The sequence below is a fragment of the Mauremys mutica genome, chromosome 18 (genome assembly GCF_020497125.1).
Source record: "Mauremys mutica isolate MM-2020 ecotype Southern chromosome 18, ASM2049712v1, whole genome shotgun sequence".
NCBI lineage: Eukaryota > Metazoa > Chordata > Testudines > Geoemydidae > Mauremys > Mauremys mutica.
In genome coordinates this window covers 22,183,936-22,256,024 of record NC_059089.1, presented here as the reverse complement: position 1 = coordinate 22,256,024, position 72,089 = coordinate 22,183,936, and the positions used below count along the sequence as shown (strand labels likewise).

The 72,089-nt window shown below is 44.9% G+C and overlaps 1 protein-coding gene across 3 annotated transcripts; it reads right to left on the bottom strand.

Moving 5' to 3' along the window:
* Positions 1 to 15,257: 15,257 nt before the first annotated feature.
* OLFM1 (olfactomedin 1) lies at positions 15,258 to 66,143 on the bottom strand. 3 transcript variants are annotated; one of them, XM_044992849.1, is made up of 6 exons: positions 65,562 to 66,143; positions 44,683 to 44,832; positions 38,876 to 39,031; positions 35,678 to 35,897; positions 23,243 to 23,349; positions 15,258 to 16,707 (listed from the first exon to the last, which is right to left on the bottom strand). In XM_044992849.1, exons 1-6 carry the CDS (start codon positions 65,655 to 65,657, stop codon positions 16,033 to 16,035), a joined length of 1,404 nt encoding a protein of 467 aa, XP_044848784.1. In that variant the 5' UTR covers positions 65,658 to 66,143; the 3' UTR covers positions 15,258 to 16,032. The 3 variants fall into 3 exon arrangements, with proteins under 3 accessions (XP_044848784.1, XP_044848783.1, XP_044848785.1); XM_044992848.1 differs by lacking the exon at positions 65,562 to 66,143 and adding an exon at positions 47,722 to 48,233; XM_044992850.1 differs by lacking the exon at positions 65,562 to 66,143 and adding an exon at positions 45,997 to 47,019.
* Positions 66,144 to 72,089: the final 5,946 nt, after the last annotated feature.

The following is a 72,089-nucleotide window of genomic DNA, read 5'->3' as shown; positions in this document are numbered from 1 at the left end:
TTCAAGCAGGAATGCTTTGAACTGGAAATGTGAACTGGTGATTAAAAAGCTCCACATTTTATAACTCATCACCTATAGGTATAAGACGATCTCCAGCCAGTGTAAATCAGCACCGCTGCATTGCAACCAATAGTTGTGTTGATTTACACCAATGGAGGATCTGGCCTGTAATATTTAATATTAAACACAACTGAGTATCTTGAGGGGCACAGACAGGTTTGTGTCCCTGGAACATCATTTTTATGGCTACTGTTTGTTTGTATTGGAGAACCAGCTAGGATGTCTCAGTCAGGGATTCACCCTCATTATGTTAGGCGCTGCACATGCAAGCCCAGGTCCACACGGGGCTTTACTTAGGTGCCTAGGTGATTCAGGTGCTACTGTGATCCACAAAACCCCCACTTGGCTACCACCTCACCCCACAGGCATCACCATTGCTTAACTTTCTGCTGAAAAGTGCCCAAGGCACCTCAGTTTCTGCCTCTGGGCATGCACACTGCTACCTCAGGCAGGTGTCCGGATGCCTAAGCCCCAGCACAATCCTCCAACCAGGCACAGGTAAGGGCCTAAGTCCCTTTCTGTATCCAGGCCACAGTGTCGGCCGGAAAGAGCTTACAGACTATACACATGACATCATCATGATGTCCTCAGGGAAAAGTGAAAAGGAACATCATCTGTTTGGAAGGCTGTACGCATTTCATCATGGTTATTGAAAGGAAGATGGAACCCTCTTCCCCCAGTATAGCAAGCTGACAGACAGCATGAAGAGGCCTCTGAATCAGCCATCATCCCTCCAAACAAAGAGAGCTCATGCATTCCTTCCAACTCTTCCGGAAATGAATTGCCACATCGCACCCTAGTGCACTAACTGCGAGTACTCTCCCATTGCTTGCGGACTGCCTCTCACCCTCGGCAGGATTTCCGCTCATGTAAGACTACAAAGGGCAATATCTGGTCTGTGCGCTCTCCATTTAAGAATGCTCTACTCCACCAGGCCCGATCTGGCAGATTCTTACACGTGCCAACAGTCCTTGCTTATGCCCATAGTCCCATTGACTTTCGTGGAGCTAGTCACATGAGTAAGCAATTACTGCTGTGGTGAAGAGTTTGCAAGGTTGGACTATATTAGAATGTCTCCCTATTCAAACCTGTCACACAAGATGTATTAAGCCCAGAAACCCAGGAAGCTGCAATCCATTAGTTGTTGGGCTCCTTCATCACCTGCATACAAGGTGGCATTCTGTATGTGGGACAAACACTTCATTGAAAAATGCCTGATTTTCTTTTGCTGTCATTAAGCAAGTGAACAATACAAGCCAGATGCTCTGAAATAGACGACTGGATTAATCAACTAACAACAGAGAAACCATAATGACTAAAGATATTAAATAGTGAAAGAAAACAGAGGATTATTTCAACATGTAATTAGAGTACCTCTTATCTTCCCCCTCTTCAGTATTTTCCTTCTCTTCCCTTCTCAAATACATCCACAGCTGCTTACAGCACACATCATTTGGTGAAGAGGGAGGTGTTAGATATGCCAAAGTGTTTAACAGGTTCTTTTTTAGGGTTCTGCTGTGAGTACATTCCTGCCTTGATTCCGAGCACTCTTGTTGCTATGGGACAAAGCTGCCTAATTTCCCAGGTTTTTGTTCTTCTCCTCCCCTTTACTTACACATTATTCATACAGTAGCACCAAGAGGCCCCAGTACAGATTGGGGATCCATTTTGCCAGGCAACGTACAAACACTTAGTGAGAAACCTGCCCTGTCTCAAAACCCTTACAATCTTACATCTGTCATTGTGTCTTCCATAGGCCACCTCCCCTCTGTTTTGTTTGTTCCATGTTTCAGATACACGAATGCCAACAAACATGGAAAATGTGCTTCCTTTCCATGGGTCAGATTGCGAATGCCTTCCTCAGGGCCTGACTCTCCCTTCATACCAGCTTCAGACTGGTGTAACTGCACTGGGGCAGAGCCTCAGCTGGTGGGAATTAGCGTAGCTTCATTGACTCTAAGCAATGCTGATTTACACCAGCTCAGGATCCGGTTTACTGCCATCAATGGGCAGGATTGCCCCCCAGTTCTGTACATGGGGAAGGAGTTCTAAATGCATGTCCCTCCTTGCTTCTGTGCAGAATTAGCCACCTCTATGGAGCCATATCTGACACACACACACACACACCCTCAGATTCTACAGGTGTCTTTGTGATTCTGAAGTCCACACTGGGAAAAAAGGTGGAGAATGAGTGAGCTACTGTCCCTATGGAGAGTCTTTGGAAAGGATAATACTATGTAGGAGCCCTCTGAGTCCTGTGGTGCTGGGCGACATACCCATGGAAAGTTCCTGGTAATGCAGTGCCAATGGAGACATGCTGTCAGGGTGCCAGAGCTGCAGCAAAAGGCTGGGGCCTCTCCATGGGTAGCCCTTTGCACCTCAGAATCCCCAGAGATCCATGTGCATAAGAGACACTGAATCAGAACTGTGGACCATTAAGTCTGGTATTCTTCCTTAAACAGCAACTAATGCTTCCGTATACTGTGATAAACTTCCATAACGTACTCAGCTAGGTAGTAACTGCCCCACAGCTTTTATCCTGTCCACTTCTACTGGGCTGAATTTAGCATGCCCCGTTTCTGAGCTCCTGAACAGAAAGGGATATATCTGCAGTCACGTCACTGATGTAACAAGAGTGAATGTTTCACAAAACAAGAACATCTGGCAGGAGCTTTCATTCACTCTCATTATTATTATTCACTAACCATGGCTATTAATTAAAAATCTGTCAGCTTTTCCAGTGAAAAGCCCCAATTCTTGAGGTTTTTAAGCTCAGGTACTTACAATAAAGTGTTATGGGCTGAAATCTGGACCTGTACAACTGAAACCCCAGTGCGACATTTGGGAAATCTGTCCATACAGCTTAGGAATTCCAGCTGCTATTGTGCAATTGCTATTATGAAATTGCTGTATTATGGAATTCCTCTTGGTCTATGTATAGCCACCATTGCTAGCTAGACCTTTGGAATCTCCCTCTGAGGGTCAATGGTAGGTTGTTAGAACTCAACAACTGCCCAATCAGGGTGAAGACCCTTGGGACAATAGGTTAGCGGGAGCCTAGGAGAAGCTACATCCTCTTATTTGTCTGCAGGGGGTGACGGGAGAGTGTAAAATTCCTGGACAAGCGGGGGGTTAAAAAGGACTCCCAGGGGAATGACTCAGAGAGCCACACAGTACGTTTTGGGCAGTAGAAAGAAAGGTGACAGATGAGCTAAGGTCAAAGAACGCAAGTTGGAGAGAACGCTCCATGCGTGCAACAGGAGGACACTGGAAGGCCTCAGAAGACTCTGACCCCAGCCCTGGAGTGCTGAGGAAACTGAGGCAGGGAAGTGCATGCAGGGTTTATTGTTTTTTACAGTTCTGTGTATTTCTTGAGTGATTATGAAAAGAGCAATGGTGTTAAAATCCTGTACAAAGTGTCTGTGTGTTGTGCATGTTACACGTACCACGGGCCCCTTGAAGAGGTAAACTGTGGGCCCAGTACACCCCCACAGCTGGAGTTTTGGGAGAGGGTGTGTTTAAGCCATGGAGAGGAGTGTGGAGTCTGAGGGGAACATCACTGGTTTCAGGCTCTGGGCAGTGGGCCGTGTGGTCACAGCTCTCAGAAGGGGGTGCAAGATGAAGCCTCCAGAGGGGATTCTCTAAGACAGAGACAGTACCAGGGCACTGATCAACCACAGAGACTTAAAAACATACAGGATCCAGTGACAGGATCCCCTCACAATTATCCGGTGAGTGTTCCAGAGGGGCACTTGACAGGATCGGAGATCCTCAGCCACTCGGTGGCCTCAAGAAAGAGTCCCCGTTATTACAAGCTAATCCTGTCTCCTGTCTCAAGGGAAATGCCACGCACAGATCCATTTCAGGGGTGCTGTCAGGCTATAATCAGTGAAATGCTTTGGGATCTTTTCATGTGAAAAGCACTATAAAAAGGTAGGTTAGTCTTATTGTAGAAGCCCCTGAGTTCCTGGTGGACATCTGCATGCAGCATCCCCTGCACAGAGGCGCATGTTTTTCTGCTACTAAAGAAACCAGATCAGAGGGTCTGACCCTCACAATTTGGTTCTGGATCTAGAATTCTGACCGAGGCCCAGCTCTGGAAGCAGGTCCAAGTAAACTGGCATATTAACTCCAAATGACAACACAGCTCTCAGTTAAACGTATTAATGATCTGGCCTTGGAATGAGCTTCGTCTGATTTCTGCAGGTTACTGGGAACATCCACAGAGCCTGTCACTTCTGCCACCTGATTACTGACCTCTAGATATGACAGCAGCGAAGAAAGGTAGATGCTACTTCATCAGTAACCACAAATCAATGCTAGCCGGGAAGATGAAGTTTCACCGTGGCATCCAGCCACCTTTCAGCCCCCTGCAAAGACAATCTGCCTGAAGAACATAAGAGGCAGAGGGATCGACGTGTCTTTTAAAGTGCAGACACTGACTCAAGCCCTGGTGCTCGCCCTCTGCCAAAACACTCATCTAAGACACTGGCTGTGTCTTGTTTGGGGATGTTACACTCCCCGCCCTGCAGACAAGTAGGAGGATGCAGCTTCCCCTACGTGCCCGGGTGAAAACTGGGTCAAGGACACAAGATTTGACCCAGTGAAATGACCAGTAACTGAAGTTTGCTGCCTAAAACAGAAATTCACTGCTGTTACATTGCCTCAATCAGGGCTGCCCAGAGGCTTCAGGGGGCCAGGGGCAAAGCAATTTCAGGGGCCCCTTCCATTAAAAAAAAAGTGGCAATACTATAGAATACTATATTCTCGTGGGGGCCCCTGCAGGGCCTGGGGCAAATTGCCCCACTCCCCCCCCCCCTGCAGCCCTGGCCCCAATTAGAGTAGATCACTGGATTAGAAGATACATTACATGAAGAAAAAAGGGCCCACAGCTGCTCTTCTTAGATTGTAAACTCTTTGGGACAGGAAAAGGTCTAACTCTATGTTTGTCCAGCACCTAACTCAGTAGGGTCCCTGGTGCCGAGTGGGGCCCTTTGCCTCTACTGTAATGCAAATATTACATTATACTTAATGCTAATGAATACATTACAGCCACCGTGTCTGACTGTGGAACCCCTGGTTCCAGCTCTCTGTTTTCGGAACCACTGTACATGTAGACCATTCATAATGGGTCATGGTCTACTAATTAGTAATCAGCTGCTGTCAGTAATCTAAGGCACAGCAGCATCGGCTCACTGGTTTGCAGCAGAGCTTGCTTTGAAGTAACAGCAGTACTATGTGCTTATGGACAGGCAAAGACTTCTCACTGTATAGGAGGATTTGGCCTGGTGGCATTTTCCATCCTAGGGTTTCAAAGGAACTAATTACCTGAGCCGCACAATGCTCTCTGTACAGCCGGTAAGTAATTTATCAAACCCATTGTACTGATGGGTATGGTGAAGCCCAGAGATAAGCATGAGTTGTCAAAGGTCACATAGCAAATAAATGAATCCAGAAATCTGGATTCCCAGTTCAGTGCTCTAAGAACTTACCTTTGAGGAGCTGGGCCTGTTTAGTTACCTACCACTCACTGAATTCAATTAAATAACTTTGAGGACTGGGCCATATACACCGCCATTAAGGCGGGGTCATAAGGCCAGGATGAACAGGGAAGGCAAACTCATACTTCAAAGTCGTGATTCCCATTTAAAAAACCCGCATTGTGCCAGAGAAGGATTTTCCCCAGCCTGAGCACAACTGCAGACCCTTTGTTAGAGGTCAGGATCTCCAGAAAATTACTACTCAGCTTGTAATCGAAAATCCCAACCCAGCTATTGAGATTCACACTCATGGCTTTGTGTTGCCAAAATGCAATAAAACTTTAATTGAATGTCTCCTTCAAGAAGGGACCTCCTTCAGTTAATGTCAGCTCCTCTGAATGACCCTTTACAGCCATAGTTTCTCTTTTTTATTATAGCCTGCCATCGCCAATTTGATAGAAAAAGGAGACTGCCCTAAGTGAAATGAACTGCGTGATCTATTGATAGGAAGACTTTAACATTCATTAAAGGTGACAAGCGCCGTAGCGTAAGGCAACTGATGAATGCTAAATTGCCAGAGATGGCAGATTTGTGTTCTCTTTCCCCGAGGTCACTTGTTCATCTTTGAGGTCTAGATGTACCTATTTGGGAAGAGACCTATAGTCTGGGTGCATACGCGGATGAATTGGTAGAGAGCGGATTTCCAAGGTGGGCACTGTTATCTGGAAACCCAGCACTGGGCTGCTCAGAAATAGGAACGTATGCATGGAAGGGATAAATTATTCAGTATGTAGGTTACAGTGCCTTTAAGAAAAGAGAGGGAAATCTCAAAGGGAGGGTGCTACTTTCTGAAAGTCAGAATTTGCCCATTATTGACATGGTAGTTTCAGCCAGGAGCTAACCAGGGGGGTGAGAATTCAAACAGGGAGAAGCAGCTCCAAAGCTGAGAGGATGCCGATTGCACAGCATGTACTGCCAAGGTGAGGAGACAGACACATATCCATCAAAGCCGATGGAGAAATCAGGTGTCAAAGTGGATAGAGATGGCTCTGAACCAAAACACTGGTTCTAAATACTCCCATCCAATGAATCTGACTGCTACCTTTGTAACTCTGGCCCCTGTCTACCTGGTGGAAGTACTGAGTTCCCCTTCCTAGGAGGATAATGAAAGCAACAAGCTGCCTTTGCCCTAATCAGCCATGGATGATAATGCAGTGAATCATTCATAGTCTCTCCTTTGCTTCTCTCTCTCTCTTTTTTTTTTGGTTACATTTAACTTTTATTTGACAGATTCACTTAAAAACAATGTGGGAATATAAATGACATGTTCAATACAGATCAGCTCGTGGTTTTACAACATCCAAGAGAACATAAGTATCACATCTTCAAAAGTCCTCAGCACAGCCTGAGAACAGAAGCCTAATGCCCACAGCATCCAAGAGCTGCTGTTTGTCATGTATTCCACAGATCACTCTCCACCCCTGCTACATACCAAAGCTGCTTCCATCATTTTTCTCCCCTAAGCGATACCCCCCCCTTCCTGTGATTCTGCAATGGCCTCTAATAACAAGGCACTTATCAAATCTGGCTCTGGGGCCACTTTTCAGGGGGAGGAAGCAGTTCAGTGCATAGTGCAGGGGATTGTGATTCCTCTGTTCCAACTTCTGCTGTGCCACTGACTAGAGACCGGCTCCAATGCCAAGATTCCCATTGACTCCAAATGGGATCAGTCCCCGAGAGGCTTTAGGTATATGACTTAACCCCACTAGCAGCTCACCCATATGTAAAGCCACCGTAGCAACATTCACCTACAAATTAAGATTTTTGCAAAGCACTTTGAGATCCTTCAATGGAAAGTCCTACAGGAGGGAAAATTACTATTTCCAGAATAACGATGAGACGGAACCCCTCCAGGACCACTCCAGGAGCAAAAGCCTGTCCTATTACAGAACCCACATTACAGTTCCTTTGTCTCCTGTCTTGAACGAATGTCTATGCTGTTATCAGTCCCTCAGCCAAAAGAAAGGGAGCGGCAGCCGTCCACTGAGTTCTGGCAGCACACTGAAGCTCTGTTTGTTGCTGTTGCTTTCACCAGGGACCAGAATTTTCCAGCTGCCTGGAAGAGGAGCCAAGCTGATTTCTGGTCTGGCACCAGCATACATGTTTTCCTAATGCATGTGTGTCCTTGAAAGCTCCTGTATTTACAGTCCTTGGTAGAACCAGATTGCACTGCCTGTGCTGAGAGCAATGCTGTACTAATGATATGGGAAATTCTGCCAATAGCCTCCTTTCCTTTCTTTGACGGGGGAGCCCCCAGCAAGTGTGATGGAACCTGTTGACTGTTTGAGGCCTGACCCCTATCACAGACAGCAAGAAAACTTGTGGGAGACCAGGCTAGCCTGGTAGAGAGTTGAATTTCCACCAGAGACCCAGGTGGGAGCAGGGTGAAGGGCTGGTGAGTTGCTTTGAAGCACTGGAGGCACATGCTGGCAATAGGAGTCCAGGTTGATCCAGCAGAAGTGACAGGCAAGTTAAACTCCCAGACAGCTCTGCACCCGCTCCCCTGTGACGTCTCCAAGAGTCAAAGCTGGTGCAACGTAAACACCAAGGAGCCTGAAGAAGATCTAAGTTAACAGAGGGGAGGTTACTTTAACCTTAACTGTCCACGGGCTCCTCAGTGTATGTTTCTGCAATTTGGACTCAGCTGAATGTGTGAAAATAGCTGAAAGAGAGAGTGAGGGGATTTAAACCTGCAGTGATTTACTCCCACACCAGACTCCTTAAATCAAGATTCCCCTGGGTGGGGCTTATTCATTAACTCTTATTCAAGGTACAAACTCTTTAGCCTCCTCTTCTTCTGGGAGCCCAGGTGTCCCTGCCAGCAGCCCCGCCCAGTTCAGGAATCCCAGCGCTTCCCCCCGGGCCTGGGTAATCATTCAGGCAGACTTACCCTCCTTGTATTCAGGAGCATCACAGCACTTTTCCTGGGGCTGGGCTATTACCAGTCATTCGCTCCTTGGATCAGGAAACCGCAGCCTCCTTCTTCTTCCTCCTGGGGCCTATGAGGTTTCTCTTTCTCCTAGTGTGTCTAGAAGCACCTCCCTACCTAATCTCTGGCAGCCTTTTAATAGGGTCAGGTGCTCATTGATCAATTCAGCTGCCAAGCAGCCACCTAGGCAGTTAATTACTGAACAGGTGGGCTTGATCTCTTGAACGAAGCCAGTCATGGACAGAGTGGGCCCTGACTTTCCTTTCAGGGGCCAGCCACCCCGTGACAGTTATTCAGAATTTTCTTACCTAGACTTTCACACAGCTCCAGTATGCTGCTTTCCTTGAAGAATCTTCAATAAGAGAACATTATCCACAGATGAATTTTTTCTCCCCTTCACTATGAGGCCGGTGTTAGAACCAGCGGCAGACATTTCAGAGAAGTATTAGTGAGATGTGTGCGAGTTTCATTGCTTCATAGAGGGAATCCATTTTCCTTTTTACTATCTATTTGCTCCACTCCCCCAGCTTTCAGCTTGCGCAATACAGCGAATATAATCCATGCCCAGCTGACCATAATTTATTCATAAAAGGCCTGAATCTGCAATAAGCTATTCGTCTCCTGGGAACTGTTGAACACTCTTAATTCCCACGGTCTTTAGTGGGAACTGAAAACACTCAGCACCTAACACCATCATGCAGGATCAGACCCACAGTGACATAATGTAAAAAAGGGATGTGTATATTTGTTTTTACTATGTTGTAAAAGTAGATTTATTATGAAATCAGCCTATAATTACTCTCTTAATAATTCCTGCTCTTTGGCACTCACTCAAAAAGAGCCTCATCTCTATTGTATCAGCTATAAAAAGAGCAGCCACATCGACGTACTTTATGACTTTATTAAAAGTGGGGATTTGATATTAATAATTCTAGGAGCCACAGCCATATTTCCCCAGTGACGGAAATGTGTGCTTTGGGCTAAGTCCAAGATAATTTGTAAACATAAAGTATTAAAAGGTTCAACAGTTCTAAAAGTTTTAATTGGAAACTCCACAAATTGCTTTGCAACATCTTTATACTTCAGTATGGAGCTTTCGGATAATGCGGAGCTAATTAAGGGGCCAGGATTCTTTTTTTTTTAATGATATCTGTCTCCATATGGGCTCCGAGTTCACTGCTTGAAGAACTAATGTAGGTCATGCAAGTAGTGGGAAAGAAAAATGCCTTTTGTTTGTTTGGTTGGTTTTTTAGCTTTTAATGTAATGATGATGCTAGGCATCAATCTTTGTGTTACCAAGAAACAGACCTCTGGGTCAGGGACAGATGCCTGCATGAACTTTGTTGAAATCAAGTAACAGCTGCCCAACCTAAGGGTATAGAATCATTCTCCATAGCTTAGCGTGGAACACACTCCTGAGGAGACGCATGCATTTCACTAGCCATCATGCATTAAGCATGGACTTTGCAACTTGTGTGTCACATTATCAGCCCTGGCTTCCAAATACATATGCCAGCCTATGACTGAGCCCTCAAAAGGGGTCATGCTCCCCTGTGGATACAAAACCAACCATCTGTACGCACAGATAGGGAGTTCAGAATCAGATGAGCCTTAATCACAAAAGTTCACTTCTGGATTTCAAAGTGCAGGGGTGCGCCAATACAGGATTTTGGTTCAGCCCATTATAAAGACAGAGGCTGCTTGAAATCTGAACCAAGCCATGGGCGTACATTTAACAAACACCTCCAGTTTTGGTGGTCAGTTCAAGGCAGTCTCTTGCTTTGTGCCTACATCCTCTCTTGGGATGATGGGACGCTTGAGTCTGCTGGATCGCGCCGTCTAAGCAAGGGTGATGTGGGAGAAAAAGAGAATTAAACTGGAGAGAGGGAGAGTGAGGGTGGGTGAACAAAGTGGAAAGAGGGGAGTGAGTTAAACGTAGGGAGGAAGACTCAAAGGGGGAAATGTAGAAAAGGAACGGGTAAAAAAAATCAAGGGAGAGAGGGAAAAATAAAAGGGTGAGGTGAAAGAGTAGAAGTAGAGAAAAGAGATACAGAACTGGGCAGGGAGAGTTGGGCAGAAGGAAGACGCAGCACAGAAAGCAGTGGGAGATGAGATGTAAGGGAGAAGAGGAGAAATGAAAGGGGTATTGCGTGGAGAGAACAGTCAGAGCGGATCTCCCCTGCTTGGTTTATGAGCTTTGGACCATTCTTTAAAAAAAAAAAAAAGGCTAGGCATGTTCTTCTCTCTCCCTCAGCTGCAGCTTTGAAGTAGACAAGGGCACAGTGCACTCAAAACCTATTGAAAGAGGGCTGCCAGTGGGAGCTTTCCCTGAGTGGGAGGAGGAGTGATAGATACTCCTGGTCCCATGTATGTCTGATCATTATGCCCCCATAGAAGAGAGTGAGGTAACTTGGTATAGTGCAGTGGAAGCCAATGAATCTACTAAAGGCAGGAAAGCACCATGGCTTGGTGAAGCCCAAGAATGAAAGAGATCAGAGTCTGGCTGAGGTTATTTCTCTTTCCTCTGTAGAATGATCTGATGATCATGTGAACGGCTCGCTTACCTTACCATTAACTGGTACCCAACACATCCAGAACTACAGATGAACCCAGCTGGAGATCAGTGGGTCAAATGAATCAAATGACAATGGTAGGCTAAGTGCTGACTTGAAATATAGGCAAATTTAAGGCAGTTGAATTTATTGCTCAGCTATAAACCGTCACCTGGGACTAAATATTGCTTTTGTAAGTGAATGCAGAATCTAAGCTGTCATAAACAGTTAGTTAAGGGTTAAGGTTTTTTTCTACCTGTAAAGGGTTAACAAGCAGTACCTGTGGACACCTGACCAGAGGACCAATGAGGGACAAGATATTTTCAAATCCCTGTGGAGGGAAGTTTTTTTTTCCTGTTCTTTATTTTTTTAGAGAGTCTCTCTCTTGGGAGTTGAGGGAGTCCAGACATCTTAATCAAGTCCTCCCAGGTTTCTGCAATAAATTCTTCTATTCAAGCTAGTGAGTATTAGCAAGGAACTAGTATTCTTATACTTTTATTTCTGTATTTGCAATTCTGTGTTTTGCTATAGAATTTCTTTAATTCTGTACTGTTATTGCTTTTACTGAGAAAGAAAGGAGGGGGAATTCTCTCCAGAGATTGATAAGTTTAGACCCTGTGTATTGTTCCATCTTGGTTACAGAGACAGTTACTTTCTTTTTAGTCTTTAATAAATCTTTTCTGTAAAGGACTTGGTTGATCTTTCCTTGGGTGGATTCTCAGGGAAAGGGGAGGAGGGCAGCATCCCTCTGTAGTGGATCCCGGTATCTCTCCTAGGAAAAGGGAGGGGGGAGGAAGCAGGGGGGAATGGTTTATTTCTCCTGGGTGTAAGAACTCCATGGATTTGGGGCTCTTGGGATCCCCAAGGATTTTGGGGAAGGACTGTGTCCCAATACACGTACATTATTGGGTGGTGGCAGCTTTTACCAGATCTAAACTAGGATTTTAGTTTAGGAAAGTCCATGCAGGTCCCCATATTGGAACCCAACAGCTCCAAGTGGGGGTGAGACCTATGACATAAGCTCTGGAGTCCACTTAACATAATGCAGTCTCTGAAACCCACACAAATATTTAGCAAAGTTCTTTTAAAGCAATACCTTCTAAAATATTAACTTATCACACACACATACACACACACACACACACACACCCCTCCAAATTTTTCATTACTGCAATTCATTGACTTCCTTGGGGAAATGCCAGCAGTGTGTTTGGCCCAGTGTACTTCATGCACCAAATAAGTCAATTGTGATAGAAATTAACCCTTCTGGGACACATTTGCCTCAGAATGGCTCATCCACTTGAAAAAAATAAAGCACATCAAAAAAATATTACCATATAGTGTCCATTTACAGAATACGCACAACAGGACAAAGGTGCAGTCAGTTTGACCACTTTTCTCACCTCATTAACTTTGGCACATACTGTGGGGAAAGCGGTTCGGCCTTTGTAATGTTCCAGGACACTAGATTGGTTCAGCTTTGCATTAAATGAATTGGGCTAGAAAAAGGAATTTAAATATAGTGTCTACGCAGAGGCAATCCAGTGTATTATGTGTGGCGCTGGATAAATATTCTACAATAAGCCTATGGTAACAACTAGAATTCAAATCTATAAAGGGAATGAGAGACACAAGGGAAGGTATGTCGCGATACACATAAATACCTGGGCAACTCATGTGCTCTTTATGCAGTGAGGACCTGCTCAAAGGCCTGTTGAAGTTGAAAGGAATCTTTCCATTGATTTCAATGGGTTTTGGATCCGGCCGTAAATCTTTCAAAGAACAGCTGAGCTCTTCCTAAATGAGTCCCTTGCTCACGGAATGCACTTGTTAAGTGGCTACAATGCAGGGGCTTTAAAGGCTCCCTGCTTAACAGATTTTTTACTGCACATTGAAAATCGATACTGTTGCCAATTATATCATGGTTCTTTCTTCCCTTTTTTAGCTTCTAGGAAGGAAAACAGTTGCTATAAATCTATGAGACCCATAAATGTAGCAATTCAGCGTATTAGAAATGTGCTGTGTGATATATAATCAAATCCCCAGAAAGCAGTCCCCGTTTCCGATACGAGCTCTCCTTTCAGTTAGTCATCACCCAGGTGGGATTCCAAGATTTACACAACTGGCTCAGAAATCTAGTTGTGAAGAACCATTCTTTGGCCATGATGCCATCTATTTGTGAGGAAACAGGGTTCTGTTCATGCTTTATTTTTTCCCCTTCATCTTCTGCTGAAACATTGAGCAGGGATTATGCATTAGGGTCAAGAGGACAAATCCCATATGTTCAATTTGCTATGATTGCACCTCTCATTATGTTCAATTTTCTACGATTGATGAGCCCTTGTTACTTCTGAAGTGGTCAGTACTGACTAACATGGAAATCCCTTTATGGAATTCTCTGCTAGAAGCCTTATTTAGGTGAAAGCAACATATCTGCACTCATCAGCCTGAGCTGAGAAGCCCGATTGCTGGTGCTAGAAGACATGTTCATCTGCATCTCTCTCTTTTTGAAAGAATGCAAGCTTAGTTTATGATAATGAAGGGAAGCATTCTTACAGTCTGTGTCAGGGCAGGCTGGGGATTGAATTCAATGGGGCTCCTCACATGTGTAAGAAATGCAAGACTGGTTCTTTAATTGTTACAAGAACACTCTCTCAGCCTGCCCTATATGGATTCAATAAAGGGATCTCAGATGCCAGTGTTGGATCATCTGCGATTTGTCTCTCTCCTGCACTAATCTCCAGTACATTGCAATAAGCCTTAATATTATTGCTGGTGGTCAGAGGCAACTGGGACATGGCCTTGGGGAGAAAATGGTGATGGGGCACCTGAGTTTCACCTGGTGTGTTGGATCAGCTGAGCAGTGATCAGTCGGCAGAGGGCAGGAGAGTGAATCTGGTAATGGTGATGGGTCATCAACAGTGCAAATGTCCTTGGTAGTCAGGGAGGAGTGGGTCCGGGAGGCAGAGTGTCCAAGGATCATGGTTTTACAGGTAGTTAGGGGGTGCAACTGGCAGTACAAGGTGTGAGGGCCCACAGAGCATTAGCAGATTCAGCTCTTGGACACCCTGGGATTATTTGAAGGCAAGGGCTGGTATGCCATGCCATTCCTCAGCCACACGAGCTCTTCACAATGGGCAAAGGCAAGACGAGACAGTCTTACGCTGACTTGAACCTAGTGTCTCTGACACCGGGTCGAGGATGATCAGAGGCAATGGTGAGCCGTTCCGAACATTGGGGTTCCGTGTCTTTCAAGCAGGAGGACAGTTTCATCATTCTAAAATTTTCTCAAAATATTACCAGGGTATGAAAACATGGTAGTTTCAGTCTTCAAGTCCAAGGCTCAGTGTCTTCACCGCTGATGAATATGGTGGAGAGAGACCACGTGTCAAATGCTGCTCTGAAATCCAAAGGGTTTAGTCAGGATGTAGAACAGAAAAGACTTGGCACTGCTGGGAGCAAAAGAGGCCGTCTTTGCTGGCAGTGAATCAATACAGCATCAATGCTGTGCTTCCTTTTGTAGTAGAGACTGTTTATATGAATGAAGTGAGGAATTTAACTCCTTAAAGCAAAAGATACTCAGCTGCCCAAATCCCAGGGGCTGAGTGAAAGGCAGGTACACATCAGGCAGTGCTCACGGGCAGTGATGCATACACCATAATCTAAACATATGCATAAGTCCTGCAACTGAGACAGCAGCCACCTGATTCTTGGAATGATGCACATTGGAAAGCAGACAATCCTCTGAAATTCCTGAAGCTGCTGCCAGCTGTTGTACACAGTAGGCCGTTTTTTCCTTTTAGTTATCCCCCACACAAGATGGTTGCAGAGAGATATAATTGAGAATTAGTAACTCTATAATTTACTAATGTTCCACCCCCTACATACTCAGAGCCAGTACACAATAAACAAAACAGGGAAGTCTCCTAATATTTTTATTGTTCCTTAGATAACTGTGGATAGTACAAAGTTTTCCTCTTTAAAAAAATTAATTTCCTTCACAAGTCCATCCTCCTAAGACTTCATATGGGAATCTGATGCCACAGAATATCCACAGAAGCTATTTCCATCAATCATAATGCTGTGTAGATATTATAACAGTAAGAGAATATTTTTAAAATTAGCAACATGAAATTGATTACCTGTGTATAAGGGGTGAACACTGATTCATCATCATTTTTTTAAGAAACGAAACCATCATTTATTAATCCAAACTACATCATTGCGTTTACAACATTCATTGCATAAACTAGACATACAAAGTTTTGCCACCTCTGGTAAATAACAGACATACATGATACAGTATATTTGCTGAATACATAAGTTCAAACAATATGGGTACAACAACTTGTTCATAATACATACTTAAACCATCATGTTTAATAATTACTAAGACACAGATCCATGAGCTACTTTGGGTCTCAGTACAGTTAATCTAAGAGACAAAACCACAGTTGAGAGACAGTAGCTGCAATGGAATGCAAGTAAAACTAACCAGTGTTAGCCTTAACCAAACACCCCCTGGAGGGGGTCAGCTTTTCCACTTAGAAATACAAATCACACATCCATCATAGCTGACCGTGATGTAGGAAAATGTCCATGCAACTCACATGAGAGAGAGAGAGAGAGAGAGAGAGAGAGACTCCCCAGTGATAATTTCCAACAGTCATTGCCTTACTTCTTTTGCATGTACTGGAGATTTGCTATTGGAACCAAAAGCAAAACAAAAACTTCAGTGTTTCTTTAAGTGCAGTTCCAGCTGCAAGTATATGATTATTCTTAAGTCTACAGAACACAGGCTTGGACTTCTAGAAATGTAGAGGTAATGCTGATGTCAGGTGTATGCTGTATAATCCTCTGTCAAGTTGTTCTTTATTTTGGCAGCTGTTTTTTAATGTGTGTTTCCTTGATATTAGTATTTTTTTTAAATTAGTTTCTAGACAAAAGTGGACTACAATTCATCAGACCTGATGACGTGGAAGAGGGTGACGTTGTAAAGTATCTGATGCCCGTTGTTCCAAGCGTAGAGGGCTCGGTCCTTCGGGTTGTAGTCTAACATGGAAATGTGTGAGTATTTGTTTTGGAATGGGATATCAATGTACTCGTATGTGGAGGCGTTGGTCTGGTAAGCATAATGCACCTTGGTTCCTCCCGAGTACCCGTTGGTGACGTAGAGCGTACCGCAGATGATAAAGGCCTCGCCGGCGCTGCGTTTCGGGTAGCTGGTGTTCCAGGTCTGCAGGCTCTGCAGGGTGTTGGGATCCAGCTTGCTAATAACAATGTTCCCCGCGTTTTGATTGGTAGCATAGACAGCCCACAAGCCATTTTCATCCACCATGAGGTCAATGTCAGAATGGCCACCCCAGGCGTAGTGGTACATGTTGTTGTAGCCAGCATAATCCAGGCTGCGAGTCTTGAGGATGCTCTCTGTTTTCAAATCAAACCTGATGATTATGTGGCTTTGGTATTTGTTGAAATAGATCGAGCCATTGTAGACCACTTGGCCGGTGCCAGACCAGGGGTGAGGGAGACGGTGAGAGGTGAAATTGTCTGTATTCATGAAATCCGACATGCTTTTGTACTCTCGTACAAAGCGGTTGTTGTGGTAGCTATCCATGTACCAGACCTAGGCAAACAATGGAAACACTTCATGTTAGAAGGCAGCAGAGAACCACCATAACAAATGAGCAATAGAGAGAGAGATTCCCTCCCACACACTTCTGGAAGATACATGGGGGGGGGAGGGATAGCTCAGTGGTTTGAGCATTGGCCTGCTAAACCCAGGGTTGTGAGTTCAACCCTTGAGGGGGCCATTTGGGGATTTAATTGGGGATTGGTCCTGCTTTGAGCAGGGGGTTGGACTAGATGACCTCCTGAGGTCCCTTCCAACCCTGATAGTCTATGATTCTATGATCATAAGTTACCTTAGAAATTAAACTAGATGTTAAAAGGGAACATTCTGAAGACTAAACTAAGGAAGCCTCACTTTGAGGAGAAAAGCCAGTCACTCTTTTCCCACTGTGTCTCATTATACCCGCAAAGAATGGACAGACTGTTTCTGGCCTCACTGGTTCTAGACGTGTTGCCCTCTAGCTCATCACCAGAACACACATTCCAAGACCCTGCTTATTCAGAGAATGACATGGAGGCCTGCAGCTATTAACAGTAGGTTTTCTCTTGGACAGACACCAAGGGCCACAAGAAATCCAGAGCAAATTGCTAGGAGGAGAGGTTGTAATTGGCAACCTGCTTGAAAATGATGTATTTGGAGGATGCTACCAATGATCAAAAAAATAGGCCCACAATCTAAAAAACAACTGATTGAATTAACTAGCGCACAAAAGCTTTCCAAGATGGGGAAGCTAACATCTTTACAGCAGCTCTGTAGTTTAAACTGTTGCCTTGAAGTACCGGGTGGTTGTTTTTGTCCTTTGAAAGGGCAATTAACATCTCAGTCTGCCTGGATAAAAAACAGTATATTATGTTGATGCCTCTTTTTTGCTTCCTGTAGGCCTCATCAAGGCAGCATGTATTAAATTATATCATCTGCTGCATGGAACTCCATTAATTTGGCATAGACAAGAATATGAATGCAATCGCTCAGTGTCATGGAAATTCATTGGAAAGTCCTTATCCGTTTAAAAATCATGCTCTCCTGCATCAAAAGCTCAAAGCGAGGCTGCTACAAGACAATAGATAAAGACATCAAAATCTCACTATTGTTAGATTATTGGTTGATGGTGGAGATATTTTAGATTATTACTTAAATGCCAGTTCACTAAGGACACTGTCTAGACTCCTTACAAAATGCTTTAGTCATCTGCAACCAAGACTGAAGCAAATTACAAAGCAATACAGTTAGCGAGGAGAAAAAAAAATCTGTCCTACTGACGACATTTTGTATGCAGCAGCCTAACAATAAGACAGCTGTTTTCTAGATCAGAAATTGTCTGAGCAGGAGAGAGAATATATGAAATAGGAGTAGAGATGACTTTTAGGAGGTGTATTTGCATGTCTTAAACAAATACAACTTTTGTCTGTATGGTCATTGCAAAACCTCCATCGAGTTCTGTGCAGGAAGATTGAGCACTTAAGTATCAATGGGAAAATTCATATTAACCGCAGATGTGCATAAGTGTATAAGAACATAATAATGGCCATCCTGGGTCAGACCAAAGGTCCATCTAGCCCAGTATCCTGTCTTCCAACAGTGGCCAATGCCAGGTGCCCGAGAGGGAATGAACAGAACAGGTAAGTATCAAGTGATCCATCCCCTGTCACCCATTCCCAGCGTCTGGCAAACAGAGGCTAGGGACACCATCTCTATCCATCCTGGCTAATAACCATTGATGGACCTACCCTCAACAAATTTATCTAGTTCTTTTTTGAAGAACTTTCCAAGGAGACAGTGTTAAAACCCATATCTGGATTAGAGTAGGGTTTGGGATTCAGATTTTACTTTGAGATTCTGGCCCCAGTGAAATCAACAACAGAACTTCTAGGGCAAGGATTTCATCCCAGGAGTTCAGGCTTAAACTGAAGAGCACTGACTGATCTCATGAGATTTTGACTCAATCTAAACTGGAAAACAGATACCTTTTGGTTCTGGATCTGCCCTGGAATCAGAACTGTAAGGGGTGGAATCAAGACCAGAGATTTTAATCTAATCTCCATCGCCATCTGAAACTTTGAAAGGGTTTGGATAGAAACCCCTGGTTCGAACCTATCTCTACTTTGATTAGCTATCCTCAAAAAATGTCCTGGGAAGTATTTGTCAATTTCACACTGCCCTTGTTTTGATCAAAGATGTAAAAGATAATTATGCTACTTCCAGAAGGAGCTGCACTGCTTTGTGTAACCAAAGATACAGTAGAGGTAACTGTAAATTCATAAAACATCCACGGTTCAGAACCCCACCATGCCATCATTGCCAGGGTCCTATGAAGTCATCTGCTCTCACATGGATATAAACATCCACACATTGGGTTTGGTTGTTTATCTTAGAATGGTAAATTAACTTTAGAGCTCTGCAAAACATCTGCACTGAACTTCAAACACAGCCCAGGTTTGAAACATTCTGCAAACATGGATGAAGGATGTACACACAACTGCAGTGTTCCATGCCCCTCCTTTGATAGGCCTGAGATGGGCATCAGAAGATCCCAGATAGAACAAGACACCGAGCCCTCGGCAAGATGGTAGAGACAGGACATCTTGGGAGAAGGGATGTGGAGTTTCCCCCTGCAAAGGTGGAGTTTATTGAATTAGGGGTTCCAATTTTGGGGTTAAAGACCATTTTACCTTAAACTGAATTTACCCAGGAAATGGCAATGCTTTATAAAAATCAAAACTGAGCCATCGTATTGCTCTGCTGCTCCTGTTTCATTATTTGGCATTAAAAAGTAATATATGCCAAGCTCAGTGGATATTTTAAAAACCATAAAAGCAGAAAACCTTGCTATGATGCTAACATTTTAGGGTGGCTGAATCGGATGAGATTCCTTGCTTCAGAAAACAAGAGATTGATAGCATTGTCTCGAGCCAGGCGTAGTGCAATCTGGCTTTGAGCTAGCTTCTTCCACACACAGCTCTGCCAGCACACATCAATCCCAGCCTTCAACAGCCGCCTACCCTTTCGTCGCCGGACTTCTCCAGAGAGACTCACAATCATGCTCAGTTGTGTTCAGTGATATTATGACATGAACAAATGACTCATTTAGGGACCTGAACAGAAGAACACCCACCAAACGTATTGTGCGTTGTGATGTAACTCGGAGGTGATCAGCACTTTGGTCACCACCCACCATCGACTTCAAACTCTGCCACTTAACCCATGAAATTCATAGATGTGTATGTTTCAGATAAAATCTATTGTAAATAATACATGTACTTCTAAACTTAGAGCTACAGTCCCTAGAAAACCTTGTTGCTCCCTTCCTACCTAAAAATATCATCTACCGGAGAAAAGAAACTGTGTGACAGCTATTAAAGAGAGGGCTCCTAGATGCTAAGATAATACAAATAATTAATAATAACAATAGACAAATAGCTTTCTGAAGATATTAGGAACCACGGAAGGCCCTTATAATGCAATCAGCCAATTAGAGTTTGTTTTGAAGATGTAATGGGCCGGATTCTCCTCTTGGACCAGTGTAAATCTGGAGTAGCTAAACTAACATCAATGGACTGAGTAAATACTCCAAAATTTAGCCCAAGCAGAATAATCCTGTGTCTTATTGAGAGTGAAAAGAGAAGTGATATGAGTACAGGGTTCTGGTTCTGCTCCATAATTACATTTTTAATGATGATGAGCATAAAGTTTGGTTTAATTCTTGTCAGAAGTCATATCAGACGGATCCTGTGCAGCCAATCCTGTTACTGAACAGCTAACCATAAGCACTTAAATTAACAAGCCAGCCAGACAACTTCATTGATTATGTACTTTAAAAATCCCTGTAAGCTTATGGATAAGCAAGGCCCGGCCTGGCGGCAGAATACAATAGGTCTGCTCTGAGAACCAAACAGCACATAGCAGAAGAATAATGAGTAACGAGATACTGTCACTCTGCTGCGCCAACCTCCATCAGACAAAGTGATTAAATCTGCATCAGTTAGAAGGTACAACAGCAATAAACTTGTAATGAAAGTTTGTCACCAGATCACTGTGTTCCAGCCTTGAAAATAAGCATTTTAGCTTCACTTTGCAATTTATCATTATATGGCAACAGAGGCTGGGGGTTTTTTTGGACATCATTTCTCATCATTTCTTAAGGTTTGTACCACTGATGCCTGTAAGAGGGATGCCTGGGACTAAAATAAAACCCCTTTCATCGGGATTTTGGATCTTGCAGTTGACGCAGAGTCTCTTGGGCAAAGCCACTAATGGGCAGGCAAGGAACTGGGGAGTTTCACAGATGCATAAGAGTTTAAGGCCAGAAGCGATTATTAGGTCTTCTAGTCTGACCTATATATCACAGGCCAGTACATTTCACCCAGTTACCCCTGGATTGAACTCAATAACTTGTTTGTTCATTAAAGCATCTCTTCCAGAAAGGCATCCCAGCTTGATCTGAAAACATCAAGAGATGCAGAATCCACCACTCCTCTTGGTTAATTACCCTCACTGTTAAAAAACCTCTGCCTTATTTCCAGTTTGACTTCGTCAGGCTTCAGCTTTCAGCCAATGGTTCTTGTTATGCCTCCCACTGCTACAGTAAAGAGCCCTTTAGTATCCAGTATTGGCTCTCTGTGAAGATATTTATACACTATAATCAAGTCACCCCTTCTTCTTTTTAATAAACTCAACAGATTAAGTTGGAGAGAGGAAGGGACAGACTGTCTGTCCCTCTGCATAGTGCCCTTGGGTTAATGCACATGTTCAGAACTAAGAAGCGTCTCTGCACTGAAATTGACTTTGGAATCATCAGTAGGTATCTTCTTTCTGGTAGGCTTCCTCCCAGTCTCAGCCAGAGAACCCAAACAAAGGGCGAGCTATTAAATTATTTGCGCTCCCACCCGGCCTTAACGGTGCTGCTGCTCCCCGTCTTTTGACTAAGGCTGCATTAAACAATAGTGAATTTCCATTTAGCCAAGCTTTTTCCTTTGTTTGTTTTGCATCCTACAATGTCCTCAGCAAATGCCTTCAGATATTTTCCATTCCATCACTCATTGGAAACCTAGATTGATTTTCAGCTAGTTATTGGCTTCGTACCTCCTTGTGAACAGAGCTGCACAGTCTGAATTGAAAAGACCAAAACAGAGCAAAACAAAAACCTCTCTTGATGCAGCAAATTAATTCTACACATCAATGAAGGTGGAGGAAGGAGGAGGACGGGAGATGTAGCTTGGTCAGTTGACTTTATCTGAGAGATGAGCAGCAGTGTTATAGAAATTAATGGGACTTTGATGGTCCCTTCCTGTTGGCTAATAACTATCGGCCTGATTCTATACAGACTTGCACCTTGAGCCATCATCTACACCTGTGTGAATTTTGTCAAAGCATGAAAAATAAATCTAGACTTGAACCACAAGCCTAATATTGGACTCTCCCTCTCATCTGCTTTGTGGAGGACACATACCTGTTCATTATGCTTTAGAAAACAGGGAAGCTTCAGACAGGGAAGCCTTTAAAAAAAATCTAAGGGAACATTAATTTTATAGAGAGCGGGCTGTTGCCATTAGCTGGCTAAACAGAAATGTGTATTCATCAGACCAATAAACAGCAAATGGATTTTAACTCAAAGCTGATAATGAGAAGCTCCTAGAGCACGTTTTGCACTTGTAACATACTTGGAATTTGCATTCAGGTATCCAGCCGGAAATAAGGCCACTGTTTTACTGAGCCCCCTAGGAATGTGCTTTATAAGTTAATAAAAACAATTACAGATGGTGAGTAGCCTGCCTAGAATGAGTGTGATGGGTCTCAGTCCAGTTCCTAGTGCACTCATGTCCTCTCCATTAAGAACTCAATTGTAATTGGCCATAACAGGAAACTTGGTTGGCATTCTCAGTCGACAGGCTGAGGATGGACTGACCCATGGAGATAGTACTATCCTCTCCTCCCCGGGGGCAGTGCCTGCATGCCAGAGTGAGGCACCTGTGGTGGGAGGGGGGAATTTGACCCATCATTACCAATGGATAAAGAGAGAACTCGAGGTGGCTGTGAGTCTGGAACTTTTCCATGACCAATAAAATTAACATAAAAAATAATGTCAGGAATAAAATAAATAAGTAAACCTCCCCCTCTCAAAAAAACCCCCCAACAATAACCAAAACAAAAAACCAACCAAGAGGCAGAGCTTCAAGAAGTGTTACAATGTGTGTGGGTTGCAATGATTTGTGGTCAGTCTCTCCAACTCCCTTGCCTTTGGGCCCATCAAAGAAGAGCCTTTAGAGAACCCAATCCAGGTTTGACACATAGCCCAGCACCTGCTGAGCAGGACTTTATGAGTTTCATAAGTGCTGTGTGGATATGCACGCAGTGCAGACAGGGTCAATAAAGCTCAGACGCATTAAGTCTTTCCACTGTCTTCAGTGGGCACTGGACTGGAGATGTGATGGTGGACCTCTATTCAGAGTCTCAGTGCTTTGATGCAAAGAGCTCTGAGTAACATGGGACATGCTGTGTGTGGGGCGGGGGGAGGGGAACTTTGTAATCTTACCTTGTTTTCACCTTCTGGAGCTAAAGGATCTGTCATCCATGATCCAAACCTTGATCCAGAGGTTTTTATTGTGACTGGGTCACTTATTCCTGTCAGCTTCCCACAAGCTGTAAAAGAGCGGAAAGTCAGTGAGCAATGAAACAAATGAGTGAATAGGCTTCGGCGTGTGTGGCAGACCTGAGACATTCAGAACTTAGCGGCTCTGAGGAGTGACACTGGCATTAAGACTCGCCTGCGTTGCTGTGACATTGCCTCTCTCCAGTTGATAGGGAGCTAGTTTAATTAAGGGCAATTAGATTGCGAACAGCTGTCGGATGCTTTTGTTTGTTTCATTCCGCTTAATAACAATTGTCCCTATCGCAGTGCCCCTAAGAAAATGAACTTTCCTGAAAACAGACGTGCTGCGAATGTCGCAGAATAGCAAATGAGGAGACGAGTTAGCCAGCGTCAGGCTGAGAAATTAGTCTGAATAGCGACTGCTCAGTTTTGCTGTAACAGACCTGGTGCTGCTCATTCTGAGTCTCCAAACATTCCTCTGACAGGTTAAAAAGGTGGCGCATTATATATAAATATACTTATCTTCCCAGCAAAACTATCTACCTGTACCTATCTGTCATCCTCTCTGGTGCCCAGCACCATAGTATCTAAGCACATCACAAATAGTAATGTCTTTTCCTCACATACAACCGCCTGTGAGGTAGGGAATTCTTGCTACCACATTTGTACAGATGGGGAATTGAAACACAACACGATTAAGGACATGAGTTTTAGAAGCACTGCACCCCTGCCGCTGGCTTTACCTGGAGTTTTGGATGGTCGGCATCTCTGAAAATCTGGTCGTAGTGATCTGCCCACGGTCACACAGTGAGTCTGTGGCAGAGCCAGGAATTGTGGCCAGATCTCCTGATCACTAGTCTAGTGATATAACCACTGCCCAAGCTAGTGAGCTTACTAGAACTGGGATTTGAACCTACACGGACACATGCGCATTGGAACTAAAGTCTAAGGGCCAGATTTTTAAAAGGTATTTAGATGCCTCAGGATTTTCCAAAGCACTTAGGCTCCTAACTCCCATTAACTTCAAACCCACCGAATTCAAGGGGAGTTAGGTGCCTTTTCAAAAGGGTGTAGGCATGTATCTGTGACTAAATACCTTTAAAATACTGGCTCTGATGTCTTAACCACTCATCCATTCTCCTTGCTCCTTCAATTGTCTGTATCAATCTCTCTCTTCCATGGTTCCACATAGTAAAATATAATCTTGTATCTTTCTCAGGATTCACACAAATAAATGTCTTCCATGCTTCATTCTTAGTGTCTAAACTATAGCCATATGGTGATTTCATATTTACAATAATACCCCAAAGTTTCAGTAACACTGCCATCCCAGGCTGTTGAAACGCTCACATATATGCACTAAAGAATGACAAGGGGAAAGTCAACGTAAGATGCAGCAGAAGAAACTGAACGTACTGTTGCTACAGAAGCAGTCGTCTAAAACCCTCGCACTGGTTCTGCAAAGTAGCTCTTATAGAACCATGTCCTTTATAAGCTGACATAAGGGTAGAAGAATATGGATAACAATGCAAACTAAACTTGGGAAGGTGTTCGCTGGCTCTTATCTTTATCTTTATATTTAAACCTGTGACACTTCACTCAAGGAGAAGGTCTCAGTAGTAAAGTGGAGTGTATGCTATTGTCAGTGGATTTTGATGCTTGAACTGAACTGCAGCGAACACGGTTTCTTTAGACAAAACTGGAAATCAGGGGCCAGATCTCTCAGGTGTAAGCTGGCTGTAGCTCCGCTGAAGTAAATGAAGCTGTGCTGGTTTACAGCAGTTCAAATCAGGCCCTTGATTTTAAGCTGTTATTAAGTACATGCCTAAGATTTCTGGGATATCTATACTTTGAGTTTCCACTTGGTCTGTTCTAATTAGCCAACTGGACGGCTTCTTAGCTATTCAGTAGTGGGTGAGATAGTTACCTCTGCTCCAGCCCCTTTACACTGGGCAAAAGCACCAGAGCAGTGAAAAAGGCCCCTAAATTTTTCCTAAAAGCCCTGTATATGGCTGAGAGACGCTGTGAAAGAGGGCCGTAAAGCATGCTTCTGAGGCCCCCGTCCCAAGCCCTGGCATGAGGGTGTGGCTGAAGGTGGGAGGGACGGGGACACAGACACATCATGCAGCTCTGTGGAAATTCTGGGCCGCCCTGTAGCCCATCGGCCAGCCCAGCGAGGCTGTGGTAACTTAGGCCTCTAGGGCTGTCTAAGTTACTCCAGAGACCCCAACACCACCTAGAATCAGGAAGGCAAAAGGTGCCTGGAAGCCATGTCAGCTATCCCATGGTAAAAAGACACTGGAGGCAATGCACTTTCCTGTTACAAGGTAAACTAGGATAAGTCGCCCCTGGGTGGGTGATGTAGCACTGACCTCGCCTAGCTACCTGGCAGTAAACACTACAAGTGCCTTGTCCCACGTTAAAATTTTACGGGGACATAGCTATTGGTGTTTCTTAGCTTGCTGTCAAAACAAACAAGAAAACCCCTCATTGTATCAATGAAGACAAAGCCTTAGACGATAAAAAAATACCACCATCCTAGTGTGTGTCCCTGACCCCCACCGATAACAATACCATGCAGCCCAAAATGTAGGTTGAACAATGAACACTTCTTGACATGGACTGAATTCAGCCTAAATCCCTCTCAGCCACGGATGAGGATGAGGTATTGGTGAAAGAAGACGAAGAGTTAAAAGAATACATGGGTAATTGCTTGCAAATTTTCCTGCACAGGACCAGCCTTTGTCTACTGACCTTCCAAATGTGCCCTGCCATTCTCATACCTCTATATTGCTGTCAATTGATTCACTATCCCTCTATTTTCCTGGAAAAAATACTTGTATCAAGCCCATTGATTTTTTTTTTACACTGATACCCATAAACTGGTGTTGTTTGCAAGTAGTAAGGCTACAGCTCACTATGCATTTAGCTGGAGACACATTTATAACAGTTTCCCAGTGGGGCACTGGGGCTGATCGTATTCCAGGCTAGAAGTCTCTTTCACGGTTTAAATCTGTCATGAGCCTCAGGTGCCAGGGGGCAAAATCTAAAAAGCTGGAGCTACACTGCCAGGATTTAGAAACGTAGGACTGGAAGGAAGTTCCTGGGTCTTTGAGTCCAGGCCTTGCTATCACAGGTAACCCCATCACACAATCCTATTCATAAATTTAGCATGTAGATTAAGAACCTATCACTTGAACAAGACTTGTACCCTGGATCCTCAGATTAAAAGTCAGATGCATTATCGATTTAGCCACCTGAGTTCCATCTAAGGTAAGACAACATCAGTCATTAGGTGTTATTGTTCTGGATGGGCAGCTACAATCCTTGCATTGCATTGGGAACTTTTAGTGGCATTTGTTCATTCCAGCCAAGAAGCAACTACAGACATTACACAATGGTCTTTTTTATACCATGGGCTTAGTGATTGCTGGATATAAGCTGTGAGGAACTGTGTTGTGAAAAACTCTACGAGGTGCTGAATTCTTTCTGCTAGGCATGGAGACCCCTCAATGTGAATCCAGCTCAGCATCTCACAGGATAGGATCCTTGTATAGCCCCTCTATTATACATAATTTGCACATATACTGCCTCGGATCTCAAACTGCTTTGCATACATTAATGAGTTATGCCTCAAAAGGCCCTGGTGATTGAAGGTTAGGGTGACCAGACAGCAAGTGTGAAAAATCGGGACAGGCGGTGTGGGGGAATAGGAGCCTATATAAGAAAAAGCCCCAAATATCGGGACTGTCCCTATAAAATCGGGACATCTGGTCACCCTATTTAAGGTTCTTGATTGTCGTCCCATTTTACATCTTGGGAAGTTGAGGCACAAAGAAATTATCTGATTTGTTCAAGGAGATACCGCGCAATGAGTCAGCGGTGGAGCTGGGACTAAAATCCAAAATTCCTGACTCTGCAGCCCCTGATTTAACAACACTGCCTGTCATAGAGCCTTTTAATTCTCAACTCCTCATTGAATGGGCCTTCTTTCTGGAACTCCTAAATTATGCTCCTTAATCACACCCAAGGGCTCACTCTTAGCAACAAAGAGCAACCCTTTCAAACTCTTAGGTGCTGAGTATTTGCCTACGTAGCAAACTCAGCCCTTCTGGGCTCAGAAAATACGAATAGCAGGGATATGTAGGCCACCCCTTTGTTCTGTGTTCATACAGCACCTAGCGCAACGGAGTCCTACCCAGGGCTCCTGCGTGCTACCACAATAGAAATAATTAATAATAATACGTGCCGGGCTCAGTCACGATCTTTATGCTTCTTTATACTCACACTCATGTTTTTCATACTGAATATCCCCATATCTGGGTAAACCCGAATAACCCCCAAATAGCTCAGTGTTTCTGCTTGTTTTTCCTATGACTCTTTTCGTGCTTCAGTTATGCAAGTTCAGACATTTGGAGGGTATTTCAAGCCCCTGGGTGGTCAGACTAGCATAAGATGACTTGGGTTTGCTTTATGTTGTCTCCACAAATTATTCCCGGATGCGGGGGGGGAAAAGGAGGGGCTTGAAAAAAACAAACACGACTGCACAACTGCTATGGAATGGCAGGTTTCTTAAGGACAGGTGAGACAAACATCTGTCAGGCAGGGTCTAAGCATACTTAGTCCAGCCTCAGCCTGCGGGGGATGGACTAGGTGACATCTTGAGGTCCCTTCCAGCCCTACATTTCCCCAAGCATCGTGTCAGATTTATTTGGGGTCCTGTTCAGCCCGACTGCACAGGGCTAGAGAGTGGCAGTCAGACTCATGCCAAACACCAGGCTGGCTCAGCAAATATAGTTTGAGGCTGAGATTTTCAAGGCTCAGTTCACTGGGGTTCCACATGATCCCTTCTTTTGACCCTGCCTTTACTAAATCACCCTCGAGGGAGGCGAGGGGATACCTCAGCCATCTAACATGGGTTCCAGCTACGGCTGTCATGTCTTCACTAGTCTTGTAATAGGGGTTAAAACACCTCTTTTTACACAGCCAGTGCGTGAGGAGTGGTGTCCGAGCAGCCATTTTAAAGCCATAGGATCTTTAGATTCATGGCAAAGGTCTTGCTTGATTTTGGACTTAACAGTTATTGTGAGTCGCCAGCACGACAGGCCAAGTTCGGGCCTTGCTTCATTGCTGGGGATAGATTCCTCCCCCCTCGGACAGAAGGAATCCCATGGAAGTCAAGGGAAATTATTTGTATCCTGCAGCAGGACAGTGACAGGGCTCTACTGGTGGGGGTGGAGCAATCACCACAGGCAATCTGCTGGCGTGGCCTGAGTGAGCATCTAATGCCGACAGACCCCGGTCGCCAGCAGGCAGGATTGAACCTGGGATCTCTGGAGCTTAGTGTATGAGCCTCTACCACACAAGCTAAAAGCCTCACAGCCCTTAGCTAAGGCTGTGGCAGACTCATTAATTTCTAAGTGGTCTTGGTGCCACTAAATGGGACAGAGCACCACACCCCGGAGGTGTGTGGGTTACAAGCGCTCCGAACTGTGAGCTCTTTACATCTGCTTTTAAAGGAATAATATGAACTCACCCAGATGCTAGCAGGCAGCTCAGGGCACGGAGGTGGCAGCGGGGGAAGGGTTATGCCCCTTTTGAGCCAGGGAGCGGATTCGCAGGCTGCAGCGCCTGCGTGGAAGCATAGGGAGAAGCCCACTTTGTCTTCGTCCCCACTACCAAATCCATCCCAAGGCCGTCAGACTTTCACCCTGAATTTGTTAATCCAGCAATGCACCTCCATTTGCACTCACTGGGGACGCATCTAGCCCAGTGTGATTTCACACACCCCTATTGTAACACTGGGGGCGTTGGGATCCACTCTCTTCCTTTGCAAGGACAGTTCTGAAGGTGGAAATGGACTTTAGCAACTAGAAAGCTCAGCACTGATCTTGCCTTTGTCTTCTGGCTGGGAGACCTCTAATCTGACTGCTAATCAAAATGCAGCTGGGATGGATGAATGCATGTGTAGTGAGGGGAGGGGAGAACACACTCCTCCAGTCCCAAAACTGTACGATTGTGGGGCGGAGTTCTGATGCTGTTGTTTTGTTTTAGGGATCAGCTCCCTACTCTGTGCCGAGCCCCATTTCATATTAGGGTGCGCACATTCTTCTTAATCCTTGGACAGGGAGCGCTTCAAGAATCAAGGGGAAGCTTGAAAGGGAGAGAATTCCAAACCTGCAGCGAGCAGCTGCTCTCTCCCACTTGCCCTCTAATGCAAGGAGCAATTCTGGGTGATATTCTCGCTGCTTCTGCAAGACTTCTCTTTGGCGCCTGCATGGAAACCTTCACCATGCCATAGAAAGAGCGATCTTTACAAAATGTGAACAGAACAACAAACGGAACCTGCCTTTGGGTAGATACGCTCACACACACACACCCCCCCCCCCAGGGTCAGGCAATGTTCTCAGTATTGATTCTTCAGTAAAGCTTAGGTGAAATAAAAAAGCAAAGGGGGAGGGGGACTTTGTCTAAACCAAATCGTTCTGCAGCAGCGTGGAGCTCAAAGCAATGGGGGTTACGGGAGGAAAAATACCAAGGAACTGGGAAGGGGCCCTCAGGCGCTGTGAGATGTCTCGGTCACGAGTCCAGCACCTTCAAGCTGGCCAGGCCCATGTGGGCCAGGTATTCGGTAGCTTTTTAAGTTAGTAATACTGTAAATACCCTCTAGACTGTGAACATGGCTTGGACAGAGACTGTTTTCTTTGTTATTGTCTGTACAATGGCTAGCACGACAGAGCCCTGATCCTTCACTGAGGTTCCTTTGCACGTCTCCAATACAAATTTTTTTTCCAGTTATAGAGCTGAGCAAATAACTAACAACTAACTTAGTTAGCAAATTTGGGTTCATTTTATGCCGGTGGAATATTGGTGAGCAGATCAAAATTTCCTTGATTTTTTTGCTATGATTTTAATCAATTAATTCTATTCAGTTCACATTTTATATACTCTGAAGTAGCAAGGAACCTTAGGAATTTAATCCATGTTGGTTAGCTGCAGTTTACCCCTTAAACTACATGACAGGGCAAGCATAGAAGCATTTCCAGGGCAAATACTTGCAAGCACAAATTGCAAAATCTATTCCCACAAATGCTTGCTGTAGAATTCACTTCCTGCAAATATCTGAGCCAGTAACACTCAGATGCATGAATGGCGACAGAAAGCAAAACACAAAGAGGGTGAGGATGGCCAACGCAAACCTACTTAAAATATACCAATACCTAGTTGCAGAAGGTTGCCTGCATGATTTGCCCAGCTGGGCTGGTCTACATGGGATTTTTTATCCCAAAGTGTTCTGTAAATGACTGGGCTATCTCATCAGCCCAGGAAGGAATCAGAGCCACGCCTAAGTCGGTTTCAGGTGCTTGCCTCTGAGCCCATTTATCGTTCAAGCACAAAACTCAGGAGACAACACCAAAATAAATCAGTTCCCCAGACCAAGAGAGAATCTTTTCCCCTTGCCTGTCTCATCTCCCCCTAAAAGAGCCCTTAAATTCCCTGCTGAGTCTCGTGACTGGCAGGGAGCCCTTAAACCCTTTCTCAACCGTTTTACCCTGTTGCAGATCCCAAAACCTTTATAACCTATGTAGAAGAATTATTTCATCCATCGCTGCAGCGCAACCACCTCTGAGATGGAACATGTTAAACAACACACAACACCACTCGACAACAGTTTGGGCTAGATAGCGACGAGTGCCAGGCCAGAGTGTTAGCTTTGGGACGACAAAGATTTTCAGCACCAGAGGATCTGAGCACATGTAGGGAGAATGCAATTACCCAACGTGGAGCTGAGCCAGTGGGGGGATAATTGGCGTAGATTGTGGGAAGGACCAGCCATTCTTAACACCCACCTTAGTGCTCATTTTACAGCACTAGTTCCCCAGCAGCAAAATACCTGCTGGTGTTGCAATAGCCTGATTTTCAGAGGTGCTGAAATGAAGTGAACTACAGCTGCCAGCATCTCTGACAACCATTCCTTTAGCTTTCAAAACACATTCCTACTCAGCCGCGTTCCGGCGGGAATACAATGGGTTTGACTGAACCCAGCTCTGAAACATACTAGAAGTCCTGCATGTTCAGGGCTTGAAATCAAAGGGCCCACTCCACTGCTGAGCGGCTTCACTTTTGCAGCAGCCTATCACAATTGAAATCAACGGCGTCATAATGGCGTAAAACCGACATAACCTAGTGGAGAATGCGACTCCAACACTTGGACAGAGACTGGGGCTGTGCACAGAGGAATTCTTGTTACCCCAGGAGCTGAGTACTAATAAACTCCACTGAGGGCCAGGCTGCTGTGCCCTTACTCATGCTGAGTAGTACCTTACTCGGTAAACAGTTCCAGTGGTATCAGTGGGGTGGGGTTACATACGGAGCCGGGTGCTACTCAATTTGAGTGAGTGGCTCACAGTCTGGTTCTAAACAGGTGATCATGGTGAGATCGGAAGCAGAATTAGCAGCATGCGAAGAGGCTTATTTTCAAAAGACCCAGATTCTCCCCCTCAGAGAACCCGAGATCAGTGATATACTGGGACGGATCTGGAGCCACTTGTTAAAGTTCTGCCACCAAACTCAAGGGAAGGTCAACATGGGCTCCCTGCATCTGATGGAGTCAACTTGGGCCACACCCTCAGTTGGTGGCAGTCACCACAGCTCCACTGAAATGAGCTGGCCCCTTCTCTCTGGGTCCTGTTGCATCATATCCCTGGAGCCATTTTCAGCCCTGGCTCTCTCCCACTTCCTCCTTCAAAGGAGCAGTTCACACATGCTGTTGCAGTCTCAGTGCGCCCAGGGCGGTGCTCAGGAAAAAGGTGCAAATGCTTCCCGCAAATGCACTTCACATTTGTCTGCCAAGTGCTGCAGACGTCCTCCGGGAGGAGAGCTGTGAATACAGCAGTCTGCAAATATGCACTCACCTCGGCCATGTTCAATGCCCCCTTTCCTCTCTTCCCCGTGTCCTTTTTTTTCCCAAGCAACTGGCTAAAACGGCATTTGCAAACTTGGGGCCCAGATCCTCAGCTGGTGTATAACAGCAGAGCTCCACACAAGTCAGTGACACTGCTGGTTCACACCAGTTGAGGAAGCCGACCTTGAGTATTTAAAATCAGGTTTCTAAAACCTATCAGGCACCTAAATACAAGCAGCCTGACAATCAAAGATGCTGAGTTCCTATAAGTACCATCGACTCCAATGGGATTTGTATATGCTCAGTATTTGTGATGCTAAGTCCATGTGCATTTAGGTTCCCAAATAGGGATTTAGGAGACTAGCATTGAGCATCAAGGTATGAAAATGTTGGTCCTAATAAAAGAATTAATTTTAAAATTACATGGGTGAGTTTTCATGCAAACTGAATTTTACATTCATGCACGCAAGCATTCCTGCTAAGAAGTGCTTGCATACAGGATTACACCTGGTCATGCTGTCAAAGAAGAGGAACAATCTGATGTGACACCCCTGACCAATCCCAACTAAGCAACTGATTTCCTCAGTTGAGCATTTGTGGTCAAGCTACAAAAGAAACAAAAATTAGGTAAGTTATTTAGCTAATGAAACTTGAACAAACACACACATTAGGGTAACGACTGGATCTAAAGAATTTTTGCAAAGAGGGCTGTGTTGTTTAAATAATTATTCACTGCAAATTATTTGCTTAGCTCAAATTATCAGAGGGGGAGCCGTGTTAGTCTGGATCTGTAAAAAGCAACAAAGAGTCCTGTGGCACCTTATAGACTAGCAGACGTATTGGAGCATGAGCTTTCGCGGGTGACGAAGTGGATATTCACCCACAAAAGCTCATGCTCCAATACATCTGTTAGTCTATAAAGTGCCACAGGACTCTTTGTTGCTCTTAGCTCAAATTAGATTCTCCAGTTGCTCCATTCTTCTCCTTGAAATCACACACACCTTTGGTCCATGTGGTATTTATCACATGTTCTGGGTGCATCTTTACAGAAGCCCTTGGTTAAAACATTGACAGCACAATACTGCTCCGCTTTCAGGTACAGCTGTGATGTTTTTCTTTCTGCTCTAGAATGTTAGTTTTTCCTACTATGCCCTCTCTTCGGTTCCTACAGCTAAAGTGACTAAAGGTCAGCAGAGAGCTGGCAGTGGAAAACAGAAAGAGTCTCTTATTTCTCAAGAGACAGGATGGGAACACAAGAGACAACCAAAAGTGATAGATTTGAAGAGACGCTCTCTACGGTGGGACAGAAAATAGATCACTGCTCTCCATTTGTTACCTCATGTGAAACCCCGTCTCTTCCGTCAAAAGGGAAGAAGTAAAGACAGCTGCTTCCTCACAACAGAAGTCTCTTGTGACTAAGGCACTCGACTGGGCCTCTGGAGACGTGTGTTTAATTCCAGGCTCTGCCACAGACTTACTAGGTAACTTTGGACAAAACACTTTATCTTTCTGTCTCTCCGTTCCCCATCTATAAAATGGAGATAATGATACTTCCTTCCTCATGCTCTACCCTTCTCTTGCCTGTCCAGATGGTAAATTCTTGGGGGCAGGGACTGGGCCCAATCCTATCTGAAGCCTGTAGCTACTACCATAATAATAATAAATAATAATAATAACCAGGTTCCATCTTTCTTTCAAACATTTAGAGTGAAACTCAGAGGGCCCAGGACGAGGTCTGTGCACCACTGATTTGCCACTGAAGCCACACTTTGAGGTCTTAAATGGGGCACAGATCTTTGTGCTGTGAATTTCACCATTATAGCACAGAGGTGGAGAATTTTTCTTTACAATCCAAAAACCACTGCAATATTGTACCCGGTAAATAACAAGGAGCAGCAGCGGCATGCCTTGCATGCATCTCTTCAGCAGGGGGAGGGGGAGAAAGAAGCTTTTCCAAGTTCTTTTATTTTTAAATCAGAGGCCTGATCCTCAGTTGGTGTAAACCAATCTAGCTTCATTCCTTTAGACTCAGCTGATGTCTGAGGACCTGGCCAATCTCGTTACGTTTCCTTCGGACATGGGCTTTTCCCTTCCCCAACAGAGAGAGATGGTGGCATTTTCAAAAGCGCGTACGTAACTTACGAGCCCAAGCTTCATTTTCAAAATGAGTTAGGCACGGAAGAGCCTAAGTCCCTTTGACTTTTAATTAGACATGTACTCTAGAGACTGTGTGTTAATGACTTGAGTCACTTAAACACTTTTGCAAATTTTACCCACAGCTCCCATAGAAATTTGTCTGTGCATATATAATGTTCTAAATGAATTCATTTTCCTCTGTGGGCTTTTAGCTGACAGGTGGGTTACAAGGTAACAGATAACAAGCTAAAATAATAACAGCAATCAATTTCTAAAGGGAGGAAGCTTCCTAACAAAGGTGGAAAGGTCTAAAAACAAACAGAAACAATCCCAATAGCATAGACAGTAGAAAAATAAAATGGTACCTTGCCAAAAATATACAGTGATGAGAAGGCAGCTGATCTTTACTGAAGTCGCATGAGAGTATAATTTCAAATGTGCTACCGAAATAGACTGGTGGATCGGTTAATGTGTTCAGATGACTTAAATTGCTTAACAAGCAAGTCAATAATGTAAGTGGAAATTAAATCAGGAGGGAGCTAGGTCAACAAATGTTGGGGAAATGTCTTGCAACAAGTACACAGAATGCAGAATCCCCCCTTTTTCTCAAACATTTTCACCCTCCACCTGGGGCCACATTCTGATTTGAGTTACACTGGCGTGTTCTCCAGAGGAAATCTACTGATTCAGTGGGGTTCTGGCCAATGGATAACAGCTGCAGTGAGATCAGAATCTGGCCACCTGTGCTTTACAACTTCTATTTACTTGGCCTGATTGATAGGGTTCTACTCCTTCACTGAAGGGAAGTGATGGGTTGGGGTGGGGGTGGGGGGTGTTATATTCTTTATAGAGCTGCAGCCCACACACAAACATGAGCAAATACTGGTGAGGGTGTGCTCTTTTCTGGTAAAAAGTCATGCCCCACATACATATTATTTAAAAAGGTATGTCCCAATTCTAGCTAGCAGAAAGACTGGACATTGATACATCATTTAAGTGGAGACCCAGTGTTTGCATTGCATAAGCAGTATTTAAAATAGACTATTTACCATATTTCACTGCTAACTTTGCAAAGTCTCATGTCCAACTAAGGATATGATCCTGCATGCACTTGCGCCACGAGTAACTGTACTCAGGTGAGTAGCTACTCCTGGTGGTAAAGTTACTCGTGTGCATGTGTGTTTACAGGATCGGGCCCTGCTTTGTGAGCTAATTTCTTATAGCCAGTGCAGTGAAGGCACAAGGAGATGTCCAGGTCAGCACCGCTACCTCCAGACGTTATATGTACTTTACATTGCTGGTGTTTTGCCAGTGCCACCATATTGTTCTGAGCCTACCTAATTTTTGCATGCATGCACGGAGCCTTTCTTCAAGATTTGACACTCTGTTCTGAAGCTCTTCGTAGTCATAGGCGCCAATCTCCTCCTGGAGTTCGTTTAGAACTGACGTCAGATTCTGGACCTCCTCTTTAAACTGCAATACCAATTTTGCATCGGCTTTGTACTCTTCCAACACTGGTATCAAAGGCCTAAGTTCCTCCATTTTCGCTTTTATTGCCTGCAAGGTTAAAATAAGCTTGGTTCAGTGCTATGCGTGCAAAAATCTGCAACACTCTGCCTTGATCTGGCTGCTTCCTACGTGAGTGCAATGTTCTTATCCCCACAATTATTCTTATCATTATTATTTTTTTGGTCCAAATGATGTATTAGAAAGAGTATATTAAACAGTCTGCAGAACACCAAAATATTTGGGAAAGGCCTTTATTTGTCATTTTTAGAATGCAACATCTTACGGTTACATGCTTCAGATCACATACACAAAGAGTTCTGGTTTTTTTTTTTCTTTAAAAAAATTATGTATATATATGCATTGACAAGGGTTTCAAACTAGTCATGAAATGCATCTACAATTGCATGCAAAAGAAGATCTCAGTTGTGGTTCAAGGTTCCTTAGTGAGATATGGTACTAATTTGGAAAATAATAAATAACAAAATAAATGCATGGTGCAAAATGCTCTGTGACCCTCTTTTCATGGTTACATGGGAGTGAACTGCTTCTTCAGTCACTGCAGCATTGAAAAAACTTTCTTTTAAGTTAGCCCTGTAAGCAAGAAAATGAAATACTGTTGAGGAGCTAGCTCACTAACCTGCCTTACACAGACATCCATTCATAAACAAATAGTCTTATGATAAGAAAAAAACCCAAATGCAACTCCAAACCACTCACATTTTAACGCCGGAGTTGGCACAAACAAAATGCTGTGACTGCGATTTAAAATCATGCCTGGGCAGGGCTGGCTCCAGGCACCAGCGAAGGAAGCAGGTGCTAGGGGCGGCCAATGGAAAGGGGCGGCACGTCTGGGTCTTCAGCGGCAATTCGGCGGCGGGTCCCTCAGTCCCTGGAAGTGAAGGACCCGCTGCCGAATTGCCGCAGAAGAATGAAGTGGCGCGATTGAGCTGCTGCCAAAGTGCCGCTGATCAGTTTTGGGTTTTTTTTCCCCCCGCTTCGCCGCTTGGGGCGGCAAAAAAGCTGGAGCCAGCCCTATACCCGGGCAGCAATTTATACAAACAATTCTTTAATGCTATTTTATCATGCTAAAAATATTATTTTTTAATTTGTTTCTCCAGAAACACAGCCATTATTTTGCCAAACTGTTTTTGTTTGTTTGTTTGTTTTTTAATGAAAAGAAAGGCTGTCTTTAAAGGCATAGTACACAACATTTTGTTGAAGATGCTGAGATCCCTTAGACAACAATGCACATGTAAATATGCACGCACTTACCATTTAATGAAGCATTGGATAGTATTCATAATAGGTAGGCTTGGAAGGATTAGATTTTTATCGATAAATGTTGATAAACGTCGATTTCACCATACACACAGAAACCGAGGAAAAAATATTTCCATCAGTAATAATTGAAATTTACAGATAGGGAAAGTAAGAAAAATTCAATCTGAGAACAGTTTGGGTTAAAGGTATTTCACTTTGTACGTTTTGTACATTTCAATATATGATGGTGGCAATTTGTGTTTTAATAGTTATAGAGCTTTAACTCTCTGATTCTCAGTGTCTACTGTCATTAAATAATGATTAGCTTTGTGCCCCGCATTGTCCGACACCTCATACTTTCCCTCAACTGTGAGAATTTAAATTGATCAACTGGGGCAGGGGGAGATTAAAAAATAAACATTTATATTATCTGTCAAAATTATTTAAAAAAAAATAAAAATCGTATTCTACCAAGCCTAATAATAGGCCAGATTCTGATCTCAGTTAAACCAATGTAAATCCAGAATAGCACCAGTGACCGTTCCATTTCAGATTCTTATATAATGCCTAGGACCAGGGCATCTGAGTGTCTTGTGGAATTACTCTGGATATATACTGGCATGAATGAGATTGGAAACTAGCCCATGTAGTGAAGCGTTATTTGTTTTCCATGCTGCTCTATTTCAGGTGACGAGTTCCCCTCCAATGTTTTTATTTGTACTCTCTAGTGAATGCATCACCATGGTGTGCGTGCATGTGTGTGTGTGTGTGTGTGGGGGGGGGAATAAAATCACATTGTTAGAGCTGAACGTTGTCTCAGTCTAGCAGGTCCTAACCTGAGATCTAAGCTGAAGAACTGAACTTGAGGGTCAGAGTTAGTTGAAAAATGAGGGTGAAATTGACAATTTTCACAAATATTCTTTCCCATTTTTTTTTAATTCAGAATTTTGGTATTTCAAAATTGAAAACATCATTTAAATCTTGAAATGATTCAAGAAAATGTAATCGAAATATTTCTCAAAGAATGTGAAGGGGAAATTCTCTGGTGCCACTGTAGTATTGTATTCCATTTGCTACTTAAATGGTAGCAATGCTTCAACTCATGGGCTGTTTCAGAGGAGAATAAATGGGTCCACAATGTCAGTCTGGATGGGATCTTTCCCCAAACCCAGTGAAATACAGTAGTGGAATCCTGACCGCATAGAAGTCAGCAGTAAAATTCCTATTGACTTCAGTGGCACCAGGATTTCACCCCAAATCCTTTCCCGCTCCTTGGTCCATGGGTGATCTGTTTCACTCAGTGAGAACACTAATGCTCAAATATAGGAATTGCCTACCTGTTTACTGAGGCTACCTAACACCAGGACTTTGGGCTAATTATTGAAAAATAAGCAACGTATACACTTTACCAGCATTTTTTCCTCCTCATTGTTGCCATACCACTCTGGTCATTTGGTCTTATATTTACAAAGTAGAGTGTACATTAGGAGACCTATTCTCAATGCATGCTTGAAAATTCCTTCCTGGAAATTCAGTGCATTCAAGATCTGATTCTATGCAGGCAAAACTCTTTTAGATGTCACTGTTTGCTGAGTAAGGCCCAGAATGCAGTGGCAATAGAACCCTGGGGTGGTGCCACCCAATAGGTTCATCTATATAGAAGTTTGGAGAATTGTTTTTGTCTTCTCTGATCATTTGGCCCACGGTATATTGGGGCAGAGGAAGAGACACTGCAGCCTCATTAGCAGGCTGGAGGATGTACATACCTTAAACTGTCTTGCCAGGTGTTGTTTGTGACTCTCTTCCACTTGCTTGAATTTCGATTCCAACCCCTTCATCTGGTTCTCCATCTTCTCTACATATTGTAAGTCTCTTTGAGTTCGCCTGTCCAATACCTCTATTGACTGAGACATATTCTGCACCTGTCCAAAGAAATAAAGAAATAAAAAGAGGCAACACAATCAAAGGAGGAAGTTTTCATAGGAGCTAGGCAGCATCATTCGCCTCATAATACAAAACATTGACCTTTTCCCACTCAGTCAACAAGGCTAAAGAGGAATCTGCAGCTGCATTATTTACTAGTTAATCAGCAGCATCTGATGGTATTACGACCATGTGCTCCAAAACAGAGCAAATTGGTTTCATAAACATTTATTCTGCCATGCGCCAGAAAATAATCCAACAATCATGAATGCAAATAAGGACTGTAGTCAAGTCTAAAATGTATTAGTCTTAATGGTCTCTCTGATTGGCTGAGCCAGCGTACAATGCCTGCCTTTGCAAGTGGAAAGACTGTTAGTTAAACAGAAGAATATTTGACTAAGAATAATACTTCTGTTCATGTATGAATTATCACTGCTTCGTGTACAGAAGGAGACATTCACTGATTGACTAAGTGACAGCTTTAGACCCAGCTAGCAAAACCTCACTATTCAAACAGCGTGGTCTTTTCTTTATTACTAGTTGTATGTCACCAGTCACAAAGAATACATTCAGAGGTAGGCAATGCCGTATAAACTGGCAAATGATACATGCATTCACAATTAAAGGCTGATATTTCCATATTTCGCCTCTGATTATGGTGGTTGCCATTTCTGGCTGACCAACTTGAGACCTCTGATTTTAGTGGCCACTAACTCAATAATGTTTAAGGTTGGAATCGGTGCTAGATACCACCAGCGAACTCAGTTTTCAAATGTTTTAAAACATTTATCTCCATCTTGAGAAGTGTTGTGAGAACACTGACCTGATTTTGAAGGGTGGCCGTCAATTGATTTGCTAAATTCCATTTCCCCCCCTCCCAATATTTGTGCCATTACGGAATGTTAACTATGACCCCAATTCAGGAAAGCAATGAAGCCTGAAAATAGACTGTAAGCTCCTGGGGGCAGAGACAATCTTTTTGTTCTGTATTTGTGCAGTTCCTAACACAATGGAGTCCCAGAACTCCTCAGATGTTACCACAATACAAATAAATACAATGCAATGCAATACAATAATAATAAGTATTATTAAAACCCTACTGATTTCAGTTTGGAATACTCCAGTTCTTAAAGTGAAGTGTGTGCTTAAATGCTTTGCTGAACTAGGGACTTAGTCAGGGCACTGAGAGCCTGGTTCACCTTCCACTGAAATTAACGGAATTCTTATCGGAACCCAAATCTTAAGGAAATATTACTCTTTGTACCTTGCCCATAACTTCCTCTGCAAGCAAATTCCAAGAAGCTCTCCGAGTTCCATGCCACCACAATTAGCTCCTGTTTCCACATTCAATGCTCAGTGAAGCTAAGTGTAGTCATATTGGACTTGGGGGATGGGGAAGAGATGATTGGCATTCAGTATTTCCTCCAGGGAGGTTCACTGAGCCAGTCTAACTCCTCTTGAACACGGCTGTGGGAGATGTGTGTGGTTCCAGAAGCACAGGCCTCTTGGACTTTGCTGGAACCAGCCAAGGGACAAATGCCAGCTTTTCTCTAAGTGTTGTGAAATGATTGAGGTTGCCCATAATTAACATTTGATGACAAGGACAATATGAAAAGTAACATTCAAATAATTAAGGGGAACCCATGCATCAAGGTCTGATGGCTTGTGACATGCTAAGGTGGAGAAGCTCATTGTCCAACCAGTGCAAATGGTTTCATGGCTAGTAAATTTCTCTCAGCTCTGGTCAGGGGACTGTGATGAGAAGAAAGAATCTTCAGTATCTAATTCCAGCAGTACCACCCATCCACACCCAGCAACAACTGACCCAGCCCCCACCCAGGCCATTGCCGAGAATCAGGCCTTTAGGTAGACTGCACTGAATGGGGAGAAGGGAAAAAAAAGTGAGTATTTTTCTGTGCTGGTGAACAGTAAGGCAGTAATTTCCTGCAATGGATGGGGAGGAATCTAAGGAGCTTTGCCTGCACTGGGTGGCATGTCTGTTACAGCCTGGACTTGTACAACATTTTTATCGTGTTGAGCCAGCCAGTCCTTCCATGAGAAAACCTGCCTCCGCCTACTGGGATGGCTTTGTACATCTGCTAATGGGAATGGGGATTAAGTCTGAAGTTGCCCAGAACTGGGTCAATTAATTCTGCCAGTGCTCTCTCCCGATAAAAAGCCCAACTGTGCACGAATTAACTTACAGCAAATAAGGAAGGGTGCTTATGTGAGGACATACAGTGAAACAAGTTATTTTCAGTGATGGGCTTGGTGTAAAGTTCAAATCCATTCCATTCATTGCTAATATGGATTTTTTTTAATTAAGTAGCAACCTATGGTGGACATTTTAAAATATCAATTACTATTATTCCTGATCTTTGACAATAATGTCAAATTCATCATTTAAAGATCTACATCTTTTATTTTCATTATCATTTTAAGGCCTTGATCCAGCAAAGCACTTAAGCACATGATTAAACTTGAATGAGACTGCTCATGGACTTAAGGTAAAGCACTTACGCACATGCTTGACTGGACCTGAGGCTGAAATACATTCTCTGTCTTAAATTTCCCTCCGTTTCTTCCAATCACTTACAATAAAGAGTATTTTTTCACATATTCCGAGTGCTCATAAAACCTCATTTTGCAGCTATCTAATGGCATAGACAAGTTAACGGTTGCCAAGGGGAAAAATAGCTGATTTTACCTTAGGGAAGCAAAAAATGAATAAGATGGAATTTAAATTCCGCTTCCAGTTATGCCAGCTCCTTTGACACTGATGGAGTTACTCTGGATTTATACCTGTGTAACTGGGAGCAGAATTTGGCCTGGTGACTCTAGCAAACCACATCTGCTAGATACTATCTCCTAGATCCCGACCATCCCAGTCTGTGGGTGCTATCCTTTTGGGGTAGCGTCTATGAGCAATACCCCTGCCTGGGCCATCTGGAGCTAAATGCATGTGCCTCCACTACTGGAGGTAAAGGACCAATTCATTCACTTGAAGGCAGTAGAACTCGTAATCCTCCATCTGTGGTCTAGCCACTAGAGGGCTATAAAGAGCTATATTGTGGTAGTATGGGGCACACCCAGATTTTTTTCCAGTTTTATTGTAACTTTGCCTTAAAAGGGGTTAAAAAACATGAGGTGCCAAGTGATGTCAATGTCCTTTGAAGCAGAATGAGATGGGGTACTCACTGGCCCCCCTAACTTAATTAAGGCCCTAACTTAATTTTCATACGTTGGTGTCAATGTGTTTTAGAATAGATTGGCTTTTTACAACTTTGAACCTGATCTTTTGCTTAACTCCCAAAAGCTCTATGCAAAGCCTATAGCACCAATTTCTAAGGAAGAAATTTCTTCTACTTTTCAAAAAGAAAAAAAGGAAAGAATTACTCACTCAAAAATGCAGCTTTGCTCAGACCAGTTATGGGAACGTTTTATTATCCCCAAAGGTGAATAATAGGTTATGGTTGCTTTCCTCCTTGGAAAATCCAAACACAATTACATCTTTGACAAGTTATGTTTCTGCTGCTATTTGTGGGGAAAAAAATGTGAGGCTAGTTCTCATCACAAAACTAGGGGAGTTAAGATGTCAGATTCTTGAAAGGGGCAGGAATGTTTGCAGCCAGCAACAGATCTTTCTTGTGAGCTTGGAGGTTTTCCAAAAGTGTCTGCAGTTACATTTTACTAAAAGGATTTTGTTTCAATGGAGATCCAGATCAGAGGCCATCAGGAAGTTTAGACTTGAAATTAGACGAAGGTTTCTAACCATCAGAGGAGTGAAGTTCTGGAACAGCCTTCCAAGGGGAGCAGTGGGGGCAAAAGACATATCTGGTTTCAAGACTAAGCTTGATGAGTTTATGGAGGGGATGGTAGGATGGGATGACCTAATTTTGGCAATTAATTGATTTTTTACTTTAGCGGTAAATATGCCCAATGGCCTGTGATGGGATGTTAGATGGGGTGGAATCTGAGTTACTTCAGAGAATTCTTTCCTGGGTGTCTGGCTGGTGAGTCTTGCCCACATGCTCAGGGTTTAGTTGATCACCATATTTGGGGCTGGGAAGGAATTTTCCTCCACGGCAGATTGGCAGAGGCCCTGGGGGGTTTTCGCCTTCCTCTGCAGCGTGGGGCACGGGTCACTTGCTGGAGGATTCTCTGCACCTTTAAGTCTTTAAACCACGATTTGAGGACTTCAATAGCTCAGACAGAGGTTAAGCGTTTGATTCAGAAGTGGGTGAGATTCTGTGGCCTGCATTGTGCGTTGTGACTAGACGATCATAATGGTCCCTCCTGACCTTAAAGTCTATGAGTCTATGGTGACCGCTAACACTCACCCCTTTATTTCTGGGTTCTCTTACGGGATGGTGTACGTGTAGAGCTAGATAGGTTAACACACACATGAGCATCTGCCTTTGCACATCATTCTTCCCTTACTTTATACCCTGGCATCCCAAGACCAGCTTGTCGTCTAAGAAAAACAATGAACGTTTATATTTCAGCACCCTCTGCATTGGAAACGGTCACATTTTAGGTCTTTCACCCCACACCCACTGTTCACATTTGACTAGGACTTTGGGTCAAAACCTGCTTGTCTTATTCAGGTGAGTAGTTACACAAAGCCAATGGCTCTTTCATACTAGTGCTGCCCCTGTTCCTACTTCAGATTTTGTTCTGTTGGGCATGTTCTCTTTACTATGTGAGGAAACAAAAGCCAGAAGCTTATGCTACAAACCAAGGAGAAATGCCTCATGTCTCTGTTTATAGTACTCAGAGCACAGTATAACACATTAAGTGCAGGTTTATGAATGTTTTGAGTGACTAACATGTCAATTTTCTCCAGGTATCAGGATAAAAATTATTGTGTCACATACTTCAGATGCTGGCATAGTACAGTATTTAGACACGAGGGATAATTACATGCCCCAATTCAAGAGTCTACTTAGATTTAGAAAAGATTGGCACTAATTCACAAGAAATGGGGTTTCTTCAATGGGATCCATTATCCAGAGAATTTCCTGATATCAGGGATGTGTCTTCTGATCTCTCCAGACAGCATACTATTAGAAACGAACCATGTGAATGTCAATGTTAAGAAGAAAACCACAAGCCCTCACGACCGTGTTATTTGATGTCGATGGCTCATGCTGTTTTATCCAACCTTTTTAATATCAATACAGCTAAACGAGCCTGGGCTCCATTTTTAATTGGGCTTCTCTCTTGCCTTTTCGAGACTCACCCTTTGAAAATATTTAAGTGTTAATTCAATGAAAACCAATGTGATTAGAGTCAACTGCAGAATTTCCCCCCTACTGAATTACATGGGCAATATCATGTATCTTTGATCTTATTACATTTCACAAACCTCCCTCTATCTAGATACTTATAAGTATTTATCTAGATACTTACACGTCATAGCCATAACATCAAAGCACCTTACAAACATGAATGAATTGATCCTCACACCTTGTGAGGTAGGAAGGTATTATTATCATCCCCATTTTACAGATGAGGAAATGAGGCACAGAATGAATTGCTCAAGGAGTCCATAGGAGAACCACAAATTGCAGCCAGATCTCTTGAATCCCACCTGCCTTAACTACCAGACCAGCCTCCCTCCTTCCCACAGGATGGTTCAGCCCATTACCTTTTCTAAGAGCTGCCTCAGCTGCTTTGTCCTGGCATCACGTGAGCACATCGTCTGTTGGGGAGCCACCACTGTGCATATACACCGTCCCTCGCTGTCTTGGGCAGAGCTGTAGACCTGCCAGCTTTCCTCTGGGTTGGTAGGCAACACCTAATTGATACATAGAAAAGGGAGTGGGTTAAGTAAGACAGGGGGACACTTAGAGGGATAGTGAGAGTGTAGGGAAATGGGTGCACGGGAAGTATTCAGTGCAACCAAAAACATTTTTTTTTAAAAAAAGCAGCAATAGAGCAACACCACAGAAACATAATGGAACCATGGAATAAATAAAGGAAAGGCTCCTCCGAGGGCCCAGGAAATATGAAGGATAGGATGCATTTTTAATGTAAAAATATGGATTGGGGACAGGTAAACAAAGAGTCTTATGGCATGAAAAGGAGAGCGAGAGTTGAAGCAGATAATATGGACACAATGGGGAAGATTGGAGATATGTGGGATGGAAAATCAAGGGGTAGTGGGGTCGGTTGGCATCATTCGTTCAAGTGAGTTCTGATGCACACCCAGCCTGTGGGAAACTTGATGCCATGCTATTATTAAGACACACACTCAATTTCTCCTTGACACACGGAGAATGAAGTGCATCCTGATGTACTAGTCAGTGTTCTCCTGACTCCAGGAACTGAGCAGCAATCAATGGGAATCTGCAGGAAACAGGAATTCGCTCTTACGAGGAAAAGGCAACCAGCATTTTTACTGGATTCCCCCCTCTGCTATTCAAAGTGTCCCAGGAGATTTTCAGGAGCGCTGCAATATTTCTTAAACTGTTCTGTTAACCCAAGGAGGAGAGAGAGCCCAGAATAACTGTGAGACAGCACGCCAGCTAACGAGGAATACAACCTTGAAGATGTAATCAGCACTATGATCTGGGCTTCCATAATGCATATGTGGAAAGGGAGTCCAGCAATGAAGCTAAACACGTTCCCCACCCTCTGCAGAATCTCTGACCTTCATTTCCCTTTAATCACACAACATTTGCAAAATACATTATTTAATCACCGTCTCTGATCATTTTGAAGAGACCAGTATTTCACCAGCTAGAAGGAAAGATGCTGGTTTAGTGCTTAAATATGCAATAAATAACCTTGCAAACAGCCAGACTGATAGATAGATAGATAGATAGATAGATAGATAGCATATGGAGATAGACCAACGGACGGAGTGTATGGGGGTAGATAGACAGACAGACTCCAGCTAAAATGATTTTGGGTCACATCACATTCTTGTAACAGGGAACAAACTGCCAAATCCACTCACAATTAACAGAGACACTAAATCAAATACTCTTCATCTTGCAACAGTGAGGCTGCAAAATGCTAATTTTTTTAAGACAGCAGCATACAGCCTGGAGGTGAGAGGTGTCAATTCTTTCCTGCTAAGGGAAGAAAGAAGGGTTGTTATGCTCAGCCATTTCCAATAGATAAGAATCCAGTCTATAGAATCCTTTCAGAAAAGGCAAGGGGCACCATAAGGCATGACTAAAATGCACTTGCAACTTCCCTGATGTATTTTTCATCCCGATAATGGCTATTGATTCCAGGCATCTGAGTGCATCCGTTCTTGTGGGTCTTACACCTGACTGCAAGCTATAGGGAAATGACAAAACGTCATGACACAGAAACTTTTGATATTTTTTCAGGCAGGGAAATGCAAAGGGGAAGCCAGCCCCACTCCCAACTTCTCCCCAAGACACCCACTTTCCACCCGCAGGACGCTCTCCAGACTCCTGGCTAACAGGTTGTTATGTAACAGGACAGCGCTCTAAGAGGGGCACCTTAGCTGCCCCGCCGAAGCACAAAGGCAGCTTTGCAAGGAGAGGAGTGGCAGGACCCACGAGCTCTGTGCCTTTCCTTCCAAGCAATCCACCATGCTGGGAACGTGCCTTTACCATGCCCTGCTGCTAACCAGGGCAATACTGCCCCACTGCAATGCAAATGAAGCTGTAGCTCCATCTTGACAACCTATTTAATGAGAACCCAAAAGATTCCTGGATTAACCCAGAAACACCCAGTCACATGAAAGAGAGAGGGAGAGAGAAGGAGGGGGTGGGGGAAGGGAATGGGACAAGGCACTATGGCACGATTAGATTTTCTAAGACCAAATCCTCTGCCAGCACAACTGCAAAACATCTTCATCTCCTCCTTGCTCCCCCCAACACACAGCCACCGGCCCCCTAAAAAGAAACCTCTGGGATTTTCCACCCGGCCCATTCCTGAGGCTCTACAAGATGAGAGAGCTCCCTTGGGAAACCTCTGAGAACAGCATTTAAACACACACATCCTCTCCTGGTCAGTTGCAGGACACGGCCACCCAAAAATGGGAGCAAAGCTACTCCCTTCCCTCCCCACCCCAATGACTGGCCTCTGCCACCCACTTAGCTTCCCTGGAGTCAGACGATCAGGCCAGACCTTTCGACTTTACAAAACAAAGCCAAGCCAAGCCAGCCAAACCAACCATGAAAGTGATCAGCCGCGCTACCCTCACCTCCGCTAACAGAACGCGCCCCTGGCACAGGAAACAAGGGCCAGCAGCATCTAGCCCTGATCCAGAGCAAACTCTGCGCCCCTCCTGCAAATTAAGGATCTGTGCTTCCAGGCCTCCCCCTTCCCACCCTGAGACACACACAAAGTGCATAGATGTGCCCTGCACACCAGCCCCCCGGCACGCACACAAAGTGCTCAGATGTGCCTTGCACACCAGCCCCCTGGCGCACACACAAAGTGCACAGACATGCCTTGCACACCAGCCCCTCTGACACACACACATGAAGTGCACAGATGTGCTTTGCACACCCACAAAGTGCACAGACATGCCTTGCACACCAACCCCTCCGACACACACACACGAAGTGCACAGACATGCCTTGCACACACACACACACACAAAGTGCACAGACGTGCCTTGCACACACACACACATACCCCGGGCACACACACACAAAGTGCACAGACGTGCCCCGCACACCAGCCCCCCGGCACTCACCCCGGTGCTCCTGTCCAAGGTGCCCCCCGAGGCTGCGGTCAGCTTGGTGGTGTTCAGCCCCACCAGGGAGGGCAGCGTCTGCGACATCCAGTTGGTGATCATGGCCATGGTGCTCAGGACGACTCCGATCTTGAGCAAAGGCACCGACATCTCGGCGGGGCTCGGCTCCAGCCGCCCTTCATTCTGAACCGGCTCGGGGCTGCCCGCGGCTCACCGGCCCCCGCTGCTCCGCCCCGCCGGCCAAGCGCTTCCTCGCCATCCCGGCTGGGGTCTCCGCGCTGCCTGGCTCCCCCTGGACCCCCGCAGCGCCACCTTCCCGGCGGGCGCCGCTTGGCGAACCGGCCCGCGGAGCGGAGCGGAGCGCGCAGGGGGCGCGGAGCGCAGCGCCCAGCCGGCCGCCCCGCACGGGGGGTTTGGGCGGGGGGAGAGGGAAGGGTGCTGGGCGCTGGTTCCCAATGTGGAAGGAGCCGGTTCTCCAAAACCCCGCGTCTCCCTGGGACCTGCAATGCACATGCCTGAAACTGACAACGGGGCGGGATGAAATGGAGGGGGGCGGGGGGCGGGGACCAGCGGCGAGTGGGAAAATACAACGCGCGCTGATGTCAAACTGCTGGGGAAAGGGGGGGGGGGGGAATGATTTTTGGTGTTTGTTTTAGTTTCTCTCCCCTTTTTGCTTCTCTCCAGCGCCCCCTGGCCGCCGTTCGCACAGACCGGCAAAGCCTTTGTGGACTTTTAAAAGCAGCAGAGTCCTGTGGCATCTTATAGACTAACAGACGTTTTGGAGCATGAGCTATCGTGGGTGAATACCCACATGTCATGCATCCGACGAAGTGGGTATTCACCCACGAAAGCTCATGCTCCCAAATGTCTGTTAGCCTATAAGGTGCCACAGGATTCTTTGCTGCTTTTACAGATCCAGACTAACACGGCTCCCCCTCTGATGTTTGTGGACTTAAATATCACAAAGGCCAGGTGGGTAAGTACACCAGGGGGTGCCTCTCCCCCTTTAATAGCAGTTTGCATCAGCACCACACCCAGGCCGGGGGCTGAGGCGTCGGTGACCCCCAGGAAGGGTTGGTTAGGGGAGCTGCCAGGGAGCTAAAGTGTGGCACAAACCTGCGGTGCTCTCTTTTACCAGCCTCTGTTGGTGAGAGAGAAAAGCGGGGCTACCCCCCAACGCTGCATTCACAAATATTAGGAAGAACCCAAACAACTAGGTGAAAAGAAAATAAGGAGGACAAGGAAGTGGATTATAATCAGAGCCGTGGGCTGGCACAGCCTTCCCCTAGCAAAGCTCTCTGCCTGCCTGCTCCATATTTTTCCTTGTACAGTTCTGAAGCCAGACAATAATTGTCTGCACTATTCTTGTAGCATGTTGGGCCCAGGATATGAGAGGAATGAGGTGGGTGAGGCTATATCAAACTAGGGGACCTGCACGCTAGGGGCATGCGAGAATAATCCCGTCCCAGCAGACAACACATCGTGTTACCCCTTACAGACCGTCTTTTCCCCTGTTTTCATCGGGATATTCTGACCCTATCTCAGATGGGGGCATGGGTAGATTGCATTGTCTGGAAAGGGGTATTCAGCCTAAAAAGTTTGAAAACCACGACTTTATTGGACCAACTTCGGCTGGCGGAAAGGACAAGCTTTCCAGCTTCACACAGCTCTTCTTCAGACACTCTGGTTACCTTCCCCAGGTATTAACTGGCCTGTTTGCAGGGCACTCCATCTGCTCTCATTTTAACTGGAGCTCTTCCCCATCCCCCTTAAGAGAGGCTAATGCCACATGTATCGATCTACTTTTCTGCAAGACAGTGTGTTTCCACTGACCCAGCCTTACATGCGATGGCCATACAGTCAAAGTGGGGGATCTGCGGCTCTGTTATTCTTGTCACTGTCTCTCTCCTCTGACCCAGCCACTGTCACTTAGGGTCTATCTGCACTGCGATAAAAGACCCGTGGCACAGCCGCAGCTGGCCCGCATCACACGTCTTGGGCTGCGAGACTGTAAAACAGCAGTGTGGACGTTTGGGCTGGGGCTGGAGCCTGAGACTCTCTGCCCCACGTTTTTTATCGCAGTGTAGACACAGGCTTAGATTGACTCTGACCCTCAGCACTCCCATCCTAAGATGGTGGCTCTTCCTCCACCTGCCCTGGCTGACAAATGAAAACAAATTAAAAAGAAAAGTCCCTCATATTTCCTTGCCTCGTTTATAGCCCTGCCCGCAACCAGGCAGTGAAATCAAAATCTTATTCACATGAGGTTGACTTCTCCTTCCTTAACCTTTAGTTGCTCCAGTTCCAAAGGAAGCCCAACCCCGCCCTAATGGAGAACAATCCGGCAGAGGCAGACTTCAAAGAGCCCTCCCTGATTCTCTCTAGAATGCTCAAGACAGCAGGATGGCAGAAGGTGGAAGATGTGATGGAGAACAAGCATCTTCCAAGGAGGAGCTGTGATTCATGGGGAGGCAAATTAGGGCATCAACTGGAGAGAGATGATCCTCCATGTCTGAATGGGGAGCTTGCTACATTCTGAACATGTCTGTTTCATTGTCTTAAGTTTGGGAGAGATGTTCTCCAGCACTAAGAAAATGAACTTCCCTCTCTACCTCAGCCCCAGCAAATCTGACGTCTCCCATGGGTGGGGAGTAAGGTACCTCAGCTTTAATCATCATTATTAGTTGTGTTACAGTAGCTCCCCCGTCAAGGATTGTGTTAGTCATTACACAAATACGTCACAAAAAGACCGTCACTGCCCCAACAAGATGACAGCGTAAATATAAGATGAGACAGACCACTAGATACAACAGACCGATGGAGTGGTTGAAGGTCATGCATTTCAGATCACGTCTGTCCCATTAGTCTGGGGTTGTATGAGCTAGATCAAACGAGTGGATCACTACATGCCCTCAGATGTGACCTCTGGGACTTCAGACCTAAATGATGAAGAGGCATCAGTTTTTACATAGCTGAGGCTGCAGCTAAGTTTCTGTTTAAAGGAGATTTTGCAGCCTCTGCCAAAAAACCCTGATCAGCCAAAAGTTGGCAGGTTAAATCATATAATACACATCGGGCCAGATCCTCATCTGGTGCAAATCACTGAAGTCAGTGGAGCTACACTGGTTTACACCAGCAGAGGATCTGGCTTCTTGGTTTCTTTTTCCGAAAAATCTCACATTGCAATTGCTTGCACTGCAGTGAACCAAACTGTAAGTAGGAAGCCGCATGGCCATTTCATTGCAAACTGTGCTGATGGCTTTGTCAAAACATTTTCACTGAAAGTGGCTTCTCCATAAGGAAACAGTTCTCATTCAAGATTAAAAAAAAATTCCTTAAGGGGCTTATATAACTTTCCCAATGACTTCAGAAAGGAAGCGTTCCTCTGATCGAAATTCACGAGTCCATCTTATTTTTTTCTAGGTTAACATTTAAATACCACATGCAGAAGAGAGATTACAAAATTAATCCTCTGGTCATGTGCAGGATTCCCTAAAGAATAAAAATCACATTTCTTGCTCCACAGTAATAAAGGCGGCCTCGGGGGAATCAGAGGCTTATCCCACTGCTTCCTGAGATTTCAAGAGGAACAAGAAGTAATCACAGCATTTAAAAAAAATAATAATAATAATACAAACTCTTTCCTCTTCTCAAGATTTGAAACAGCAAAACAATTAAGGTAAGATGGAGAGTTATATGCAATTGTCTGTAACTTCTTTCAAGGAGCTGCAATGCATACGTTTTATTACTGCAACACTGGTTTTCATCTTTGTGTGTGTGTGGAGGGGATTTAAAGGTATTTAACTTTGTATTTGCAAAAAGGTCTAATTTCTTGCTGAAGTGCAATTGCAAAACAGTGACTGACATGCATATTATGCAACTCTGCTGCCAGAGAGCCTCTGCAATTGTTGGATTCGAGTGCCACCTTCTAGCGTAGATTGGTATTGCAGGCACCCCTTCAAAAAGATACTTTGTAATACAGTGGATCATCAGTGATGATAAATACAGTGGCCCAATGAATCATCTTACTTCCAGTCCTCTTTGATAACTCCTTGCCCCCTCAGGGAATTTCTAAATAGCTCTGAAATGGATTTGTTAAGAGACAACTCCCAGTCTGCCTTTGTCAGTGTGAGGGCAGACGTTGGCAGTGAAATATAGACTAACAGAGAAAGTTTGGTGATGTCATTCAAGTTTTTGGTATCTCACGGGTCAGATTTACACTGGTGAAAACAAGGATCTGTTTCTGTAAGTAGGAATAACTTGCTGCTACGTAACTTTTTAGCTAACTAATCATTTACAAATTCACTATCTACCATTCTTATCAGCCTCCTGTTACTGTCATATCTGAGCACCTCACAATCTTTAATGGATATATCCTGTGAGATACGGCAGTGCCGTTATCATGGTTTCAAAGATGGAGAACTGAGGCACACAGGCTAACGTCACACAGAGCAGGGAACCGAAGCAGATTTTCTGAGTTGCAGACTAGCATCCTAATCACCAGACCATATTTCTATCCTTCCCATAATGGGATAACCTGTCCCATATGCCATAGAATCCTAGAAATGTTGGGCTGGAAGGGACCTTGAGAAGTCATCTAATCCAGCCCACTGCACTGAGGCAGGACCAAGTAAGACTAGACCAGGGCTCGGCAACCTTTGGTACGCGGCTCACCAGGGTAAGCACCTGGCGGGCCGGGCCAGTTTGTTTACCTGCCGCGTCCGCAGGTTTGGCCAAACGCGGCTCTCACTGGCCACGGTTTGCAGTCCCAGGTTGCCGACCCCTGGACTAGACCATTCCTGACAGGTGTTCGTCCAACCTGTTCTTAAAAACCTCCAGTGATGGGGATCAGCCAGGGTTGAGTACGGGGGCTTTGCCCAGGAAAACTCTATTGAGTGGGCATTTAGATTCCTCCCCCAGGCTGCTAAAAGGATCTGTTTCATGGTAGTAACCTCTACCCTGCCTGCAACCTGCTCCTATTAGATGACTGGAAAAACTCCTGTTGACTTCACCGGTGCTGGATCAAAGTCTCAAAAGAGGTACAGACAGTGGGGTGCCTCTACCTTGCCCTGAGCCATGTTTGTAGAAGCATCCCTCACAGAGCTGGTCTACACCTGTGCACAATCCCACCACCTATAACCATAACCCTAGCCCTAGCTTTGGATCCTTCCGGGATCCCCACCACTCTTGCTGTGAGCAGGGGAGCAGAAGCAGGACTTGCCCTTCAACGAGATCAGGGGAGTTTTAAGAAACAGAGCAAAGCCAAGCGGATGCTTCACAAGACCCCCCTAAGAGGAGAAAGGCAAGGCCGTGCACAAGTGCAGACTCCAGGCCTGCGGCCTCTCCCTTTGATGGCAGTGGGAGCTTTCAGTGGGATTGGAGCATGATTGGGTTCAATCTCTGGATACACCCAATGGCTGCAGATTGGAAGAGTTTAAACATGATTCTCTTCCCACAGCTAGTAGGACCCTCTCAGGGTAGAAGCGTGTCACTGTTCTTCATGATGGGCCATATCCAATGCAAAAATTCCCACTATGCTTTGCTTCCCAATAACCCTAGCAAGCCTGAAACTAGCTAAAGTTTCTCTGTCACTCTTGACCTTTTTCACCGCACCAAATCCCGAGCTCATTGCTCATTTGTCACTCAGTCCTTAACGGAGGCAAAACCGTAATCGACTGTCATGCACGCAGTGTTGTTGTAGCCACGTTACTCCCAGGATATTGGGGAGACAAGTTGGACAAGTTAAAATACATTCTTCTTCAGAAGAAGAGCTCTGTGTAAGCTCAAAAGCTTGTCTCTCGCCAACAGAAGCTGGTCCAATACAAGATAGTACCTCACCCACCTCGTTTCTCTAATTGACTTTGATGGCACTTTGCCCAAGTATGAACTGAATTAAAATGAGGATATGGCCCTGCGTGTGCACACCATGGCTTGTTATGACAGGGTTGCTCATATTGCAGGGCCACTGCCATTAGAAGACTTTTACTAAGGGAGGGAGAGGGAATTATCCCAAACCCTAGTGTTCAATCCTACTGATATTTCCTATACTGAATTTCCATGATTCATTAATTCCCAGGGAAGGCTGCCATAAGTACTGGTGGATGGTAGAATATTTTTCCTTCGGTGCAAATATCCAACAAATAATTAGATGTAAATGTGTGGCTTCATTGGAACAACTCAGATTTACATTGGTGTCACTGAGATCAAAATCTGCCCCAGATTCTTACCAGGATGGTAGCAGTGAATGCTTATGTCTAAGGTAAAACTCCATCTGCAGAGAGCTCTGAAAGGAAATCACATCCTTCCGTTCTATTCTAGTCTGTTCAGGTTCTTATTCTAGGCTCATCACCACAGTATCTGAGTGCCTGGTCCCGTACAACACTTACCAGTGCAGTATTTATATCATTTCAATGCTCATTTGGAAAGCAGGGTATGACCTAAAGCTCACCTCTCATGCTAGTCTTCAACAAATATATAGAAGAAGAATTAGTTCAGAAGCATAAAGAAATCATCATCTTTTTTAGGCCTTCACCTTCTACCCACATAGCATTTTTAACATATTTTCTTATATAAAAACTATAACAAAAATGCATTCTGTAGTTTTTATTCCACCAGGCATGTATAAAGATTCATTCCCCCTCAGTACACATAGGTACTTTTATTGGTATTCAGGAGTGGTAGTAGTACTATACAGAACCATTCCCCCAAGGATTGAAAAATGCTTTCCAAATGTTAAGCTTTATAACACCTTTGGGCTTGACCCTACTCTTGTGGAAGCCAATGGCAAAGCTCTACTTTAATGGCGCAGGATCGGGGCCTCTGTGAGGTAGGAGTTTATTAGACTTATTTCACAGATAGAGCACACGAGGCACGGGGACCTGAGGTGCTTGCCTGTGATCACACAAAGACACAGACTCCCATAGTCTGGGCTCTCAATCTATTCCCTCGCCTAGATCCCTATTCTAACCATCTTCCCTTTATGAAAATTATGGGCCAGATCCTCAGCTGGTGTAAATCAGCATAGCTGTACTGCCTACACTGCTTTCCAACAGCTGAGGAAGTGGCCACGCATAGGCTAAGCAAGGGAAGAATAAACCCATTTGAATTTTTAGGCTCCTTTGCTTCCATATGCTCCGGCGTATCCATCCTCTTCTTTCAAGCGCCCGTTAACATAAGGGGAGTTATGCACGGACATCCAGAGAACAATGACTCTCTGAAATCATCATGGACAATTCAATGACTTGATGCATTTACTGTCTTTCCAGATCCCTGGATTGGAGCCTTCCTTATCAGACCCTAATTCCATTATTTATAGCTCAACCTCACATGGCAACAAATCGCCACAGCACTTTCTCCAAACAGTCAGTCCCACCTGGATGTAGCGGAAAGGGGCACACAGAGATGCATCAATTCCAGCCCCAAATGGAGGCTTTGCAAAATCCATGATCAATAGTAATGTCTCTATTCTATTTTTTAAATAGCAATTATTAAACAAGAGGAGGGGTTTTTTTGGGGGGGGGGTTCAGATTTAAATATTGGCACGCAAGGTTAGAAACCCCAACACTGCAGCTTTATGCTAAGGCCTGAGCCCCAGGAAGTGAAAATGACCAGTGTATTGACCTCGCCCAAGCTAAGTGAAATGCAAAAATGAAACCCTCATTGTTACTGCTCAAGTGGACATCAGAGGCAGGTTCTTTCAACTGTTATGGTCTAAAAGGTGATAGTGAAAAAAAGCCACAAGGACATCCAGGACATATGTTTAAATACATTGGGCCTGAACCGACATTCACTTACACTAAAGTAAATCAGGAGTAATGTCACTGAAGTCAATGGAGATACCGTGGTGTAAGTGCAAGAAGAATCAAGCCCATTGTTTTCAACCTGACAGCATCCTCTTAGGGATGCTTTCCAGTGCAATGCAGGATCTGGCCCTTAAAGAGAAACTGGCACCTCTTCGAATTTTTGACAAAACCTCTCTTAGTCTCAGGTTTGCCTCGATATCTCAGATCCCCTCTCCTCTGACTGCTTCCTTGTTTATCACACAGGTTATCTGGCTTGAATAGAGGCTCCTTATGTCTCTGAGTTTATCTGTTCCCATTGTGTATTCTACACCTGATGTCTCCATGACATCAATCATTTCCAGAGCAGCCAATTCTGATGTCTCAATGAGTGAATTACTACTGTAATGAGATAATAAGCAGCAGGGAAAGATGAACCGTTTGGGAACAAAAGATCTCATTTGCATGCATATATCCTTAATAATAAAGGATGAGGCAAGAAAGATATAAAAATATATGGTATAGAATTGATTCCACTTAATAGCAAACTGCTTAATGGAAAATTTCACTAATGAAAAAGTTGTTGTGCATGCATAATGTAAAATGAACCCAGCTGACGGCAATTGACCTGAGAGGCCCGCATTCTCAAATGTGGTCAATAAATTTGTGTCTCTATTTATGCATGACATGCTAATAAAATAGATCTTTGTCCCCCTCTAGGGGATGGTCCATCCACGTAAGAGGTTATGAAGTTGCCACAGCTACCAGGTGGAGACTTTGGGTCCTAGCCAAATCCTGTTGACCACAGTAGAAAGACTCCTGTTGATTCAGAGGGATTTTTAGCTCTGTTCTTTAGCTTAAGAGATACAGGCTCATCTTTTTATCAGGGAAGGTTCTAGGTGTCCCAAGCTGTGTTAGTTACACATGCGGAGCCTAACGTGTATTTATGTCAATGGCAGCGTAACGTGCCAGTTCAGCAACTGCCTGACCAGCAAGCGCAACTGTTATTTTCACATACTATTTTCATGCTTCCTTGAGTTCACAAACAAGTGCATGCACATAAATGCAGGGGCAGATATGGAGGCGGGGTTGAAGTCAGCAGTGATAATGCCCTATGGATTCATAGACTATAAGGACCATTGTGATCATCTTGTCTCAACTCCTGTATAACACAGGCCAAAGGTCCCCCTTGTTTGAACTAAACATCTCTTTGAGGTATGTTTTGTAGAGTTCTTGAGCACCAAAACCAGGATGGCAGTGGGTGGCAGCTGTGCTCTGGAAAAACTCTGTGACATCCCACATCAGTGCTCCTTTGGAAGGGAGAAACCTGAGAATGATTCCTCCTGCCTGCCCCACACAACCGTTAGGTGAAATTCACCACTGTGCAAAGGGCCAGCATGAGACATATGCACCATTTAAGTCTCACTCAGTTCCTCAGAATGAGGCTTACGAGGTGCCTATAGGCCTCGTGCACCGGGGAGAACTTGCCCCATAAGGCAAATCCTGTCCAAACAGCGCAGCCCAGAGTAATCAGGCTGGGTGGCCGAGTAGCCTACACATCTATGAGTAGCCTACACATCTATACTACCCGCCGGATTGGCGGGTAGTGTTCGATGTATCAGGAATCGATTTAGTGCGTTTCATCTAGACCAAATCGCCGCCCGTACTCCACCTCGGCAGGAGGAGTAAGCGGAGGCGACGGGGGAGCCGCGGCAGTCAACTCGCCACCACGAGGACGGCCAGGTAAGTTGAACTAAGATACTTCAACTTCAGCTATGAGAAACCCACCCCCTCGCTAGTGCCCAGGCATTATACTCTTAGACCCCTGAGCAGCAGCCAAGTCATTCTATGGTGCCTCGGGGCTGCAATAATGCCCCCTCTGAGGGGCAGTGTCCGATGGGTTCATGTAGCAATAGATCCGTCAGCATTACGCCCATGTGTCCCTCCCTCCCCAACCCAATCAACTTCCTGCAAGCTGGGGAATTCCAAGCTCCTCGAGGGACTGTGTTCTGTGACATGGTAGGGACCCCAAAGCCTGTGTGTGTTTCCAGAACACTTGCCTCACCCCCAGTCTTTGGGCAACACACCCGCACAAAACTTGCACTGTGTGCAGTGCCTCTGGGCCTGGGGAGCGGAGAAAAGGATCTTTCTCTTAGTGTCATTTATCACAGGAGTTATTTGCTTTTAAAGTGACACTGACTAGCTGTTATCAGCGGTAGGCAACCTATGGCATGCGTGCCGAAGGCGGCACGTGAGCTGAATTTCAGCGGCACTAACACCGGTCCTGGCCACCGGGCAGGGAGGCTCTGCATTTTAATTTAATTTTAAAAGAAGCTTCTTAAACATTTTAAAAACCTTATTTACTTTACAAACAACAATAGTTTAGTTATATATTATAGACTTAAAGAAAGAGACCTTCTAAAAACGTTAAACTGTATTACTGGCTCGTGAAACCTTAAATTAGAGTGAATAAATGAAGACTCGGCCCACCACTTCTGAAAGGTTGCCAACCCCTGGTCTAGCTGTAGGTGCAGAAAGTTCACAAGGAGGCTTTGAGAACTGGAAGTCAGGTGGACTGGCCTCTGCTTTGGGAAATCCCAGCGAATGGGGAAAATGCAGTGGGAAGCCGATGTTCACATTAAACAGACTGGACTGCACTGGGCACATGGGTGCATAATAGTGTACTGCAGATGGTCTAGACAGATGCAAAGTACACCATTCTAATGCAGATCAGGCTTCAGGGGCTCTTTGCCTGTGGGGTTTTGGTTCCATCTATGACACAGACAGAGACCACTTGCAAAGTACAGCTCTGGCCCTGGATTCTGGTCTGGATTCAAACCCTTCCATGGGTGAGATGTTCATGTCCAGGATTCTACCATGGGCGCCTCTCTAATGTGATAAGTACATGGCAGTATATTGTACATCAGCATCCATCGGTGTGTGGCTAGACAGAGACGCACGTGACTGTGGGGTGGAGGGTTGGGCAGCAGAGTTACTATTAGAAAGAATATTTTTTGCAAAGTTTCTGCTCAGTTCTCCCAGATTCCCTCTGGGTTGTGAGCCCTTTGAGGCAGTGGGGACAGAAGGGGGAATTCTGTGCTTCTCCCGTAAATAGTGCTGTATAACCAGGGCTGGGAGTCACAGGAAAGGGACCACAACGCCCCACTTAGTGGCTAATAGCAGAAGGGAGCTCCCCCGCTTCCATCCATGAGTGGGAGAGCAGTGCTCCCCCTCCTCCTTGGCTGTGGCAGGGAGAGCACCCCCTCCTGCTTCAATTGACTGTGACCCCTGTGCATGGCCCAATTGGAATGCAAGGGAGGTGAATAAACTGAGAAGAGACTCCAGGAACTGGGCGGGGGGGGATTGACAGCGAGCAAGGAGCATTATTTCCTCCATAGTCCTTGAGCACCGAAAGCAAAACAAAGTTCATGGCCTCATTCTGCTGTCTGTGTGTCCCACAGCTGAAGTCAGGAGAGCCCAGATCCCCAGAAGGTATTCAGGGGATCAATGGGCGTTAAACACCTCGGTACCTTTGAGGAGCTGAGCCTAAGAGCTTTCATAGCACTAGGAACGCCTCAATAGAGCAGGACTGCACTGAAGCAATAGAAATGTTACTAGCTTCCTTTCACCTCTAATAGAGACTCCTGCTTTATACTTACCCTGCACCTCCCTATCCTGAAAGATCCCAATGTGCTGCACAAACCATGGGCCTAATTCAGCAGAGCTTAGCCACCCTGAACTCCCATTGATTTCAGTGGGAGTTCTGCATAAGTTATGTATGACTGGCTCTAGCCACATAGAGCAGCACTGAAATGCAGCCACTTCTGGGGCGAGGCACGGCATGCTGCACAGCAGTCATGAGGATGTTAAATTCTAGCTATGAACACGGGACAATTCCTTGCACATGGTACGTGCCGTCTGAGTTTTACTCTCTACACACAGTGCCGAAGGCCCTGAATTTTGCAGCAAAAGGCTCATGCTCTCAGTATTACATTTGAACAGAATAATCCCCCTTTACAGATCTTTGCTTTGTACTAAATCTGTGTTCAGCTAAAGCTGCTCTTGACACTAAACCTACAATCTCATAGCAAATGCCAATATATGTCAGCAGTCTGCGAGCCCGGTACAGCAGCATTACAGTTAATGGGAGTTTTGCAACAATTTCAATAGATGAGGTTTGTATTAGGCGCAATTATCTGCATATCTTTTACGAGCATGTCTCCTTAAGGTCAATACTGGGGTGTGGAGGGGGAAATATTTCCATAGGTCGGTTTGGAATTACTGTCCAGAAAGTCTTTTTAAATGAATAAATAAGTATATCCCATTGTTGAGTGTGTCAATTGCTTTATACTATCATAATTAGTACTGAAGTCTGGCAAAGCACCTGCTTTAATCTCCCTGCTCTTGTCCTTCCCACAATATCTCACTAGATTTAGAGTATTGTCTACTGATCGGAGCAGAAGGGATTGAGAGTCAGGACTCCTGGATTCTACTTCCAGTTCTGAAAGGGGCGTGAAGTTTAGTAGTGAGAAGATGCAGGAGACTGGTAGTCAGCACTCCTGGACTCTGCTCTGAAAGGGAAGGGAGGTATAATAGTTAAAGCACGTAAGAGATTAGAAATCACTATTCCCAGCTTTGGCACTGACTTGCTGTGCTACCTGGGACTCACCATGGCCTCTCTGAGGCTCAGTTTACCCGTGCGTAAAAAAAACCCACTTCCTTCAAGAGGAACGATACTTAATGTCATTGACATTTGCAGAACTCTCCGAGATCCTCAGATGAAAGGTTGTGTGCAAAAACAAAGTGCAAACTTCTTCCCTTTCACAATGGTTCATGCACCCACTTGCCTCATGAGCAGCTTAGCTTCATAATTATCCAATAACAAATCTGAAAAGAAACATGTTCCTTTCCTTCCCTGCCTCTGCATCTCTACAGCCATGTTAGTGTTTGTCTTGAGCATTACTATGGCCCTATGGTTCATGGTTTCATAATAGCAAGCAAAAGCCGCAGCTTATCACTCATAACTGAGAATTGGCTTCTTCCATTGTCAATGCAGTTTTACAGTCCTCATCCACCTAATTCAGTTAGATAGTAATTAGTTTTGTATTACTTTACACAGTGATGCTAATACTGATTACAAGGCTGATAACTTGAGTAATAAATATAACCCAAGGCTGACAATTACCTGTCTTTTTTATTGGTGAAAGCTGAAGTTAGCGAAACGAGACGCTAATTGGTTTATGAAATGAGGCATCTGCCTCATGTTACGGGCTGCAGATTTGCAGCTTAATTCTACCAATGTGGCTCCACAATAGGGGATGTAGGAGCCTAGCAATCAGTGTGAACGTTTGAAAATCACCTCGACAGCTACAGCTAAACTAGCACAGTCTAAGGCCTGGCGTTAAAGTGAGTTAGAACTGAGTTGCATGGGTATCAATGTGCAGGGGGAGTCAGAGAAGTGCTATCTTCCTTCCTTGCTCTTTGGCTCCAAAATCTAAGGGCCACATTTTCAACTGCAAAGCAACGGGTGTGATCCCAAAAATGCATGCCTGGTTCTCCTCTCACTTTTGCACCAGCAGTGTAACTCCATTGACCTGAGTGAAGTTATTCCTGTTTGACTCCAGTGTCAATGAACCAGAAAGCCCCCAGCTTTGGACACTTGGAAAATTGTGCAAGGGGTGCAAACTGATACGTAGACAGTGCATTTGCACTCACAATTATGAGGTTTTACAGATCCATTGGAAGTGCACACTTTTTTGCCAGAGCACCCAGGGATGAAAACAGTATACTAATGATCCAGATATGCTATTTTGAAAATCTGTGGCAAAGTTCCCTTTAGAGCCTTAAATGGGAGCCCTAAATAATAACTTCCCTGCCCCAGGGAATGTATATTTCTTCTGTGGATTGAATTATTACTGCTTAAATAAATATCAAAGTGTTTCTTACATCTCTATGTACCCTCAAAACTTCTGGAAAAAGCTATGGCAATTTCATAAGTACCTCAATGTGAAGTTAACAGCCCTGTTTTAAGAGAGACTGAATATATTACAAACCAGGATTGGGGATGGTGTGGGGGAGAGTCTGTAATCCTGATTGTGATCTGACACCTGTTTTCCATTCATCTAACTCCACTGGTTTAGATGGAGTTACTCCTGATTTACACCAGTGCAAGAATCAGGGCCTATATTTAAATCTGCAACTATAGCCATATATAACAAACCTTTTGAAGCAGATCCTCAGGTGGTATAAATTGCCATAGCTTTATTGAAGTCATCTGAGGATGTAAACCGTTATCTTTCTGGGGTTTCAACTGCCAAAGAAAGAAAACTCTTTCTGAGCTCAGAAGAACTTTGGCTAAACTTGCATGCATGTAGATGGAAGAATTGGGGTTTTGCCTGCCAATGGCAACAGGTACCAGTGTCTGCCCTCCTGCCTAAACCCTAGAGGCACTGTTTAGTAGCTGCTGTAAAATCCAGTCCATTCAAATTCAACTGAAATATTCATCATTTCATGATCTGGATCACTGGCCTGTAAAAATGCAAAATGCAATTTAAAGACTTGGGCTAGCATAACCCTCAGACTCTAATATTCTGAATATTTCCATATGGAAATAACTCTGAAATTAAAAAGACAATAACATGTAAGTCTAAAGGGATAAAACGACAAGTGGGGAATCAAAGGGCAAGCTGGAATGACAAGACTCTGTGACACAGAAGTTTGGCCAAGTCCTGTTATTTTGACTTAACTTTTAGTCAAGACTTGATTCCAAGCGTGTGCTAGTTTTTCAGGATTTAATCCACAGCGTCCGTTTGCAATGTCCCGCATGCGCCAGGAGAGAATTCAGGGCTGGGGCACAGCTAACCCTGCTGTTCAGAAGCCAGCTGTGACTGGGATTACTTGAGAATTCAGGTCTAGTTTACGGTGCTCAGATATGATTAGTTGGAAACAACTCTCTCCCTTCCCACCAGGAGCTGGTTACCCTTCTGTACACAGAGCAGCAGCAGTCGTTCACTGAAAGGAAAGCAATGTACTCACCACGGCAAAGTCTGTGCTAGCACCCCTTATGGGGAGTACTTGGGGGGGTGATGTGCATGCTTCCTGTTATTAAAGGGAGGAACGACCGCTTTTGCATTGTCACTGAAAGCTGCCTAATTAGAAATGAATCTTCCCTTAACCATGACCTCCCATTGGGCTCTCTGGAGGGGGCAGGGGAATGCGGAGGAGAGTGTGACTCCAGTGCATGTGATAGAGATGTTAATTTGGCACCAAATTAAACGTGGGAGGCACGGAACTGGGCGGCGTCAGGGATGAAAGGCCTATTTGGGGATTGCATCTGGCAGCTGTGCTACGGAAATGAGATGCAAAAACTCTGAAACGGATCTGCAGAGCCAAACAATTCTGCAGCTCCGCGGGAGAGCTTTCCATTCCCAGAGAACAGGAAGGCGGTTCGGAGAAAGGAGCCTAAATCAGTGTTGCCAGCTCCAGGTGCACAAAGTAGACAGTGAAAGAAAGCAAGGAGGGTATCTACTCAGCTCCGATTTGGGGGCTGGAGCACATGACTTATGAGGAGAGGCTGAGGGAACTGGGATTGTTTAGTCTGCAGAAGAGAAGAATGAGGGGGGAATTTGATAGCTGCTTTCAACTACCTGAAGGGGATGGTTCCAAAGAGGATGGATCTAGACTGTTCTCATTGGTACCTGATGACAGAACAAGGTGCAAAGGTCTCAAGTTGCAGTGGGGGAGGTTTAGGTTGGATATTAGGAAAAACTTTTCCACTAGGAGGGTGGTGAAGCTCTGGAATGGGTTCCCTAGGGAGGTGGTGGAATCTCCTTCCTTAGAGGTTTTTAAGGTCAGGCTTGACAAAGCCCTGGCTGGGATGATTTAGTGGGGGATTGGTCCTGCTTTGAGCAGGGGGTTGGACTAGATGACCTCCTGAGGGCCCTTCCAACCCCGATATTCTGTTATTCTATGATTTTTGCTAAAATCTAGCCAAGGTTTGTGTGTTTTTATTTAAAACCAGTGGGCTAAACACTGCTCTGGGATAGCTCCGCCGAAGTCAGCCAGGGATTATTTTGGCCCAGAGCTTGTCGCTGGAGTGGGCTGATTTAGTTTCCCCAGACTCAAGTTGGGACAAAAGTTCTTACACACCCACAAAACAGAATCTGATACTCCACCAACACCAGCAGCTGCCTCCAGCACAAGAAGATGCAATTGCTAAGGTGTCCTTGCAGGAAAATGCCAAGGCAGAGCAGGTGGGTGCTGAAAGAGAGAAAGAAGCCATTAAGCAGCTGGGGGAAAGAGTTTGATGCAGCCAAGAAATTCAAATTCCCCATGAAACAGATACTCTCATGCTCGCCTGGGGGCAACCAAGAAGGGGGAGAGGAGAAAAGATACAAGCTTGCAGGGAAGGCAGCCCAAGTTCGCTGGTGTTTATCACGCCAAAGGAGGATGGCAGGTGCTTCATCAGGGAGCACTATTTGTTTGTTTCTTGTCCGTTTCATCCTGTTTTGCCCAGTTTGGCGCATGCGGGTGTATGTGAGTGAGTATATACCCTGGTGTATTTACTCTCTCAATGCACACAACAGATTTTTCATTGGTCAGTCGCTTTAGCTATAATTCCTTCCCAGCCCTTCCACTTTACAGGCAACTTGGAATTGTTTTTAACAAGCCCCTCCCTTGGTCCCAACGTTTTAAGACTTTGCTTTGGAGATTTCTTCCCATTAGCAGCAGCTCAGAGATATTCTGTAGGTGAAACATGCTTTATCCACTAAATTTCAGTGCCCAGGACAGTGACTTCAGAGGCTAGTGTGTGTGTGTAATAATAATAATAATAAAAAACTATCTAGAATGAGAGTCCAACTGTTAATTGGTTCCATATCCGAGAGCCTCTAAGGGAGGCTCCATTCCTATGTATTTATTGCTTACAGGCAATGTTACAATTAACACCCTTCTGCCCCCACCACATAGAGTATCCCCCTTGTGATCACTTTTCTCCTTTTTTGCCTGATTAAAAGAAAAAGCAAAACCACCTTTGTTTCTCAAAGAAGTGGAATGGACTTTTATTTCCACTCCCACAAAAAAACCCCAAACCCTTCCTCCCCCCCCACAACAATAAGTGGGCTTGGAAGTACCGAAAGGCAATCAAAGAAAGAAAGAAACAGCCCCCAAGCATGCCACAAATGGAAACACCGAGGGACATTTAAATGTCACCCTAAATCAGGAAAGCTACCGCCACCAGTCATTTATCTAGATAAAGGAGAGGGGGTGAGCGGGAATGAAACAGAAGTGATTGCGGGTGGAAATTACATGTTTTACAAGGGAAAATAGAACTCACACAAGTAGACAGACTGACTGACCAACCCCGGGCTTACCAATAACAGAATGTGCATTTCAAGCTACTTATACTATTGCATTTTTAAGGATATCACATACACCCCCAATTCCTGTCCATTTACCAGCTGGGAATTGCATTGAGATGGTAGCAACCTCATCTTTCACTGAGGACTTCTCAAAGAAGAAGAAGGAATTAAAAAAAAAAAAGCAGGATAACACTCAAGCCCCCCAGTGATGCAACGTTGTGGCAGATGATGATGAATTCCCTTCCTCCCCTAGTGAAACAAAAGGCAGTCACATTACAGAGTCACCAGTTTCACCTTACCTGAATTTCAACTTTTAATTGGGGAGGGAGAGTTGAATTCAACCACCCTACCCCCATTCCAAATCTGGCTGCAATAAAAATCTACAGCAGCTCTGAAGGCACAAAGGCAACCTTTAAAAAAAATCCCCCTTTAAGTACGATCTCTTCAGCAGACACACATACACCTTTATCCCTCCACCCTGGTTCTCCCTATGCCCTGCGCTCCCCCTCACTGCTTGCCCGCATCGTAGGAGAGGAATTTGATGAATGACCTCTGCTGCATGTTCCAAAAAGAAGGAAGGGGGAGGCATGGGGGGGGGAGTGAAATTGACAGAAAGATGCAATTTCCTACTCTAGTTTCTTTTGTGCTCTACAGCTTTGGGAGAAAATGGCGTTTGGAGAGAGAGAGAGAGAGAGAAACCTACTTGAGTTAGTTCTGTTCCCATCAGCAGAAGAAAGAAGAGACTCAGAAGCTTGCTTGTAGGTTGCATCTCTTGCACACAGTTCCAGGTACCTGGCATGCAGAGTTCCCCCTCTCCTCCTGGGTTATTTTCTTTTGCTGCGTTGATCACCGACTCCCCTTTCTTGCTTTTGAGTCCTTAGATTTTTTTTTTAACTATGATTCTCTCAGTACCCCGAGAAAGCAATGCAAGAAATCTGCTTAGCACAGCCTTCACTTTGCATATTTAGTGAGCGCCCCGGTTCTCCTCTTCTCTCTGATCTGGCTCTCCCTGGCTTTTGTTGTTTGTTTTATTCTTATTATTATTATTTAATGGCTCCCCTGATCGAAAGACATTGGCGAGGAGAAATTCAGCCGAGCACGAAATGATTATCTCTGCAATTGCCAAAAGTTTGCCTTGAAAAGGGGGGCTGATGGAGGGAGGACAGGGATTTAAAAAAAAAAAGGGAAAAGAATTGGAAGGCAGGGGCTACTAGCAGGGATGGATGTTTGAAACAGGATGTGACATCAACAAAGGCGGGGGAAATTTAACTAGACACGGAGAAGGGAATGGAGGGAGGGAAGCAGCAGGATCAAAAATGCAGCCAGATGCAAAAGGGGAGGGGTCAGATTTGGTACTGGGGGGAGGGGGCTGAGGCTGAATGTGGGAGGGTCCCTCTGCAGAAAATTGAAGGCAAACCCTGGCCCAGTTGCAGCAGGCTTCGAAGTGAGAAACTCCCGTGCATGGAAGCAAGAGAAAGGAACAGCTGCAAATAGGAGCCAGCTGCTGTATTTTAAAGGCAAAGAGGATTTTCCTTGGGGGGATTTAACAGCACCCCTCTACACACATCCCTCATTCGTTCCCTGTTCAGGAGACTCAGGATTGCAGGCATTTAAACTTCAGACCTGCATATTGCCACTCATTGGCATTCAGCCATACCCCATGCACCTTCCATTGGTGTCAGAGATTAAAAAATAAATAAACAGATTGCTTGATTGATTTTGGAGAGGGTGGGGGTGGAGGAATGTCTCTGATCTAGGTCATGGCAATGCCAAAACCTCCACCCAAAAAAGGAAACAATTAGGGCTGTCAAGTGGTTAAAAATTAATTGCAATTAATCACGTGATTAAAAAAAAATAATCGCATGATTAATCACACTGTTAAATAATAATAGAATACCATTTCTTTAAATAGTTTGGGATATTTTCTACATTTTCAAATATATTGATTTCAATTACAACACAATACAAAGTGTACAGTGCTCTCTTTAAATTATTATTTTTACAACTATTTGCATTGTAAAAAGCAGAAGAAATAGTATTTTTCAATTCACTTAATACAAGGACTGGAGTGCAATCTCTTAATCATGAAAGTTGAATTTACAAATGTAGAATTATGTACGAAAAATAACTGACTCAAAAATAAAACGATGTAAAACTTTAGAGCCTACAAGTCCACTCAGTCCCATTTCTTGTTCAGCCAATCGCTCAAACAAGTTTGTTTACATCTGCAGGAGATAATGCTGCCCACTTCTTGTTTACAATGTCACCCGAAAGTGAGAACAGGCATTTGCATGGCACTGTTGTAGCCAGCATCACAAGAAATGTATGTGCCAGATGCACTAAAGATTCATGTCCCTTCATGCTTCAACCACCAGTCCAGAGGACATGCATTCATGCCAATGACATGTTCTTCTCGATAACGATCCAAAGCGGTGCCGATCGATGCACGTTCATTTGCATCATCTGAGTCAGATGCCACTCACAGAAAGTTGATTTTCGGTGGTTCAGGTTCTGTAGCTTCCACATCGGAGTGTTGCTCTTTTAACTCTTCTGAAAGCATGTTCCACACCTCGTCCTTCTCAGATTTTGGAAGGCACTTCAGATTCTTAAACCTTGGGTTGAGTGCTGTAGCTATCCTTAGAAATCTCACATTGGTACCTTCTTTGTGTTTTGTCAGATCTGCAGTGAAAGTGTTCTTAAAATGAACAACATGTGCTGAGTCATCATCTGAGACATGAAATAAATGGGTAAAACAGAGCAGGAGACATGCAATTCTCCCCCAAGAAGTTCAGTCACAAATTTAATTAATGCATTTTTTTTAAACAAGCATCATCAGCATGGAAGCATGTCCTCTGGAATGGTGGTCGAAGCATGAAGGGGCATACGAATGTTTAGCATATCTGGCACATAAATAACTTACAATGCCGGCTACAAAAGTGCCATGTGAACGCCTGTTCTCACTTTCAGGTAAATAATAAATGGGAAGCATTTATCTCCTGCAAATGTAAACAAACTTGTTCATCTGAGTGATTGGCTGAACAAGAAGTAGGACTGAGTGGACTTGTAGACTGTAAAGTTTTACATTGTTTTGTTTTGAGTGCAGTTATGTAGCAAACAAACAAAAATCTACAGTTGTAAACTGTACTTTCATGATAAAGAGATTGCACTACAGTACTTGTATGAGGTGAATTGAAAAATACTATTCTTTTGTTTATTTTTACAGTGCAAATATTTGTAATAAAAAATAATAATATAAAGGGAACACTGTACCCTTTGCATTCTGTGTTGCAATTGAAATCAATATATTTGAAAATATAGAAGAACATCCACAAATATTTAATACATTTCAATTGCTATTCTGTTGTTTACCAGTGCGATTAAAAGTGCAATTAATCACGATTAATTTTTTTAGTTAATCACGTGAGGTAACTGCTATTAATCGACAGCCCTAGAAACAATATATATAAAATTCTTAGATCCAAAGTATTGAGACCAATATAAAATATTGGTGAAAATACTCTTCTTTCTACACGGCAGGATAGAAACACACACACACCAAACACACACATATACATGCACACACTCTTTGTTTACATAGGAAGGGAGTGACCTTGCTTTGTTGCCTCAGACCCACACTTACAGAGTGCCTGATACCCAGGAATTGCAAAGGACTTTACAGCTATTCATTATTAAGGCTCAGATTTTTAAAGATATTGAGATGTAGCTCTGCTCAGCATTGCAAGCCCTAAGGGCTGGTCTCCACCTAAAACTTAGGTTAACCTAGTTGTCTTGCTCAGGGGACATGAAAAATTCACCCCCCTAAAGGACATAGTTAGCAGACCTAAATCCCAGTGTAAACACCACAAGGTCAACGGAAAAATTCTTTGATTGACTTAGCTACTGCCTCTTGCAGATGTGGATTAATTACAGCAGTGGAAAAACCTTTCCCCTTACTGTAGCGAGGGTCCACACTACAGTGATACAGAGGCACTGCAGCAGCGCCATAGTAGTGTCCCTGTAAAAGTGTAGAGCTAGCCTCAGGCCAGGTACACACTAAAAAGTGAGATCGACCCAGCTATCACTCAGGGGCTGTGAAAAATCCACCCCCCGAGCAATATATTTCAGCCAACCTCAGCCTCAGTGTGGCCAGCACTAGGTTGATAGAAGAACTGTTCCATCAACCTAGCTACTGTCTCCAGGGGAGGTGGACTAACTACGCCGAAGGGAGAGTTCTCGCCCATTGGCTTAGGGTGTCTTCATGAAGTCTCATTTTCAAAATTGTCTTAAGCCACCTAAGTCTCTGAAAGTGAATGGTGTGTAGGGTCTAAGGGTACGTCTACACTACAAGACTATTTCGAATCAACTTAATTCGAATTTGTGGAATCGACCTTATGAAGTCGAAGTTGTGTATCCACACTAAATACACTAGTTCGACTGTGTGAGTCCACAGTAACGGGGCCAGTGTCGACTTTGGAAGCGGTGCACTGTGGGAAGCTATCCCACAGTTCCCGCACTCCCCGCTGCCCCTTGGAATCCTGGGATTTCCCCTCAATGCATGCTGGGGGGAAAAATGTGTCGAGGGTGGTTTTGGGTAACTGTCATCATTGAACAGTCACTCCCGCCCTCTCTCCATGAAAGCGCCGGCGGGAAATCTGTTCGCGCCCTTCTCTGGTCGGTTACAGCTCGGACGCCACAGCACTGCGAGCATGGAGCCCGCTGCGATCATCGCTGCACTTATGGCCGTTGTCAACTCCTCGCACCTTATCGTCCACCTCTTCCACAGTCAGCTGCTGAGAAATCGGGCGAGGAGGCTCCGGCAGCGCGGTGAGGACAGGAAGTCACAGAGTGGCGCAGACCTCTCACAAAGCAGGGTACGCCGCGCCGTGGAGATCATGGTGGCAATGGGTCAAGTTCATGCTATGGGATGGTGATTCTGGGCCTGGGAAACAAGCACGGACTGGTGGGACCGCATAGTGCTACAGGTCTGGGATGAATCACAGTGGCTGCGGAACTTCAGGATGCGTAAGGGCACTTTCCTTGAACTCTGTGACTTGCTGTCCCCTGCCCTGAAGCGCCAGGACACCCGGATGCGAGCAGCCCTGAGTGTGCAGAAGCGAGTGGCCATAGCCCTCTGGAAACTTGCAACGCCAGACAGCTACCGGTCAGTAGTGAACCACTTTGGCGTGGGCAAATCTACCGTAGGGCTTGCTGTGATTCAAGTAGCCCACGCAATTGTTGAGCAACTGTTCTCAAAGGTAGTGACCCTGGGAAACGTCCAGGTCGTCATAGATGGCTTCGCCGCGATGGGATTCCCAAACTGCGGTGGGGCTATAGATGGGACTCACATCCCTATCCTGGGACCGGCCCACCAGGCCAGCGAGTACATTAACCGAAAGGGCTACTTTTCTATGGTGCTGCAAGCACTGGTGGACCATAGGGGACGTTTTACCAACATCTACGTGGGGTGGCTGGGCAAGGTTCATGACGCGCGTGTGTTCAGGAACTCTGGTCTGTTTAAACGCCTCCAGGCAGGTAGTTTCTTCCCGGACCACAAAATAACGGTTGGGGATGTACAGATGCCTACAGTGATCCTCGGGGACCCAGCCTACCCGCTAATGCCCTGGCTCATGAAGCCCTATACAGGCGCCTTGGACAGTGAGAAGGAACTCTTCAACTACCGGCTGAGCAAGTGCAGAATGGTGGTGGAGTGTGCTTTCGGACGTCTCAAGGGGAGATGGCGGAGCTTACTGACTCGCTCGGACCTCAGCGAAAAAAATACCCCCGTTGTTATTGCTGCTTGCTGTGTGCTCCACAATCTCTGTGAGAGCAAGGGCGAGACCTTTATGGCTGGATGGGAGGTTGAGGCCAATCGCCTGGCTGCTGATTACGCTCAGCCAGACAGCCGTGCCAATAGAAGATCCCAGCGGGAAGCGCTGTGCATCCGGGAGGCTTTGAAAGATAGGTTCCTCGGAGAGCAGGGTAACCTATGACTCTCCAGTTGATTTACAGAGAAGCTGAACCTGAGCCTGTTTCAGTGACTGTTGACTTCGATCTGCGGTTACATACCCCGTTCTCCAGGTTTCCCCCCTTCCAACACACATTTTTAAATAACTTTAATGGAACACTGATTATTAATAAAGTTTTCTTTAATTATGAATTCCTGTTCAAGGGTTGAAACATGGACGCGGACTGTGGTGGGTACGGTGTGCACTGATGTCCAGACCGCTTCTACACTAGAGGAATGACAGGCTCCTGCTCCTACAGCGGTCTCTGGGGGGAGGACGGTTGCAGGTGGGTGTGCAGGAAGGGGTGGGTTTGCAGGAAGGGGTGAGGGGTGCCATCTTTGGGACGGAGTTTGGATGCAGGCTCTGGGCTGGGGGTTGGGGCGTAGGAAGGGGTGAGGGGTGTGTGGGAAGGGTGAGTATGTGTCCGTGGATGAGGGCTCTTGCTGGGGCTCAGGGCATCGAAGAGGCTCGTGGCTAGGGGGGAAGGGCATGGTAAGGGCAGCCTGCCTTGCCATTTGTGGATGTCAGGCGCTAGGACCCTGGGGCAGCATACACCTCACAGACTGACCCGGGGCAGCATTCACCTCCCAGAATGACCCTAGTGCCTAGTGACTGCAGTCTGTGTGTGTCCTGCTGTTGATCCTGCCCCCAAGTCTGTACCCTGGTAATGGAGGCTGTCCTATGCAATTAAAAAAACCCTCCCCCCCTTCACACAAAGTCTTCTGACAAGGAAAACGTGACGGAAACAGTGAATAACAACAAACTACTTTTAATACTCAACTACACAGTGGGGGGATGAAACTTGGATTTGGGACTGGGTGATCCAGGAAGGGAAGCACTTCTCACACTTTAGGGAATGAGAGCTGTTTGGTACATGAGCGCTCTGCTGGGGTGGAGTGACAGTTTTCACGGCCCCTAGCGCCCCTCCTTCTTGTGATTTTGGGTGAGGGGGGGACAGGACTTTGTGGCGGGGGAAGGCGGTTGCAGATACAGTTCAGGGGGGCTCTCTGCTCCTGCCTGCGGTCCTGCAGAACATCTACAAGGCGCCAGAGCATGTCCATTTGTTCCCTCATTAGCCCAAGCAGCGTTTGAGTCGCCTGCTGGTCTTCCTGCCGCCACCTGTCCTCCCGTTCGCTGTGTGAGCACTGGTGCTGACATAGGGTCTCCCTCCACTGTCTCTGCTCGGCCGCCTCGGCTCTGGAGCAAGCCATCAGTTCCGAGAACAT

Excerpts from the sequence above, each read along its gene's own strand:
- OLFM1 (XM_044992848.1), bottom strand. The coding sequence starts at position 47,871 with ATGTCGGTGCCTTTGCTCAAGATCGGAGTCGTCCTGAGCACCATGGCC. Across the intron at positions 44,833-47,721 it reads CCTTGGACAGGAGCACCGGG|GTGTTGCCTACCAACCCAGA; the intron begins GTGAGTGCCGGG and ends TGTATCAATTAG. Across the intron at positions 16,708-23,242 it reads CTCCAGAAGGTGAAAACAAG|GTCTGGTACATGGATAGCTA; the intron begins GTAAGATTACAA and ends TTGTTTGCCTAG.